The 72,089-nt window shown below is 36.8% G+C and overlaps 1 protein-coding gene across 1 annotated transcript; it reads left to right on the top strand.

Annotated features, from left to right (window-relative positions):
- Positions 1 to 54,803: 54,803 nt before the first annotated feature.
- On the top strand, positions 54,804 to 59,873 carry LOC116757431 (the record flags this gene model as incomplete). Its single annotated transcript, XM_032638961.1, is given in 1 exon segment — positions 54,804 to 59,873. A coding segment is annotated over 1 exon segment (5,070 nt), but the record flags the coding sequence as incomplete, so codon positions are not given.
- Positions 59,874 to 72,089: the final 12,216 nt, after the last annotated feature.

The raw sequence follows: 72,089 nt of genomic DNA, 5'->3' as shown, positions 1-72,089 counted from the left end.
TAGCAAGAATCCTGCTCAGTCAGTTTAGTAAAAATCCCCTACCCTTGGTATCTGATCATCCTCGGTATCTGATCAAATTCCTCATCTTGCACCCACAATGTCTTATCACCCTGGCCTTCCTTCAGAAAAAATCCTGTTGAGTTGGTCTAGGAAGAATCCTTCTAACCCCTGATGTTTCTGCTTAATAATTTCCCATCCACTCACCCCCTCACTCTGCTCCTTGGCTATAAATCCCCACTTACCCTTGCTGTATGCAGAGGTGAGCTTGCTCTCTCTACATTACTATAAAACTCCCATCCAAACTCTAAAACTCCCAGTAGCCCCACCCCTATCCCCAAATAAAGTCCTGCTTACTATCTTTTTTCTTTTTTTTTTTTTTTCCATATCCCCTCCCTCTTAAGCTTCCCTCCCACCCTCCCTATTCCACCCCTCTAGGTCATCACAAAGCACTGAGCTGATCTCCCTGTGCTATGCTGCTGCTTTCCACTAGCTAAATATTTTACATTTGGTAGTGTACATATGTCGATGCTACTCTCACTTCACCCCAGCTAGAGCCATTGTCAGGCATGCTTCCCCCAATGTTGGACCTCTCATCAACTGTCAACACAAGTGAAATGAAATGGTCTGTTTAATATTAGTTCCAAAAGATTCTGAGAATTAAAAATCATTGATCCTGCTTGAATCCCATTCCACTACTTGAATAATTTCTGTAGGCAGCTCATAGATGGCTCTTGTTTCTTTGGGTTTTTTTGTTTTGTTTTGTTTTAATAATTCAGCTTCTTTATGTCTTTTTTTTTTTTTTTTTTTTTTTTTTTTTTTTTTATGCGTTACGCGGGCCTCTCACTGTTGTGGCCTCTCCCGCTGCAGAGGACAGGCTCCGGACGCGCAGGCTCAGCGGCCATGGCTCACGGGCCCAGCCGCTCCGCGGCATGTGGGATCCTCCCAGACCGGGGCACGAACCCGCGTCCCCTGCATCGGCAGGCGGACTCTCAACCACTGCGCCACCAGGGAAGCCCCTTTATGTCTTTTGATTTGAGAATTTAGTTCACTTACATTTAAAGTAATTATTCACAGAAATGTTCCATTGCTATTGTGTTCATTGTTTTCTGACTGATTTGTAGCTCTTCTGTGTACCTTTCTTCTTCTCTTGGTCTCTCCCTTTGTGTTTTGATGACTTTCTTTAGTGGTGTGCTTAGATTTCTTTATCTTTAGTGTATCTACTATAGGTTTTTGCTTTGTGGTTATCATGAAGCTTATATACAATACCATTTATAACATTATATTTTATGTTGATCACAGCATAAGTTTGAGATGTAAAGAAACACACAGATTGAAAGTGAAGGGATGGAAAAAAGTAGTTCACACAAATGGAAACCAAAATGCAGCTGAGGTAGTTATACATATGTCAGACCAAATACACTTTAAAACAAAGATTGCAATAGAAGACACAAGACAGCATTGAATAATGATAAAGGGATTAATATAACAAGAGAATATGACATTTGTAAATATATATGCATCCAATAGAGGAGCACCTATATATATATAAAGCAAATATTAACAGACCTAATGAGAAAAATAGACAGTACAAGTAAAAGTAAATGAGTAAAAGTAGGGATTTTAATACCTCACTTACATCAATTGATTGATCATCCAGAGAGAAAATCAATAAGAAAATATCAGCCTTAAATGACATATTAGATCAGATGGAGTTAACACACACCATTTGTATTTAGTTTACTTTTTTCCTAAAAGAGCTCTATAGTTCAATATTTCCTTCAGATTAAAAGGAACACATTGGAAAGATATACAGTAGTGATTTTAGAAATCATAATTTAGGAATGTAATGTAAAATTTTTAAATTGTTGATCTATTTTAATGAAAGAACAATGGATCATATACTAATACTAATAATACAATATAATATAATACAATACAATATAATATAATATAATATATAATATGCCACAACACTAAAGAATATCAATGTTGTACATGTGATCTCAGAAACAGTTTACTCTTGAAATGTAAATAGATCCTTTTAAATGTTTATTTTGAGTTAATAGATTTTGTGCAAAATCAGGATCCCTGTTTTTAGTGCAATGAAAACCTCTGATGAAAAGCACTGAAATATTTACAAATGTGAAAGAGAGGTGGGAATAAAAGAATGAGATCTGGGCTTCCCTGGGGGCGCAGTGGTTGAGAGTCCACCTGCCGACGCAGGGGACACGGGTTCATGCTCCCGTCCGGGAAGATCCCCCATGCTACAGAGCGGCTAGGCCCGTGAGCCATGGCTGCTGAGCCTGCGCGTCAGAGCCTGTGCTCCACAACGGGAGAGGCCACAACAGTGAGAGACCCGCATCCCGCAAAAAAAAAAAAAAAAAAGAAAAAGAATGAGATCTGGGTACATTACAGAGAAGTAAGTGTGAAACTGAATATCATGTTTCAAATTTTGGGGAGACTATAGTAAGAATTCATTCATTCTTTAAACAAATATTTACTGAGTACCTACCATAAGCCAGAAAATCTCTAGAGACTTAGCTGACAGCTCTTCAAACACACGCACACACAAATGCACACACACATGCACACAGTTCCAAATTTCATGAAACTCATATTCTAGTGAAAATAAAATTATGATGTAAATAACCATGTCGACCCAATATATAGATTTATTTTTGAACCGATGAATTACAAATCCATCATCTAATTCAACCATGGCATTATATAGGTGAACTAAATAAAATGGATTTTTTTTAAGGGAGAGATATACTAGAACTTCCATCACCTAAACCTGAGATCAGGAGAGAATGAACAAACCAATCCAAAAGAATATGAATTTTTTCTATACTTTTGATTTTTTCTTCAATTTTTTTGAGATATAATTGACATACAGCCCTGTACAGGTTTAAAGTGTACAATATAATTATTTGATTTACATATACCATGAAATGATTATCACAAGATTAGTGAACATACATCATCTCTTATAGATACAAAATTAAAGAAATAGAAAAAAAATTTTGTGTTAAAAACTCTTAGGATTTACTCTTAACACTTTTTGTATATAACATACAGCAGTGTTAATTATATTTATCATGTTGTACATTAACTCACTAGTACTTATTTACCTTGTAACTGGAAGTTAGCACCTTTTGACTGCCTTCATCCAATTCCTACTGCCCCATTCCCCACCTCTGATCTCCTTTTCTATGAGCTGGTTTATTTGTTTTGTTTTTGAAGTATAATTGACTTACAACACTATGTTACTTCCTGATACACAACATAGTAATTGAATACATCTATACATTTCAAAATGGTCACCACCGTAAATCTAAATACAATCTGTCACTGTCCAAAGATATTGCATGGTTATTAACTATATTCTCCACACTGTACATTCCATACCTGTGACATTTATTTTGTAACTGAAGTTTGTACTTCTTAATCTCCCTCACCTATCTCTCTCCTCCCTGCACCTCCTACCCTCTGGCAACCACTTGTTTGTTCTCTGTATCTACGACTTTGTTTCTATTAAGTTATGTTTGTTCAATTATTGTGTTTTTTTTTTAGTTTCCACATATAAGTGAAATCATACAGCATTTGCCTTTTTCTGTCAGACTTATTTCACTTAGTATAATACCCTCTATGTCCATTCATGATGTCACCAAAGGCAAGATTTCATTTTTTATGGCTGAGTAATATTTCATTGTGTATTGCTTCTATATCTTGGTTATTGCTGCAATAAATATGGGGTGAATTTATCTTTTCTAATTAGTATTTGTGTTTTTGTTGTTTTTTTGGATAAACACAAAGATGTGGAAATACTGGATTGTATGGTGTTTCTATTTTAATTTTTTGAGGAATACCCATACTGCTTTCCATAGTGGCTGCACCAACGTATATCCCCACCAACAATGCATGAGAATTCCCTTTTCTTCACATCCTCACTAACACTTACTTGCTGTCTTTTTTGATAAATAGCCATTCTGATAGGTGTGACATGGTCACAAATATTGATTTCCATGTCCCTGATGATTAATGATGTTCAGCATCTTTTCCTGGGCCTGTTGGCAATCTGTTTGTCTTCCTTGGAAAAACGTCTGTTCAGAGCCTCTGCCCAATTTGATGTTGAGTTATATAAGTTTTTTGTATATTTTGGATATTATTGCCTTAATGCATATATCATTTGTAAATATCTTCTCCCTTTCAGTAGACGTTTTTGGTTTTACTGATAATTTCCTTCACTGTGCAAAAGTTTTTACTTTGATTTAAGTTCCATTTGTTAATTTTTGCTATTGTTCCCTTGCCTGAGGAAATATCTAAAAATTATTTTGAAGATCTTTGTCAAAGAGGTTACTGCTTACTGTTTTCTTCTAGAAATTTTATGACAGCAGGTGTTACATTTCAGTCTTTAATCCATTTTGGATTTATTTTTGTGCATGGTGGAGAGAGTAGTCTAGTTTGATTCTTTGGCATATAGCTGTCCTGTTTTCACAACACCATTTATTGACGAAGTTGTCTTTTCCCCATTGTATATTCTTGCCTCCTTTGTCATGTTTAATTGTCCCTATAAGTGAAGATTCACTTCTCTATTCTGTTCCATTTATCTATGCATCTTGTTTGTGTCAGTACCATATTGCTTTGATTACTATACCTTTTTTTTCTTTCTTTTTTTTTGCAGTATGCGGGCCTCTCACTGTTGTGGCCTCTCCCGTTGTGGAGCACAGGCTCTGGACATGCAGGCTCAGTAGTCATGGCTCACGGGCCCAGCCACTCCGCGGCATGTGGGAACCTCCTGGACCAGGGCATGAACCCATGTCTCCTGAATAGGCAAGCAGACTCTCAACCACTGCACCACCAGGGAAGCCCAATTACTATACCTTTAAAGTATTTTTTGAAATCAGGGAGCATGACAACTCCACTTTTGTTCATCTTTCTCAAGATTGTTTTAACTCTTTGGGGTTTTATGTGGTTCCATACAAACTTTAGAATTATTTGTTCTAGCTCTGTGAAAAAAATGCTGTTGGTATTTAAATAGGGATTGTATTGAATCTGTAGATTGCTTTTGGTAGTATGCTTATTTTTAACAACATTAATTCTTCCAATCCATTAACACAGTGCATATTTCCAATTGTTTGTGTCTTGTTCGATTTTTTTCATCAGTGTCTTACAGTTTTCTAAGTGCAGGTCTTTTACCTCCTTAGTTAGATTTATTGCTAGATGTTTTATTAATTTTGATGTAATTAGAATTGGAATTGTTTTCTTAATTTTTCTCTCTGGAAATTTGTTTTTAGCTTATAGAAATGCAATAGATTTCTCTATATTAATTTTATACCCTGAAAATTTACCAGATTCATTGATGAGCTCTAGTAATTTTTTGGTAAATTAGAATTTTCTATGTATAGCATCATCTTATCTTCAAACAGTAACACTTTTACTTCTTCCTTTCCAAGTTGGACTCCTTTTATTTCTGTTTTCCTGATTGATTGTTGTGGCTAGGATTACCAATACTTTGTTGAATAAAAATGGCAAGAGTGGATATCTTTGTTTTATTCCTGATCTTAGAGGAAATGTTTTCAACATTTCATCATTGAGTATGATGTTATTTGTGGGCTTAACATACATGCTTTTTATTATGTTGAGGTATGTTCCCCTGTATCCAGTTTTTGAGAGTTTTTTTTTTTTTTTTTTTGCAGTAGGCAGGCCTCTCACTGTTGTGGCCTCTCCTATTGCAGAGCACAGGCTCCAGATGCACAGGCTCAGTGGCCATGGCTCACGGGCCCAGCCGCTCCGAGGCATGTAGGATCCTCCCAGTCCAGGGCATGAACCCGTGTTCCTTGCATCAGCAGGTGGACTCTCAACCACTGTGCCACCAGGGAAGCCTGAGAATTTTATCATTAAAACAATGTTAAATTTTGTCAAAAGCTTTTTCTGAATCTCTTGAGATGACCGTATAATTTTTGTTCTTTAATTTGTTAATGTGGTGTTTCAGATTGATTAGTTTATGAATATTGAACCATCCTTGCATTCCTGGGTTAGATCCCACTTGTTCATGGTGTATGATCCTTTTAATGTATTGTTGAATATAATTTGCTAACATTTTCCTGTGAATTTTTGTATCTATAGTCATCAGGGTTATTGGCCTGCAATTTTCTTTTTTTATGATATCTTTGTTTTAGTTTTGTTATCAAGGGGATATGGGACATGCAGAATGAGTTTGGAAGTGTTCCTTTCTCTACATCTTTTTTCAAATAGTTTGAAAAGGATAGGTGTTAACTCTTCTCTAAATGTTTTGTAGAATTCACCTGTAAAGCTGGACTTTTATTTGTTGGGATATTTTTTAAATTACTATTACTGATTTAATTTCATACTTATAATTAGTCTGTTTATATTTTCTATTTATAATGGTTCCATTTTGTGAGATTGTACATTTCTAGGAATTTGTCCATTTCTTCTATGTTGTCCATTTTATTGGCATAAAATTCTTCATAGTAATCTCTTATGATTCTTTATGTTTTTGTGATAATGTATGTAACTTCTCCGTTGTGACTTCTGATTTGATTGCTTTGGACCCTTGCTCTTTTGTTCATAATGAGTATCAATTTTGTTTATATTTTTAAATAACCAGCTCTTAGTTTTATTGATATTTTCTATTGACTTTTTAGTATTTTATTTATTTCTACTCTGATCTTTATGATTTCTTTTCTTCTAACTTTGGGTTTTGTTTGTTCTTTTTCTAGCTCCTTTTGGTGTAAGGTTAACCTATTCATTGAGGTTTTCCTTGTTTCCTAAAGTAGGCTTTAGGGACAAACTAGTTCCTCACTAGTTTGAAGTCTCTCTAAACTAGTTTGAAGTCTCTCTAAACTAGTTTGAAGTCTTGCTAACAAACTTTTTTCTTAGAACTAATTTTGCTGCCTCCCATAGCTTTAGGCTCATTGTGTTTTCATTTTCTTTTGTCTCTAGTTATTTATTCCTTCTTTGATTTCTTCAGTGAAACATTTGTTGTTTAGTAGCATATTGTTTAGCTTCCATATGTTTGTGCTTTTTTGCTTTTTTTTTTTTTTTGCAGCTTTTCTCTTGTAATTGATTTCAAGTTTCATAGTGTTGTGTTCAGAAAAGTTATTTAATATGGTTTCAATTTTCTGAATTTTACTGTGGATTGTTTTTTGATCTAGCATGTGACCTATCCTGGACAATATTTTCTGTACACTTGAAAAGAATGTGTTTTCTTCTGCTTTTGGCTGGACCGCTCTATATATATCTATGAAGTTCATCTGGTATAATGTGTCTTTTAAGGCCAGCATTTACTTTTTAAATTCAGGTATGGATGATTGGTCCATTGATGTAAGTGGGGTGTTAAAGCCCTGTACTATTTTTGTGTTAATGTGAATTATCCCTTTGTATCTGTTAATATATATTTTATGTAGTTAGGTGCTCTTGGTTGGGTGCATGTATATTTACAATTTTTATAACTTCATATTGGATTGATCCCTTGATGTTATGTAATGTCCTTCTCTCTTGTTACAGTCTTTGTTTTAAAGTCTATGTTGTATAAGTATTGCTACTGACTTTCTTTTGATTTTCATCTGCATGGGATACCATTTTCCATCCTCTCACTTTTAGTCTGTGTGGTTTTAGATCTGAAGTGAGTCTTTTATAGGCAGCATATATATGAGTCTTGTTTTGTATCCATTCAGCCACTATATGTCTTTTTATTGCAGCATATAGTCCATTTACATTTAAAGTAATCATTGATATGTATGTACTTATTGCCATATTGTTAATTGTTTTGGGGTTGTTTTATAGCTCTTTTTTGTTCCTTTCTTCTTCTTTTGCTCTCTTCCCTTGTGATTTGATGACTATCTATAATGTTATGTTTGAATTCTTTTCCCTTTTTTGTCTGTGTATCTATTATAGATTTTTGTTTGTAGTTACCATGATGTTTATATATAGCAATATACCTCTCTCTTTCTCTCTGTCTCTCTCATTATTCTCTCTGTCTCTCTGTCCCTCTCTGTCTCTTTGTCTGTCTGTCTCTCCATATATATATATATGTGTGTGTGTATATATATATATATATATATATATATATATATATAATTATATTAAGTGGCTGATCTCTTAATTTCAAACTCAGTTTAACAAACCCAACAATATTTACTGTTTTTGACATCATATTTTATATATTTTTGTGTATCTCTTAACTACTTATTGTGGATATAGATGACAATAGATGATATTGTCTTTAAACTTCCTACTACCTTTATACATGATTGATTCACTCTTTTTACTATATATTTGCTTTAACAATTTGATTTTTCCTTTCATAATTTTCATCTTTCTCATTGTGGCTTTTCCTTTTTCCCATAGGGAATTCTATTTAATTTTTCTTATAAAGCTGGTTTAGCAGTGCTAAACTCTTCTCATTTTTCCTTGTCTGGAAAACTTTTGAGCTCCCCATCAAATCTGAATAGAACACTAACTGTGTAGAATATTCTTCGTTGTAAGATTTTTCCTTTTATCACTTTAAATATATCATACCACTCCCTGTGGCCTTCAGAGTTTTTGCTAAAAAGTCAGCTGAGAGCCTAATGGGAGTCCTCTTGTAACTAACTTCTTCCTTTTTCCTTGTTGTTTTCAATATTCTCTCCTAATATTTAATATTCACCATTTTAATTACAATGTGTCTTGATGTGGTCCTCTTTTGTTTGATCCTCTTCTGGACTCTGTGAATTCTGAACATGGATACCTGTTTCCTCCCCCAGGTTATGGAGGTTTTCAGTTATTATGTCTTCAAATATGTTCTCTATCACTTTCTCTCTCTTTTCTCCATCTGGGACCCCATAATGTGATTGTTAGTATGCATGATGTTGACCCAAAGGTCTCAGACTTTTTTTTTTTTTTAATTCTTCATTCTTCTTTACTATTTAGCTTGAGTGATTTCTACCACTCTGTCTTCTAACTTGTTGATCTGTTTTTTGGTATCATCTAATTTACTGTCGATTCCTTCTAGTGTATTTTTCTTTTCAATAATTTTATTCTGCATCTCTGTATGGTTCTTCTTTATATTTTCTAATTTGTTAATAACTTCTAACTTCTCACTCTGTTCATCTAATCTTCTCCTGAGTTCTTTGACTATTATTTTGATCATTACCTTGAACTCTTTATTAGGTAGGTTGCCTATTTCCACTTAGTTCTTCTTCCGGTGTTAAACATTTGGAATATGCTCCTCTGTCACTTAATTTTGACTAATATGCTGTTTTTATTTCTGTGTCTGGTAGGTTGGTTATGTTTCCTGACCTTGGAGAAATGACATTTTTTAGGTGACATCATATACGTCCCAGCAGCACACTCCCGTTTTGTCACCAGCATTAAATACTCTAGCCCTATGTGGGCTGCACGGGTCCTTCTGTTGTTGCAGGCTGACTAATAAGGGCAGACTGCAGGCATGGCTGACCCTCAGTCTGGTTGTTTGCCAGGTCCTGCCTTGTGTGGAAACTGCCAGCTACTGATTGGCAGGGCCAGTTTACCAGGCAGCTGGCTGTAGAATCCTGAGTGTCCTACGGCTACTGCTGGCCCACTGTTAGGCAGAGCCATGTTCTGGGGTGGGTGATTGCTGAGCCAATTTTCCCAGATCTATTGTCATCCTGCTGGTGGGTATGGCTGGTTCCAGACATAGCTGGCTGTTTAGTACAGGGTTTTCTATAGCTGGTGATATTCTTCTGATGAGTGAATCTGGATCCCAGTGTTGCTTGTTGGTGGAGAGTCTCAGAGCTGGTGTTGGTCTTCTAGTGGGCAGAGTAATGGCCCAGGGGCTTCTGAGGCTGGTGCCTGCCCACTGGTGTTTCAGGCTGGTCCTTGTGCTAGTGTCAGTCCACTGGTGGGTGGAACAGGGTTTCTGGCTGCAGGTCCCAGAGTGTGTGAGAATTTGTGTGTATCCTTTAAGAGCGGAGTCTCTATTCCCCACAACCTTCTGCCTTTCAAAAATAAGGCCCTCTGACCTTAATGCCAAACATTCTGGGGGCTTGTCTTTCTGGTGCAGGAACCCCAGTCTGGGGAGACTGACAGTGGTCTAGGACTCCTTGCTCCTTGGGGAAGACCTCTGCAACTTTAATTATCCTCCTGTTTGTGAGTAGACCACCTGGTTAAGGGTATAGATTTTGACTATACTGTGTCTGTCCCCCTTCTACTTGTCTTCCTGCAGTTCATTCTTTTTGTCTTTAGTTCTAGATATTTTCTCCTAGTTTTCCAGTCTTTTTCATCAATGATTGTTATGTAAATAGCTGTAGTTTTGGTGTGCAATGGGAGGAGGTGAGCTCAGGGTCTTCCAACTCTTACATTTTGGCCATTGAATAATGTCTATAATTTTTCAGCCTTAACTTCACCAACATTATCTTCCAAAGGTTACTGATGAGGTTACACAATGTTGGTTTTTAACACAACCCTGCTCTTTATTTCAAATTGTTCTACAAATTGTCATACGTTTTCCCTTTTATGTTTTTAAGGAAGAAAGAACATTTTTATGGGTAATTCTCCATTTTAGGAGCCTTGAGCCTACCTTCAAATGTGTTCCTTGAACTTTCACATAATTTTTCCAATAGTTATTTTATACTCCATCTCTGTCTCTCTAGTTTCCCCCATCCTCTTTAGATTCAGCTCATCTATGACACACTGTTACACGTTTTTCTAAAACTCCCACTAATATTCCAACAAATTAACTAGATATGATTTATTACAGTCTCTATGGGTTCTCAAATGCAAGGTAAATGTTTGGGATCCTGTCATTGTGTGTGTGTGTGTGTGTGTGTGTGTGTGTGTGTCAGAACAACAGCAATACCATATGAGCTTAATTTACAAATTTTCCCTCATTAATTTGCTTTTAATCTTTTGCTTATCTTTACTGAGAATCATTAACAAAAATAGCCAGATGTAAATTTTTTTCTGTATTTTCCCTATGATAAGATCCATTATCTATTTTGTAGTTCAAATAGTCTATATTAGGTCCCATGTGAAAGATGTGTTAGAAAGTATGACTTCAGTTCATTTCCACTGAAAACGTCATGTGTTTTCATGTTTTATGTCTGTGGGACTTCTGGCTGAATGTAAAAAAGGGCCTGGGCCTCTAAAATAAATCCTTAACATAAGATCATCCATCTATTTATCTATCTATTGATAGACAGATACATAGCTAGTTAAGTAGCTAGTTAGATAGAGAGATCATAGATAATATGAGAGACATTTTTATATAGGGTTTGGTTTAATAAAAGCAAATGATATGAATGAAAGAATAATATATCTGTCCATCAATGCTTTGGAACTTCAAGACCTAAATTGTCTCTGCCTCTGCTACTACATAACCTGTGGGAGAAATAATGCCATCTAAGGGCAAATAGCCAAGCATGACCTAGGACTACGGCATTGTCTGGTGCTAACTTAGACCCAGGGCTCCTATGTGGAGAGTATTTCAGATTATTCTTCAAAGCCTTTGCATTTAGGGGGACAGTATCAAATAATATTCTAGAAAAATTAGAAGCCATTTTAGTGTAGTATGTGGGAACAGACTACCAAAGAGAACCACGTTCTCTTGGTAAATGAACCTGTTCATTGAGAGAAACAAAACTGACAACTCTACTAGCTGCTAAGAGGAATTTGTAAAGAGCTGTTCTCACAGAGGTTGTTTTCACTGACGGTGGGTAAACTGCATTCCAGAAATAAGCAGTATAGGAACACATTTTCCAGACTTACTAGTTTTTTTCTTTTTCCAGATTTAATGAAATATATTTGATCTATAACATTGTGTAAGTTCAAGATGTAAAATATGGTAATTTTATCACAAATATGTTACAAAAGGATTATAACAGTAAGGTTAGTTAACGTGCCCTTCACATCACATATTTACTATCCTTTTGTTATGATGAAAAAAATAAGACCTTTTCTCTTAGTAATTTTCAAGTGAACAATACAGAATTGTTAATTATATTTACCATGATGTACATTAGATCCCCAGAACGTATTCCTCTTATGACTGGAAGTGTGTAACCTTTAACCAATATCTCCTTTCTCCCCTTCAACGTCTCCTGGAAACCACTAATCAACACTGTTTCTATGATCTGAGCTTTATAAGATTCCACATGTAAGTGAGATCATAGTGTTTTATTTCTCTGACTTTCTGAGAGCTTAATGCCCTGAAGATTTGTCCATGCTGTTAAAAATGGCAGGAGTTTTTTTTTTTTTTTTTCTTTTTTAAGACTGAATAATATTTTATTGCATATGTATACCACATCTTCTTTATCCATTTATCCTACAATAGACATTTAGTCTTTGAGAAAACTTCACATACTATCTGTTTGAGTTTCTTGTGCCTATATGAAAGAAGATGCCCATGACTTCTGTCCCTGCATGGAAGTCCCTTCTTACTGACTCATTGTAATAGTCTCTTTAGAGACACCCTCTTTTGTCTGTCTCTGGATGGGATTCTCATTTCAAGTCAGCTCAGCCTCTGGACTTTGATGTTGGTTCCCTCTGGCAGTTACCCTGACTGGAACTTTCTCAGTTAACTGCCTCAGGTCCTTCAGTTTGTTCAACAAGTACTTTCAACTTCTCTTTTTGATTAGGTTGTCAATACCCAGGCTCATACGATTCCAGAATATTTCTTTATCTTTTGGAAAGACTACCTCTACCTTATTTGCCACTTCAACACTAAGCAGTGTCAACTTTAGTTACTGGGTTTCAATAAGATGTGAGTCTTATTGCCAGTTCAAATTCTAGGATTTCTATCAGATATTTCCACACAATAGCTTCTCATATGAAGCTGTACAAAGCCCTTTTACCAGAGCTGGTCTCTGGTTCTTTGTTTACCATTTGCTACCCAGATCCATGCCCTATATACACTTCTCTTGTTCCAGAGTCACAGCCCCAACTCTCTGTAACCTCTTCCTTTCTTTCTTATTTGAGCAGGATTAATCTCCCCTTACTTTCCTTCAAGAATTAGGGCCCCATGGAGTCTAGTGAGCACTTACTTGCAGTCTTAGAATTTTTAATGTTTTTCTTTAATTATTGTTTATGCACTACAGATCTATATTGTTGAACAGTGTGCATTTTCAATTCATAATACACATATAATTGATCCTTGCAAAGCATTTTCTCTGTTATAAACATTCATACCAAATACAAACTTCAACAATTTCCTCTTACTACTAACCTTAGTTACCCACCTTAGTTATATATATATAATTTACATAAGATTGATGTATTGTTGACCCATAAACAATATGGGTTTGAACTGTGCCAGACCATATATACATGGATATTTTTCAATAGTAAATACTACAGCACTGCACAGTCGATTTGTTGGATGTGGAGGAACCACAGATAGGGAGGACCAACTATAAATTATATGCATATAAACCCCTGCTTTGTTCAAAGGTCAACGGTACTATAAGTCTCAGTCTTACTCCATTTTCTTTTTTTTAATTTATTAGAATATTTTTAAGATCTATCCATAATTGTTTGTTTTTAATTTATTGTTATATATTTATTCAGAATATTTATTGTATATTAAAGTTTGCTTTATACACAATTTTCTTAATATCTTTTATTTGCATTTTTCACTTGTTCAAAATCTTATGAGAGTTTTGTGTAATTTTTTAGTTTTTCCCAAGAATGAACTTTTAACTTGTTGATCCCTTGTTGTATCTTTCGTTTTATATTTAATTTCTCTTATTATCTTTAATTTCTTTCTTCTAATTTCTTTTGGACTTATTTTTAATAGTATAACTACTTAAATAGGATATTTATTTCATTAACTTTTAGACTTTATTCTTCTTTGAACATAAATATTTAATGTTACCAGTTTCTGTTTGAGTATATCAATATAGCTGTATCCCACAGCTATGATTTTCTACATATTTTCTAAGCAATTACTATTTATCAATGTAAAAATTATGTTACCTTTACATTTTTATGCTACTATAGTAAGACCAGTTTTAGGCAAACCAAAATTGCCTTTGCAGTTTTAAATCTTCTATTGTTAAATTCCACATACAATGGTCCAGTTATTTTTTAAGTTACAATAGTGTACTACTTACAATTTAAATAAATATTTATATTATCTAAAGACTATAAAAACTATTCCTAATATTTATATAAAAATAATATTTACAAAATACTCTTTTAAGAGTTGTAATTCCATCTTGCCTCAATTTAAGCCAATATATAGTCTCTTAAGTACTACCATAAATATTTTAAACTGACAAAAGAGAAATAACTTTCCTATTGAAAAGAGCCCACAGAAATTCAAGTTTCTTGAAGAGATTCTAAAAGTCTAGATCATTGACTTGAAAGTTAAATTACCTAAGAATGGAAGTCCTATTTTCAGGATAAAATAGTAGTGGAAAATTTATCGCATTGAGGTCCATGTATGCCTCTTAAAGGATGAGAAAGAAAAAAGAGGTCTTTTTCTCATGAACTGTGTCCTTAGATCCACTAGCAACAACGAACATCAGATTGAAGGAGGTGTGTGAACATAGACTGGTAGTATGGAGTGGAGGGAATAGGAAAGCCCTGCTTTCAGATAAATGTTTCCCCCACATCTCTGGTTAAAAGGCCATAAAGAGGATCATTCTTGACCAGATACCCTGTTTAGTAAAACTGCTGGTAATGGGTGACTCTTTAGTAACCATGCAGTGACTGAATCATTGTTATAATTTCAGCAATCAACTCTCTTGTTCTGTATATCTGAACCTCTCTACATTCAGTTCTTGTTCTTGGAAAGTTATTGCTTCCTTGAAGATTGAGTTGATCCCCTTCAGGTTTTTAAATTTTTCCTTCACACTCTTTTCTTCTCATGACTTTTTCTCCAGGTTAGTATTTTCTAAAGATAACCCCAGTTCTGCCTATTATTTTTGAACAGAACTAGAATAGCAAGGATATTACATATTTTGTGAATTAATTTTGAAATACTTCAGACAAGTTTTTCTTTTTATTTTGTCTTTTGTTATATAAAAATCTAAACAAAAATAAGAAACCCATAAAAAAGCTGAAGACAGGAATTGACACCCATAGGAAGTCATAGATTTTTAAGTCTAGCTTTATGTAATTCTATCACATGGCTCTCTCCTTATGCAGTTTCCCATGGATATGCCTGAAGTCAAGATCCATGTGGTTTGCAGCTCCTCCATGTTGGCTCTGACTACAGAAGAGCTCATTCCAACAACCTATGGTTCATAGGTTGGCTCTAGACTATACAAATGTCCCAGCATTTTATCTGAAACCCAACCTCCACCTAGCAAACAAGATAGAATACAAATGGAGCTGGTCTAAGAAAGAAGGGCTACTATACAGATGGGAATATCTTAAGAGTCCAGTGTTCCCTCCTCTTTCTCTCTCCATCTGTAAAAATATTATCAAACTTTTTAAGTACAAAAAAATTTAAAGAGAACAAAACACTGATCACCCATATATCCATTATCGAGTCAATTTTTTTAACATTTTGCTATATTTCCACAAATAATTAGTTATCTCTTTGTTTTCAGTATCACATATTGATATGTGCTTTGTATTCTGTGTAGATGGAACACACATTGTGTGTTTTTTGTATCTTTCTTCTTTAATTCACTGCTAGTTCCATCAGATTTGTCTGTGTTGTGTGTCAGCAATTCATCATTGTTTTGTTGCTAAGTAGTGGTCCCTTGTGTGAGTATGACACATTTCTTTATTTTTTAAAAAATGGTAATGTTCAGAGGATTCTAGGAAACTAAATCATTTTTTGGAAACAAAGAAAGTTAAATAACTAAATACTTATTATGCTTTTCCTATATGAAGTGTACCACTGGGTAACCAAAGAGAATAAGAGAGGAAATTTCTCTTTCTGGAAGTATTCAAGCTAATTATTGAAGAAGGAATGATAAAAATATAATATGTCATTTAAAAAAATAATCTAAATAATTATCATCAACTGGCAACTAACATTACAAAAATGAGAGAACTGGACATCTGTATTTCCTGTTGGAAGTACAATGTTTCATCTATGAAATACTTTATTAAACTATAAGGCTTGAAAGTGATCAAAGATAATCTAATTACTAATTTACAAGAAAGCAAGGAAATGTGGTGGGTGACATAATAAGGATAAAATGAACAAATACAAAAGATGGAAACTGTATAGGACAACCTGCATTCATCAACAAATAAATTTCAAGGTATAAAAGAACCTGTAGGTTCTCAAAGCCTAAAAGATATTTCTTAAGATACATAACTAAATACAAATATACACTTATCTTAGCCACTGAGAAATGGAGAAATATTTCTCTGTTGGTATGGAAAAAATAATTGCCCCATATAATTCTCCAACAGACTTCTCATTTTCCATATGATTTGCTTTGCTGAATTTCTTTCAGTTCTTGGGGATATGTGCTATTCTCACTATCTCAACCAGTTGGTATCTGTGGTACAAACTCTTATTCTTTTTTTCAGATTTTACCTTGTCACTTATTTAACCTCTCAGACAAGATAAGCTTCCTGTCATATAATTTATTTTATAATTCTCCTTCATATCACATGTTAAATTATAGATATTCATTTATATTATTTGCTTAATATTTCTTTGTTAGTTCCAGAAAGGTTGTCACTCCATCCTTCTAATATTTTGCTGCATTCTCACTGCCAGTGATGGTGGTTAGCATGTAATACATCTCTAGTAACTGTTTAGTCAGTAACTGAATAAATGAGCCATAGATAATACATACATAAATGGCAGTAGTTATTTTGTATGTTGTATACATTTATTTCTGTTGACCACTTAAGACCCACTTCATAATTTATATGTATTTCTTCTCAGTGGCTCTCATGACCCCACTTAGGTACCTTTATTGTCTGTCTTGTTTTGTCTTTGACTTCTCTAACTTAACAGAGAGCCATCTTCCTTGTTAGGCACTGATGTCTACTATGGTTTTAGTTGATTGTTTGGAAGTTTGAGTCTAGAAAATACCAAATTACCATCAGGAAGGAAACAGAAAATGTCTTCTACATTTTTTTCTTTGCAATTATTCAAAGTTGCAGTTACATTAGGACTTCTGCAATAGTGTTTCTTAGAAAAAATATTTTTAGATTTTAAGGAATAACCTGAAAAATATGTTTTAACCCTATGTCAAATGAAGTTTTAATTTAGCTATGGGCTGCCTCACTAGAATGCTGTGAACTCATTTCTGGAGAGCCCTGATAAGCAATCTGAGATCTAGGCAACAGGCAAATGAGCAAATCCAGACACTCACAACATGGCATCAATAAGGTACAATGGTTGCAAAGAAAAGTTGTGGAAGATGGTAGGCCACATTATCAGGGCTTGGGGCAATACAATTGAATCAACTTAAGGAAACATGAGCCAACATTAAGTGGTAGGATTTATTAAGAGAGGAACATGTCAAGGCCTCAGGTACAGAAAAGTAAGAATAAAGGTACAGTGAGAAAATCTTGGTTAGAAGCTGGAGGATAGTCACAAGAAACAAATTAAATTACCTGAACAAGGATATAAAAGCCCAGTGAAGGGGCTTCCCTGGTGGCGCAGTGGTTGAGAGTCTGCCTGCCGATGCAGGAGACACGGGTTCGTACCCCGGTCCGGGAAGATCCCACATGCTGCGGAGCAGCTAGGTCTGTGAGCCATGGCCGCTGAGCCTATGCATCTGGAGCCTGTGCTCCACAACGGGAGAGGCCACAACAGTGAGAGGCCCGCGTACCACAAAAAAAAAAAAAAAAAACAGTGAAGAATAAATATGGAAATAGTGAGAAAACTCTTATGTGGCTGTACATAGAACTTTTCTCAAAACTGGCCTGCATCCATGTTCAAAAACTGGAAAGAAACTCATAAAACTAATAAGTATTAAGAGTAGCACATGTAAGAAAATATGCTAAAATATGGATCACAAAATTCATTGTATTATAAATCATATGTGTATACGTATATGAATAATTATACAGTTTACACCTTTCCTGAAGATTCAATCATTTGTTACACATATATTTCCATTGTATTGATGTTACAACTAATGGAAAGTTTAGATAAGAGGTAAATACAGTGCAATACATACAAGTCACTGTGAAAACACAGAAAGGGAACTCAGTACCAATGGTCAAGAAGGGCTTCCTTAGAAAGAGCAATATTTAAGTTGAATCATAAAGATATTTTTAAACAAATGGTAGATAAGCATTTAACCAAGTAAAGAGGAAGATGCAATGACAAAACTATAGTACAAAGTGTTCGTGACAAGAGAAAGCCTAAAATATTGGTGTCACAGAAAGTAGTTTAATTTGGAAAGGGGAGATACCAAAGATGGCAAGAGATTACATGGAAAAATTAGCAAGGATGGGATTTTCATCTGCATTGAAAATACATAGATATGGAAGATGAAAAGCCATTGGAAAGGTTAGCTGTTGTTTCAGAAAAACACTGAAGAAAACTACAAAAGGAGTTCTAGTCCTCTTTTCAGTAGATTGAAAAATAAAGCCTTCACGCCATAATTAATATAATTTACATGGAGCCCTAAAACTCTCAATTTCTCTTTTCTTCCATAAATAATTTTTGAAAAATATTTTCAGAAGAATTAGAGGAAATATGAGTAATAAATACTAGTAAACAGTCACCTGATCAAGCTACATGATGTTAATTTTCCTGAAATGTAAAAATTCAATGGAGAATAATTCAAAAATATTATTAAATTGTTACCAAAGAAAGTTAGTGTAAAACTAGGTAAATGTACTATTAAGTTCATTTTAATTAGTAGGAATATAGAGTAAAAAAGCTGTAATTGAGTAATATTCTAGAATGGATTTTCGAAAGAATTGCTTAAATATTTAGAATGAGACATAGTACATACTGGGACTCAGGCTGAGCTCACAAAAATTAATCCAGAAAATCTTTGAATTTTTTAGAATATTAGTATTACTAGTAAATATACACATACTTATCATGGAATAAAATATATTCAATGTGCCAAGACTTAAAAAAAAATCATACGTGTGCTTCTGATCCCCATTTTATCACTACACAAAGTAAAAAATAGGTACTTTAAAAGCTGATGATGAGGACGGATGACTACTATTACTGCTAGCTCTATAAATTTCCTCTATTCAGAGATAACTTTGGGTCCTGAAGTTGTATGAGGTTGTTGCTATTACATATTCTGGGGTTAGAATCAAGTCCACAGATACAGTTTAAGTAGATTTTAGATCAATATGTGGGAGAAACTCCCTAAAATTCATGTTCTCTAAAAGGCTCTCAATCAGTGTAGCTCTTTGCCAATAGAGGGAGCCAAGCAATATTTTTGCACATCCCTTTTTATCATTCTCTAATTTATATCTTCTTTTCAAATCTAACTAATTAAAATAAAAACTAGTCAACAGAAACAAGATTCTGTTAAAGTATCTAAAATTCTGAGAGACTTTCCATCACACTGAATATCTGACAAAAACAATGTGAATGTTGCTTTTGCCTAGGAGAGGGATTAACAAGATGACAACTTTAGAGGAAAAGAATGTTGAAAAGACTATAGAAATATATGCATGAATGAATAAGGCCAGTGGCTAAGAATAATAGATTTTATTCACATTGAACTTAATTTGTAGCTTAGAATAATAGTCTCTGGAGTTGGAGGTTAATGTAAAAGTACACCAGACAAAAGTCAATTTTATAGACAAGGAGACGAATTTACCGAAGGTAAGTGACTTTCTCATTCATGTAAATAGTCAGTGTAAGAAATTTTTGTCCAGTCCTTACCTGGGCTCTTTGGTGGGGCTAACGGCAGACACTGGGAGGGCTCACATCAAGGAGTACCCCCAGAACCTCTGCTGCCAGTGCCCATCCCCACGGTGAGCCACAGCCACCCTCTGCCTCTGCAGGAGACCCTCCAACACTAGCAGCAAGTTCTCATTGTATTGAGGCATTGGTATCCATCAAATAAATGACATGGACCAGTCTCTCCCATCAGGAAACTTGCCCAAGCCTCTTAGATAGCCTTAACCACTAGAGGGCAGACAGCAGAAGCAAGAAGAACTACAATCCTGCAGCCTGTGGGGAAAAAACCACATACATAGAAAGATAGACAAGATGAAAAGGAAGAGGGCTTTCTACCAGATGAAGGAACTAGATAAAACCTCACAAAAACAAATAAATGAAGTGGAGATAGGCAACCTTCCAAAAAGGTTTCAGAATAATGATAGTGAAGATGATCCAGGACCTCAGAAAGAGAATGGAGGCAAAGATAGAGAAGATGCAAGATATGTTTAACAAAGACCTAGAAGAATTACAGAACAAATAAACAGAGATGAACAATACAATAATTGAAAATAAAACTACATAAGAAGGAATCAATAGCAGAATAACTGAGGCAGAAGAACAGATAAGTGACCTGCAAGACAGAAAGGTGGAATTCACTGCTGTGGAAGAGAATAAAGAAAAAAGAATGAAAAGAAATGAAAACACCCTAAGAAATCTCTGGGACAACATTAAACACAACAACATTCACATTATATGGGTCCCAGAAGAAAAGAGAGAGAAAGGACTGAGAAAATATTTGAAGAGATTACAGTCAAAATCTTCCTTAATGTGGGAAAGGAAATAGCCACCCAAGTCCAGGAAGTGCAGAGAGTCCCATACAGGATAAACCCAAGGAGAAACACACTGAGAAATATGGTAATCAAATTGGCAAAAATTAAAAACAAAGAAAAATTATTGAAAGCAGCAAGGGAAAAATGACTAATAACAAACAAGGGAACTCCCATAAGGTTAACAGCTGATTTCTCAGCAGACACTCTGCAAGCCAGAAGGGATTGGCATGATATACTTAAAGTGATGAAAGGGAAGAACCTACAACCAAGATTACTCTACCTGGCAAGGATCACATTCAGATTCAATGGAGAAATCAAAAGATTTACAGACAAGCAAAAGCTAAGAGAATTCAGCACTACCAAACCATCTCTACAACAAATGCTACAGGAAATTCTCTAAGTGGGAAACACAGGAGAAGAAAAGGACCTACAAAAACAAACCCAAAACAATTAAGAAAATGGTCATAGGAACATACATATTGATAATTACCTTAAATGTGAATGGATTAAATGTTCCAACCAAAAGTACAGGCTTGCTGAATGGATACAAAAAGAAGACCTATCTATATGCTGTCTACAAGAGACCCACTTCAGACCTAGGGACACATACAGACTGAAAGTGAGGGGATGGAAAAAGATATTCCATGCAAATGGAAATCAAAAGAAAGCTGGAGTAGCAATACTCATATCATATAAAATGGACTTTAAAATAAAGAATATTACAAGAGACAAGGAAGGACACTACATATTGATGAAGGGATCAATCCAAGAAGAAGATATAACAATTATAAATATATATGCACCCAACATAAGAGCACCACAGCCCTAAAAGAGGAAATCGACAGTAACACAATAATAGTGGGGGACTTTAACACCTCACTTACACCAATGGACAGATCATCCAAAATGAAAATAAATAAGGAAACAGACCAGATAAATTTAACTGATATTTGTAGAACATTCCATCCAAAAACAGCAGATTACACTTTCTTCTCAAGTGCACACAGAACATTCTCCAGGAGAAATTGCATCTTAGGTCACAAGTCAAGCCACAGTAAATTTAAGAAAATTGAAATCATATCAAGCATCTTTTCTGACCACAACACTATGTAATTAGAAATGAATTACAGGGGAAAAAATGTAAAATACACAAACACGTGGAGGCTAAACAATACATTACTAATTAACCAAGAGGTCACTGAAGAAATCAAAGAGGAAATCAAAAAATACCTAGAGACAAATGACAATGAAAACACAACAATCCAAAACCTATGGGATTCAGCCAAAGCAAGTCTAAGAGGGAAGTTTATAGTTATAAAAGCCTACCTCAAGAAACAAGAAAAATCTCAAATAAACAAACTAACCTTACACCTAAAGGAACTAGAGAAAGAAAAACAAACAAATCCCAAAGTTAGCAGAAGGAAAGAAATCATAAAGAGCAGAGCAGAAATAAATGAAATAGAAAGAAAGAAAACAATAACAAAGATCAATGAAGCTAAAAGCTGGTTCTTTGAGAAGATAAACTAAATTGATAAACCTATAACCAAACTCATCAAGAAAAAGAGGGAGAGGTCTCAAATCAATGAAATTAGAAATGAAAATGGAGAAGTTAGAACAGAAACCACAGAAATACAAAGCATCCTGAGAGACTACACAAGAAACTCTATGCCAATAAAATGGACAACCTGGAAGAAATAGACAAATTCTTAGAAAGGTATAACCTTCTAAGACTGAACCAGGAAGAAAACGAAAATATGAACAGACCAATCACAAGTAATGAAATTGAAACTGTGATTAAAAATATTCCAACAAACAAAAGTCCAGGACCAGATGGTTTCACAGGTGAATTCTATCAAACATTTAGAGAAGAGCTAATGCACATCCTTCTCAAACTCTTCCAAAAAATTGCAGAAGTAGGAAAACTCCAAAACTCATTCTACGAGGCCACCATCACCACGATACCAAAACCAGACAAAGATACTACAAAAAAAGAAAATTGCAGACTAATATCACTGACGAATATAGATGCAAAAATCCTCACAAAATACTAGCAAACAGAATCCAACAACACGTTAAAGGGATCATATACTATGATCAAGTGGGATTTATCCCAGGGATGCAAGGATTCTTCAATATATGTAACTCAATCAATGTGATACACCATATTAACAAATTGAAAAATAAAAACCATATGATCATCCCAATAGATGCAGAAAAAGCTCTTGACAAAATTCAACACTGATTTATGATAAAAACTCTCCAGAATGTGGGCATAGAGGGAACCTACCTCAACATAATAAAGACCATATATGACAAACCCACAGCAAACATCATTCTCAATGGTGAAAAACTGAAAGCATTTCCTCTAAGGTCAGGAACAAGACAAGGATGTCCACTCTCACCACTATTATTCAACACACTTTTGGAAGTTCTGACCATGGCAATCAGAGAAGGAAAAGAAATAAATGGAATCCAAATTGGTAAAGAAGTAAAACTGTCACCGTTTGCAGATGACATGATACTATACATAGAGAATGCTAAAGGTACCACCAGAAAACTACTAGAGTTAATCAATGAATTTGGTAAAATTGCAGGATACAAAATTAATACACAGAAATCTCTTGCATTCCTATACACAAATGATGAAAAATCTGAAAGAGAATTTAAGGAAACCCTCCTGTTTCCCATTGCAACAAAAATAATAAAATACCTAGGAATAAACCTACCAAGGGAGACAAAAGACCTGTATGCAGAAAACTATAAGACATTGATGAAAGAAATTAAAGATGATACAAACAGATGGAGAGATAAACCATGTTCTTGGATTGGAAGAATCAACATTGTGAAAATGACTCTACTACTCAAAGTATCTACATATTCAATGCAATCCCTATCAAATTACCAATGGCATTTTCTACAGAACTAGAACAAAAAATATTAAAATTTGTATCAAGACACAAAAGTTCCTGAATAGGAAAGTAGTCTTGAGGGAAAAAACGGAGCTGGAGGAATCAGACTCTCTGACTTCAGACTATAGTACAAAGCTACAGTAATCAAGACAATATGGTACTGGCACAAAAATATAGACATAGATCAATTGAACAAGGTAGAAAACCTAGAGATAAACCCATGCACCTATGGTCAACTAATCTGTGACAAAGGAGGCAAGGATATTCAATGGAGTAAAGATAGTCTCTTCAATAAGTGGTGCTGGGAAAACTGGACAGCTACATGTAAAATAATGAAATTGGAACACTCCCTAACACCATACACAAAAATAAACTCAAAATGGTTTCAAGACCTAAACGTAAGACTGGACACTATAAAACTCTTAGAGGAAAACATAGGAAGAACACACTTTGACATAAATCACAGCAAGATCTTTTTAGATCCACCTCCAAGAGTAATGGAAATAAAAACAAAAATAAACAAATGGAACCTAACGAAACTTCAAAGCCTTTACACAGCAAAGGAAACCATAAACAAGATGAAAAGATAACCCTCAGAATGGGAGAAAATATTTGCAAATGAATCAACGGAGAAAGGATTAATCTCCAAAATATATAAAAAGCTAATGCAACTCTATATTAAAAAAACAAACAACCCAATCCAAAAATGGGCAGAAGACCTAAATATGTTTCCCTAAAGAAGACATACAGATGGCCAAGAAGCACTTGAAAAGCTGCTCAACATCAGTATTTATTAGAGAAAGGCAAATCAAAACTACAATGAGGTATCCCCTCACACCAGTTAGAATGGGCATCATCAGAAAATCTACAAATGACAAATGTTGGAGAGGATGTGGAGAAAAGGGAACCCTCTTGAACTGTTGGCGGGAATGAAAATTGGCACAGCCACTATGGAGAACAGTATGGAAGTTCCTTAAAAAACTAAAAATAACAAAGAAAATATAGGAAATATATTTACTTTTCTGTCCAGAATGAGAGAAGAGAATGAGTCAGAAACAATAGCTGAAAAGATAATGACTGAGAATTTTTGAAAACTAATGGCAGTTATTCATCTAAATGTTCAGGAGCAGAATAAATAAGAGCAATAAAATAACTACACTTGTGGTAGCCTGAAAAAGGTCCCTCTCTCAAAGATAGTCATTTCATATTCAGAGAATCTGTGAATATTACTTTATTTGGAGAAAGGTGTTTGCAGATGTAATTGAGATAAAGATCTTGAGAAGAGATACTCCTGAATTATCTGTATGAGCCATAAATCTCATAGTCTTTATAAGGGAAAGGCAGATGGTGATATGAGATAATGAGCATAGGAGAACACAGACACAGAGGAGAATGTGATGTGAAGATGGAAGAGACTGGAATGATGCAGCTACAAAGCAAGGAAGCCCAGAAATGCTGGGGCACCCACTGGAAACTGGAAGAGGTAAAGAAAGGAATTTCCCCTAGAGCCTCTCATACCTTGACTTCAGACTTCAGGCCTCAAGAACTATGAAAGAATAATTTTGTTGTTGTTGTTGTTGTTTTAAGCCACCAAGTTTTGGGTAATTTGTTACAGAAGCCATGGAAAGCTAATACATATATTTTATGTTGAAAAATGTAGCCAAATAGTAAAGATAATGAGAAGAAACATGATTCCCTAAGACCTGATTGAGAACTGACTTCTCAGCTGTAAGTGAAGACAGTGGGGTAATATATTTAGTGGTTTGAGAAAGAAGTAACTGATAGCCTAGAATTCTACAACCATATCTTTCAAGAATAAAGATAAAATAAGTAAAGGTGAGAAAATTCTTAATAAACAGGCATATGTTCCAGGCTGAAAGACAATAATTCTAGGTAGAATTTTCATGATTCAGGAAGGGATAAAGAACAATGAAAATAATTGTGTTTAATCTAAATGATTGAAAACAAAATTATAATGTGATGTTTACAACATATTAGGTATTAAAATATATGGCAAAAATAAGATAGAAATAAAAGAGGGGGTAAGTGTAATGAAAGTGTTCTAAAGTTAATAATTATCAGGGATTAGGGTAATATAGCAACTTGTGAAATGAAATAAATGAAATAGGAGAAAAGAACAGACATCAAGCAGAAAAAATAGAAAATCATTATGCAAATACCAACAAAAAGAAAGTTAGATCACCTGTGTTAAAGCCAATAAAAAATTAGTTTAAGACCAAATGCTTTAATATTAATGAATCAGTTCATCATATAAAAATAAAATGATTCTCCAGAAATATTTAACAATTTACAACTTTATTAAATATTTCTAATAACATTGTCCAAAAGCTGTAAAGTAAAAAAAAAAAAAAAAAATTGATCAAACTACACCAAAAAATAGACCAAAACCATAATCACAGTTGAAGATATTAAAATGTGCTCTTCACTAATTGATACTATAAGAAAATCCAATGTCAGAAACAATGTAGAATATCCAATGCCAGAAACAATGTAGAATATCCAAACAGCATAATTAATAAATTTGAGCTAATGGATGGATAGAGTAAACCTATCCAACAACTGCAGAATAAACATTTGTTTCAATCCATTTAAATGTCAGGAAATCTCAAAGGATTTAAAGAATAAGAATATATTATGTTATTGAAATCTAATTAAGCAAGAAGTGCATAACTAAATTGTTTGATGGATTTCAACTTTAATCCATGATCAAAACAATTCTTATCAAGCTAGGATGAAAAAGTAACATCAGTATTTAGATAAAGTATAATTACAGAGAATCAACAGCAAACATTTTAGTTAATGTGAAGCTGTCAAAGCTTTCCTTCTGAGATTAAGAACAAATTAGGAATACCTGCTTTTACTGATTTGATTCAACATTATACTACAGATCCTAGTCAGTAGGGAAGAAAATAAAAAAAGAAACAGTCACAGTAGTTGGAAAGGAAAAACAAAAAAAACTGTTAACTTTTTTTTTTCTCGGATGATATGATTGGTAATATAGGAATTATAAAAAAAATCTACTGATAAATTACTTGAATTAATATTAAGAGTTTTATCAATGTGCTGGATATAAAATCAATGGATAAAAAACACAACTGCATTTCCAAATCAAAATCACAATCAGATATCATGTCACACTTGTTAGGATGGTTATTATCATAAAAGCAAAAAAGCAACAAGTGTTGATGAGCCTGTGGAAAAATTGGAACCCCTGTACACTATTGACAAAAATGTAAAATGATGTATCCATTATGGAAAATAGTATGAGGTTCATCAAAAAGTTTAAAACAAAATACTACAGATCTAGCACTTCCACTCATAGGTATATATCCAAAATAATTGAAATTATGATCTTGAAGAGATGTATACACTCCTGTGTTCATTGAAGCATTATGCACAATAGCCAAGATATGGAAACAATCCAAATGTCCATTAACAGATGAATGGATAGAGAAAATGTGGTATATACATACAATGGAATTTTAAAGAAAGAAAAGGGAAAAGAAATCCCACAATTTGCCACAACATGGATGTACCTGGAAGGCATGACAGTGAGTCACAGAAAGACAAATACTGCATAACTCCATTTATATGAGATATCTAAGATAATCAAATGTATAGAAGCAGAAAACAGAATGATGGCTTCAGGAGATGGGGAGAGAAGAAAATGGTATAAAAAAAGGGTATAAAAAACCGAAAGGACACAGGAAACTTTTGAAAGTGATGGATGTATTTACTACCTTGATCTTGGTAATACATAGTATCACTGATGTATGTGTATGTCCAAATTCATCAAATTGTATACATTAAATATGAACCATTTTGGTTAAAATTGTATTTTTTTATATATCAGAAACAAAGAGAAAAATAAATGTAAAATGTATCACTTACTATAGTATCAAAATATTAAAGTGGTGTGTAAGGATAATGTTATCTTGCAATGGTCTGGGATATCTTTATGTTTATCTTCAGTAGACCCAAAAGCTTGATCTCAACCCTTGGCCAAGATAAGGATGAAATGATCTGGCTAGTGATTTATAAAATACAATGAAAAGTTGGAACTCTTCAGAAAGTACCCTGTTCTACCTTACTTACATTATTTGAAGATGTATGGATTGGTGGGTTTCAGTTGGTTTAACAGGTTACACAGCTTATTTTTAACTATACAAGTAGCAGGTATAAAATACCTCAGTGAAGTTGTGCATAGGCATCCTTGGAACTAAGATAGCAAACACATAACTTAGTGGTTCATAATCCAAAGTTTAGGTACATTCTGTGCTACTGAGAGAGAACCCAGGAGATTGTTCCTGGAAGTCATGAACTTCTCAACAATTCCCAATATATTTTTGTCTTCTGCTATATTGTATCTGTTATCATTATTAAAATCTTATGTGAATATGCTATGCTGGGTTTCATGAGTCTTTACAATTAACTGATTCTGTTTAACTGTTAGACTTAGTAATAAATATAAAAGTTAATATGTGCAGGATTTCTACAAAGATAATTAGAAAATATTAAAAAATATAATTAAAATGGACATAGAGAAATACAATGTTCTTTGATTAAAAGTTACAATATTATCAAGATGCTAATTCTCCTTCAGCTTATCTATAGTTTTAATTCAACCCTCACAAAAATTGAAATAGGAAGTTCTGGTCAAGATATTTTATAATTGCAGGATTTATCCTCATATATTTAAAAAATTATAAAACCAAACAAAATGTATGACACAATGATTTTCAGATGAACAACAGTTAGCACAGGAAAGTGATCCCTGAATGGAGGGAAACAAACAAGGTGGATCTTGTAATTTACACAGCTTACTGCTTCTCTAACATGAGAAGGTGGATCCAAAGTGAGGATAGCATTCTTGTTTAGTTGAGGAGAAACAGATTGGAATTCAGGGAGGAGAAGGTAGCTAAAAATTTAAGGATAGATTACCAGAGGGCTGAGAGGTATGCATGTGCACATACGTGTGGAGGAATTTTAAAAATCAGCAGAGGGTTTCTATCAAACATTTGGCAATGAATGACTGCACATTTGTGAAAGGAAAATATGCCAAACTGGAGAAGGTACCATTGAAATAGCAGTAGATCAAACAATTCCCAGAACTCACACAGAGCTAAGATCTTTTGGAATTTCCATCAGAATGGAAAGATTTCATAATACACAGAGTATCAGGTATAATCCTCAGAGGCTTATTTTAGTAATAGAGCTAAATTAGCTATAGACAAACAGCTGCTCTTGGAACCACAGTAACAAATCTGAAAAGCAGACTTTGAATGTATCCAGTCGATTTCAAGTAAATTAACTCTGTGCCAAAACAAAATTTAACACAAAGTAATACCAAAAAAAAAAAAAAAAAAAAAAAAGGCAAGAAACAATGAAAAACTTAAAACTCTAATCATTCAAACAAAAATTCTAAAGCATGTAGAGAAGGACAAAAAGTATGACTCCTTACCAAAATGTAATAAATCCATCAATAGAAGCAGGTCTATAAATTACAAGGATTATAGAACTAGCTGAAAATTAAAAAGAAAAATACAATATCAAAGCATAGAGGGCTTCCCTGGTGACGCAGTGGTTGAGAGTCCGCCTGCCGATGCAGGGACACGAGTTCGTGCCCCAGTCCAGGAAGATCCCACATGCCTCAGAGTGGCTGGGCCTGTGAGCCATGGCTGCTGAGCCTGCACGTCCGGAGCCTGTGCTCTGCAATGGGCAAGGCCACAACAGTGAGAGGCCTGTGTACCGCAAAAAAAAAAAAAAAAAAAAAGCATAGAGAGATGAAAAATGAAGACAGATTAAGTCCAGAGAAGCAAATAGATGGTAGCAGATTTTTCAGAAACTGAATAATCAAAAATTAAATGAAGTGATATATTTAAAGAACGGAAGGAAAAATAAAACCTTAGAACTATTACCTTGTAGAAATATAATTTTAAATCTAAGACAAAATAAAGATGTTTTCAAACAGAAACAATTTGAGATAATTTATTGCCATAATATCTGCACTATAACAAATTCTGAAGGAAGTTCTTCTGGTAGAAGAAAAATAGAATCAGATGATCTACATAAAGGAATGAAGAGTGACAGAAAAGATAAATATGTGGTTAAAGGTTACTTCTCATTTTTAAAATATTTTCTTAAATGATAACTGGGAGAACACTCCAAATTATGGATATTTAATAGGTATAGGGTTGGCAATTCTTCTTTGCAAAAATAAGTATAAATAAATGTAAAATTGATGAATTATAAGTATAAAATAAGCGTAATAGTTGTTATATTATAAACTGCAATAGTATCATGGCCTGGAAACTGATCAAAAGCAAACAAAAAATTGAGAAGAATTAATTCCTTAAAACAATACTAGAGTTTTGGGTAATAACAGTGAAAGTATTTTGTCTTCCTCCCTGTTCCTACCACCAACTTTAAGCTTAATCAGTAAATTTACCAGTGTGAGGCAGACTTGGTGGGAAAACCAGCAGCTTTGCTGGAAGATGTGATGAACTTTACTTGAGTCTTGAACAAAAATTTGCATCACTATCAGGAAAAAGTTGTTAAATTTTGTTTTGAACAAATGAGGGAAATACCACTTTGATTTCATAAGATTTTGGTCTAAATCAGTGCAAGCAGTGGAACAGAAAGAAATTTAAGTGGACAAATGCTGGATATTAGTGAGCCATAGAGTGTCAGCGATGAGCTCTGTTCACATCCCTGGCTAATTGAAAAACTATGAGCACACATAGGGAGGACCTGAGAAAGCCCAGTGGAAAAAAAAAAAAAAAAAACCAAGGGAGACTTGATAACTTACTGCAACTTGGAATGCATTAATCAATCCACACAGATATTAGGCAGAAGAGGGTGGAAGCCATATATGCAATAAAGTGTTTGAACACAACCTCTTCATAAAACACTGGCTAACCAATATGCTATCTAGGCACAGAAAGAAACCCTACAAAGCTAAAATATTTTTAAAAAGTAAAAATAAGGATTTAAAAAGGCCCAGCATATATTATAGGGAATACAGATAAGTTTAAGTGCAGGCAAGTTACAAAACCACAAATAAACAAAAAACTTCAGAACAATAAAACAAAATCCAGTTTCTATTTAAAAAAAAAAACTACTATATGGGCTTCCCTGGTGGCGCAGTGGTTGAGAGTCCGCCTGCCAATGCAGGGGACACAGGTTCGTGTCCCAGTCCAGGAGGATCCCACATGCCGTGGAGCAGCTGGGCCCATGAGCCATGGTCACTGAACCTGCGTGTCCGGAGCCTGTGCTCCACAATGGGAGAGGACACAATGGTGAGAGGCCCACGTACCGAACAAAAAACAAAAACAAAAAAATCTACTATAAATATATTTTTAAAAAACTGTTCAAATAATAAAATAAAAATGTGATCATAATTTCTCAACAAATAAGGTATCTCAATAGAGAAACAAAAACTATAAATGAGACCAGATGAATATTCTCGATGAAAAGTACTACTGGATGAAAAAGAAATGAAAAGCACTAGAGGAACTCAATAGCAAACTTCAACACTATTAACAAAATTAACTGACATATAAAACATTCTACCCAACATTAGCAGAATACAAGTTATTTTCATGTACACCTGGAATATTCAGGATAGTAATATAATAGGTCATAAGACATGTCTTAAGAAATTTAGAAGAATTGAAGTCTTACAAAGTATTTTTCTAAATACTATGGAATTAAATCTGAGCTCAATCTGAAAAATATATAGAAAATTAGCAAATATTTATAAATAAACATGTCTAAATAATCCATGGGTCAAGCAAGAATCAAAATGGAAATTAAAAACTATACATCCTGGGCTTCCCTGGTGGCGCAGTTGTTGAGAGTCCACCTGCCGATGAAGGGGACGCGGGTTCATGCCCTGGTTTGGGAGAATCCCACATGCCGCGGAGCAACTGGGCCCGTGAGCCATGGCTGCTGGGCCTGCACGTCCAGAGCCTGCGCTCCGCAATGGTAGAGGTTGCAGCAGTGAGAGGCCGGTGTACCGCCAAAAAAACCCCCCCAAAAAACCCCAAAAAACAAGATATCCTAAACTATATTACTAGAGTGATAGCATAGTAAAAAGAAGCTTTCTGACTAAATCCTGATCAATGGTAAATACATGTTTAAATGAATAGAACTGTGATTCCTGGTACAACTCATTCCCTATTTTTTTTCTAACATTTTACCAACTTACACATAGTATATGTCAAGTTGTATGGTCTCAGAACTTGTGTCTGGGCATGTGTGTGTATGTGTCTGTGGTTTATGAATTGCTATATCACTTAAAACCACCTTCAAAGCACTTTAGATGGATATTGCTCACAAACCTTAGCAGGAAATGATGCAATTTTTAAATTAATTTTTATTTTTTTGAAAAGTAGGTATATTTAATTTTTTTAGAAAAAGTATTGGAATACAGTTGCTTTACAATATTGTGCTAGTTTCTGCTGTACAGCAAAGTGAATCAGTTATACATATAAATATATCCCCTCTTTTTTAGAGTTCCATCCCATTTAGGTCACCAAAGAGCACCGAGTAGAGTTCCCTGTGCTATATACTAGGTTCTCATTAGTTATCTATTTTATACATAGTAGTGTATATATGTCAATCCCAATCTCCCAATTCATCCCACTCCCCCTTTCCCCCGTTGGTATCCACAAGTTTGTTCTCTACATCTGTGTCTCTATTTCTGCTTTTCAAATAAGTTTATCTGTACCATTTTTCTAGATTCACATATAAATTAAGAAATACATGCAGTTAAGATGTGCTTATTTTATGCTAGTTCGCCATTTTTACTTCGTAATTTTGAAAAAAAATAAGTGCTTATATGTGTACAGTTAAATTAATAAAGAAGAAAAATCAATTTCACTGTTAACTTGCTATATTTATATGCAAAATCTAAAAAGAAATGATACAAATGAACTTATTTACAAAGCAGAAACAGACTCACAGACTTAGAGAGCAAACTTATAGTTACCAAGGGGGAAGGATGGGGGGAAAGGAGAGTTAGGGAGTTTGGGATTGACATGTACATACTGCTATATTTAAGGCTGATTTACTTTGTTGTACAACAGAAACTAACACAGTATTGTGAAGCAATTATACTCCAATAAAAATCTATTAAAAAATAATAAAATAAAATGGATAACCAACAAGGACTTACTATTAGCACAGAGAACTCTGCTAAAAGTTATGTGACAGCCCGGATGTGAAAGGAGTTTGGGGGAGAATGGATGCATATATGTGTATGGCCAAGGTGCTTTGCTGTGCACCTGAAACTATCACAATATCGTTAATTGGCTATACTCCAATATAAAAGTTTAGAAAAATAAATGGTTAAAAAAATTTCACTTGAAAATTTATTCTAAAGTTAAGATGTTGGATATTATAAACTGTCTAGAAAATGGAAATTTTATTTAGCATAGATGAAAGGAGCTACAAATATTTCCTACTTACATATAAATTTTGCTAACATCAACCTTTTTAATATTCCCTCAAAGACTAAATATAAAGAGCATGAGATATCAATGACAGTAATGAAAAATGACAAAGTGAAAAATCTTCTAAATATGAGTTAATACCATTCAAAATACATATATATAAGATTTTTATTAGCTCTTTCCTATATAAATTTACTTTCTAAATGTGGTAGTATAACATTTTTATGAAAGATCAATGTGCAATCTGATTTTATATGCCTTTTGCCTAAAATAAGTAAGAACACATGCTGAAAGCATGCAGTTTCATTGATCATAAAGAACTTTAAAATGTAAGTTTCGGATGAAATATATGCCATGCTCTGACAAGTGACTAATTCCTGACACTAAAGTTAGCCTTTTCAATTAAATATACATTAGTTATACAATAATGAGTTCTTCATAACTCTTATGTGATGTCTAGGCAATTAAGTTTACATCAGATGGCACATGTTTTCATCCCTGAACTGAATGATTATCTCTTGAGAAGAGAAATCCAACTATGGGTTATTGACTATTGCTCTGAATGGCATTTGGATAATCTATAAATTAGATGTAAGTCAATGTGTACATGGGATGTACAAATGTTTTTAAAGTCTATCACATGGAACCATATATCTTTTTTTTTTACATCTTTATTGGAGTATAATTGCTTTACAATGGTGTGTTAGTTTCTGTTTTATAACAAAGTCAATCAGTTATACATATACATATGTTCCCATATCTGTTCCCTCTTGCATCTCCCTCCCTCACAACCTCCCTATCCCACCCCTCCAGGTGGTCACAAAGGACCGAGCTGATCTCCCTGTGCTATGCGGCTGCTTCTCACTAGCTATCTACCTTACGTTTGGTAGTGTATATATGTCCATGCCTCTCTCTCACTTTGTCACAGCTTACCCTTCACCCTCCCCACATCCTCAAGTCCATTCTCTAGTAGGTCTGTGTCTTTATTCCTGTCTTACCCCTAGGTTCTTCATGACATACTTTTTTCTTAAATTCCGTATGTATGTGTTAGCATACGGTATTTGTCTTTCTCATTCTGACTTACTTCACTCTGTATGAAAGACTCTAGGTCTATCCACCTCATTACAAATAGCTCAATTTCATTTCTTTTTATGGCTGAGTAATATTCCATTATATATATGTGCCACATCTTCTTTATCCATTCATCTGATGATGGACACTTAGGTAGATTCCACCTCTGGGCTATTGTAAATAGAACTGCAATGAACATTTTGGTACATGACTCTTTTTGAATTATGGTTTTCTCAGAGTATACGCCCAGTAGTGGGATTGCCGGGTCATATGGTAGTTCCATTTGTAGCTTTTTAGGGAACCTCCATACAGTTCTCCATAGTGGCTGAACCAATTCACATTCCCACCAGCAGTGCAAGAGTGTTCCATTTTCTCCACACCCCCTCAGCGTTTATGGTTTCTAGATTTTTTGATGATGGTCATTCAGACTTGTGTGAGATGATATTACATTGTAGTTTTGATTTGCATTTCTCTAATGATTAATGATGTTGAACATGCTTTCATGTGTTTGTTGGCAGTCTGTATATCTTCTTTGGAGAAATGTCTATTTAGGTCTTCTGCCCATTTTTGGATTGGGTTGTTTGTTTTTTTGATATTGAGCTGTATGAGCTGCTTATAAATTTTGGAGATAAATCCTTTGTCAGTTGCTTCATTTGCAAAAATTTTCTCCTATTCTGAGGGTTGTCTTTTGTTCTTGTTTATGTTTCCTTTGCTGTGCAAAAGCTTTTAAGTTTCATTTGGTCCCATTTGTTTATTTTTGATTTCCATTTCTCTAGGAGGTGGGTCAAAAAGGATCTTGCTGTGATTTATGTCATAGAGTGTTCTGCCTATGTTTTCCTCTAAGAGTTTGATAGCTTCTGGCCTTACATTTAGGTCTTTAATCCATTTTGAGCTTATTTTTGTATATGGTGTTAAGAGTGATCTAATCTCATACTTTTACATGTATCTGTCCAGTTTTCCCAGCACCACTTATTGAAGAGGCTGTCCTTTCTCCACTGTACATTCCTGCCACCTTTATCAAAGATAAGGTGTCCATATGTGTGTGGGTTTATCTCTGGGCTTTCTATCCTGTTCCATTGATCTCTCTTTCTGTTTTTGTGCCAGTACCATACTGTCTTGATTACTGTAGCTTTGTAGTATAGTCTTAAGTCAGGGAGCCTGATTCCTCCAGCTCCGTTTTTCGTTCTCAAGATTGCTTTGGCTATTCGGGGTCTTTTGTGTTTCCATACAAATTGTGAAACTTTTTGTTCCAGTTCTGTGGAAAATGCCAGTGGTAGTTTGATAGGGATTGCATTGAATCTGTAGATTGCTTTGGGTAATAGAGTCATTTTCACAATGTTGATTCTTCCCATCCAAGAACATGGTATATCTCTCCATCTATTTGTATCATCTTTAATTTCTTTCATCAGTGTCTTATAATTTTCTGCATACAGGTCTTTTGTCCCCTTAGGTAGGTTTATCCCTAGATATTTTATTCTTTTTGTTGCAATGGTAAATGGGAGTGTTTTCTTGGTTTCACTTTCAGATTTTTCATCATTAGTGTATAGGAATGCCAGAGATTTCTGTGCATTAATTTTGTATCCTGCTACTTTACCAAATTCAATGATTAGTTCTAGTAGTTTTCTGGTAACATCTTTAGGATTCTCTATGTATATTATCATGTCATCTGCAAACAGTGACAGCTTTACTTCTTCTTTTCTGATTTGGATTCTTTTTATTTCCTTTTCTTCTCTGATTGCTGTGGCTAAAACTTCCAAAACTATGTTGAATAAGAGTGGTGAGAGTGGGCAGTCTTGTCTTGTTCCTGATCTTAGTGGAAATACTTTCAGTTTTTCAACATCAAGACGATGTTTGCTGTGGGTTTGTCATATATGGCCATTATTATGTTGAGGAAAGTTCCTCTATGTTTACTGTCTGCAGGGATTTTTTCATAAATGGGTGTTGAATTTTGTTGAAAGCTTTCTCTGCATCTATTGAGATGATTGTATGGTTTTTATCCTTCAATTTTTTAATATAGTTAATCACGCTGATTGATTTGCATATATGAAGAATCCTTGCATTCCTGGAATAAACCCCATTTGATCATGGTGTATGATCCTTTTAATGTGCTGTTGGATTCTGTTTGTTAGTGTTTTGTTGAGGATTTTTACATCTATATCCATTAGTGGTATTGGCCTGTAGTTTTCTTTCTTTGTTACATCCTTGTCTGGTTTTGATATCAAGGTGATGGTGGTCTCGTAGAATGAGTTTGGGAGTGTTTCTCCCTCTGCTATATTTTGGAAGATATTGAGAAGGATAGGTATTAGGTCTTCTCTATATGTTTGATAGAATTTGCCTGTGAAGCCATCTGGTCCTGGGCTTTTGTTTGTTGGAAGATTTTTAATCACATTTTCAATTTCAGTGCTTGTGATTGGTCTGTTCATGTTTTCTATTTCTTCTTGAGTCAGTCTTGGCAGGTTGTGCATTTCTAAGAATTTGTCCATTTCTTCCAGGTTGCACATTTTATTGGAATAGAGTTGCTTGTAGTAATCTCTCATGATCTTCTGTATTTCTGCAGTGTCAGTTGTTACTTCTCTTTAATTTCTAATTCTATTGATTTGAGTTTTCTCCTTTTTCTCATGAGTCTGGCTAATGGTTTATCAATTTTGTTTATCTTTTCAAAGAATCGGCTTTTAGTTTTATTGATCTTTGCTATCATTTCCTTCATTTCTTTTTCATTTATTTCTGATCTGATTTTTATGATTTCTTTCCTTCTGCTAACTTTGGGGTTTTTTTGTTCTTCTTTCTCTAATTGATTTAGGTGCAAGGTTAGGTTGTTTATTTGAGATGTTTCCTGTTTCTTAAGGTAGGATTGTATTGCTATAAACTTCCCTCTTAGAACTGCTTTTGCTGAATCCCATAGGTTTTGGGCCGTCGTGTCTCCATTGTCATTTGTTTCTAAGTATATTTTGATTTCATCTTTGATTTCTTCAGTGATCACCTCATTATTAAGTAGTGTATTGTTTAGCCTCCATGTGTTTGTATTTTTTACAGATCTTTTCCTGTTATTGTTATCTAGTCTCATAGTGCTATGGTTGGAAAAGATACTTGATACAATTTCAATTTTCTTAAATTTACCAAGGCTTGATTTGTGACCCAAGATATGATTGATCCTAGAGAATGTTCCATGAGCACTTGTGAAAAATGTGTATTCTGCTGTTTTTGGATGAAGTGTCCTATAAATATCAATTAAGTCCATCTTGTTTAATGTATCATTTAAAGCTTGTGTTTCCTTATTTGTTTTCATTTTGGATGATCTGTCCATTGGTGAAAGTAGGGTGTTAAATTCGCCTACTATGAATGTGTTACTGTCGATTACCCATTTTATGGCTGTTAGTGTTTGCCTTATGTATTGAGGTGCTCCTATGTTGGGTGCATAAATATTTACATTTGTTGTATCTTCTTGGATCAATCCCTTGATCATTATGTAGTGTCCTTCTTTATCTCTTCTAATAGTCTTTATTTTAAAGTCTATTTTGTCTGATATGAGAATTGCTACTCCAGCTTTCTTTTGGTTTCCATTTGCATGGAATATCTTTTTCCATCCTGTTACTTTAAGTCTGTATGTTTCTCTAGGTCTGAAGTGGGTCTCTTGTAGACAGCAAATATATGGGTCTTGTTTTTGTGTCCATTCAGCCAATCTGTGTCTTTTGGTGGGAGCATTTAGTCCATTTACACTTAAGGTAATTATCGATATGTATGTTCCTATTCCCATTTTCTTAATTGTTTTGGGTTTGTTATTGTATGTCTTTTCCTTCTCTTGTGTTTCTTGCCTAGAGAAGTTCCTTTAGCATTTGTTGTAAAGCTGGTTTGGTGGTGTTGAACTCTCTCAGCTTTTGCTTGTCTGTAAAGATTTTAATTTCTCCAACAAATCTGAATGAGGTCCTTGTTGGGTAGAATAATCTTGGTTGCAGGTTTTTCTCCCTCATCACTTTAAATATGTCTTGCCAATCCCTTCTGGCTTGCAGAGTTTCTGCTGAAAGATCAGCTGTTAACATTATGGGGATTCCCTTGTGTGTTATTTGTTGTTTTTCCCTTGCTGCTTTTAATATGTTTTCTTTGTATTTAATTTTTGACAGTTTGATTAATATGTGTCTTGTTGTATTTCTTCTTGGAATTATCCTGTATGGGACTCTCTGTGCTTCTTGGACGTGATTAACTATTTCCTTTCCCATATTAGGGAAATTTTCAAGTATAATCTCTTCAAATATTTTCTCAGTCCCTTTATTTTTCTCTTCTTCTGGAACCCCTATAATTCGAATGTTGGTGTATTTAATGTTGTCTCAGAAGTCTCTGAGACTGTCCTCAGTTCTTTACATTCTTTTTTCTTTATTCTGCTCTGCAGTAGTTATTTCCACTATTTTATCTTCCAAGTCACTTATCCGTTCTTCTGCCTCAGTTATTCTGCTATTGATCCAATCTAGAGTATTTTTAAATTCATTAATTGTGTTGTTCGTCATTGTTTGTTTCATCTTTAGTTCTTCTAGGTCCTTGTTAAATGTTTCTTGCATTTTGTCTATTCTATTTCCAAGATTTTGGATCATCTTTACTATCATTATTCTGAATTATTTTTCAGGTAGACTGCCTATTTCCTCTTCATTTGTTAGGTCTGGTGCATTTTTATCTTGCTGCTTTATCTGCTGTGTGTTTTTCTATCTTCTCAGTTTGCTTATCTTACTGTGTTTGGGGTCTCCTTTTTGCAGGCTGCAGGTTCATAGTTCCCATTGTTTTTTGTGTCTGTCCCCAGTGGCTAACGTTGGTTCATAGGGTTGTGTAGGTCTCCTGGTGGAGGTGACTAGTGCCTGTGTTCTGGTGGATGAGGCTGGATCTTCTCTTTCTGGTGGGCATGTCCACATCTAGTGGTGTGTTTTGGGGTGTCTGTGGGCTTATTATGATTTTAGGCAGCCTCTCTGCCAATGGGTGGGGTTGTGTTCCTGTCTTGCTAGTTGTTTGGCATAGAGTGTCCAGCACTGTAGCTTGCTGGTCATTGAGTGAAGCTGGGTGCTGGTGTTGAGATGGAGATCTCTGGGAGATTTTTGCCATTTGATATTATGTGGAGCTGGGAGGTCTCTTGTGGACCAGTGTCCTGAAGTTTGCTCTCCCACCTCAGAGGCACAGTACTGACTCCTGGCTGCAGCACAAAGAGCCTTTCATCCACACAGCTCAGAATAAAAGGGAGAAAAACTAGAAAGAAAAAATTAGTAGAAGCAGAAAGAAAGAAAGAAAGAAAGAAAGGAGGAAAGAAAGAAGGAAAGAGAGAAAGGAGGGAAGGAGGGAGGGAAGAAGGAAGGAAGGAAAGAAGGAGGGCAGGGAAAAAAGGAAGAAAGAGAAGATAAAGTAAAATAAAATAAAGTAAGATAAACTATAAGAAAGTTAATAAAATAGAAATAACTATTAAGAAAAAAATTAAAAACAAAAAATAACAAAACAAAAAAATAAAATGGACAGATAGAACCCTAGGATAAATGATGGAAGCAAAGCTATACAGACAAAATCTCACAGAGAAGCATACACATAAATACTCACAAAAAGAGGAAAAGGGGGAAAAAATCATACATCTTGCTCTCAAAGTTCACCTCCTCAATTTGGGATGATTCGTTGCCTATTCATGTATTCCACAGATGCAGGGTATATCAAGTAGATTGTGGAGCTTTAATCCGCTTCTTCTGAGGCTGCTGGGAGGCATTTCCCTTTCTCTTCTTTGTTCTCACAGCTCCCAGAGGCTCAGCTTTGGATTTGGCCCAGCTTCTGCGTGTAGGTCGCCGGAGGGCGTCTGTTCTTTGCTCAGAGAGGACGGGGTTAAAGGAGCAGCTGCCTCAGGGACTCTGGCTCACTCAGGCCGGGGGGAAGGGAGGGGCACAGAGTGCAGGGTGAGCCTGTGGCTGCAGATGCCGACGTGACGTTGCACCAGCCTGAGGCGTGCCATGCATTCTCCCGGGGAAGTTGTCCCTGGATCCCAGGACCCTGGCAGTGGCAGGCTGCACAGGCTACCCAGAAGGGGGTTGTGGATAGTGACCTGTGCTCGCACACAGGTTTCTTGGTGGTGGCAACACCAGCCTTAGCGTCTCATGCCCATGTCTGGGGTCCACGCTTTTAGCCACGGCTCGCACCCGTCTCTAGAGCCTCTTTAAGCAGCGCTCTTAATCCCCTCTCCTTGCGCTCCAGGAAACAAAGAGAGAAGAAAAAGTCTCTTGCCTCTTTGGCAGGTCCAGATTTTTACCCGGACTCCCTCCCAGCTAGTCATGGTGCACTAACCCCCTGCAGGCTGTGTTCACGCTGCCAATCCCAGTCCTCTCCCTGCACTCCGATGGAAGCCGGAGCCTCAGCTCCCAGCCCCGCCCGCCCCAGCGAGTGAGCAGACAAGCCTTTCGGGCTGGTGATTGCCAGTCGGCAGCGATCCTCTTTGAGGGAATCTCTCCACTTTTCCCTCTGCAACCCTGTTGCTGTGCTCTCCTCCACAGCTCTGAAGCTTCCCCCTCCGCCACCCACAGTCTCCGCCCGCAAAGGGTCTTCATAGTGTGTGGAAACCTTTCCTCCTTCACAGCTCCCTCCCACTGGTGCAGGGTCTGTTCCTATCCTTTTGTCTCTGTTTTTTCTTTTTTTCTTTTGCCCTACCCAGGTACGTGGGGGGTTTCTTGCCTTTTGGGAGGTCTGAGGTCTTCTGCCAGCGTTCAGTAGGTGTTCTGTAGGAGTTGTTCCACGTGTAGATGTATTTCTGGTGTATCTGTGGGGAGAAAGGTGATCTCCATGTCTTAATCTTCTGCCATCTTCCAGAACTATATATCTTAATGAGTAATTGGAAACTTGTACTGAGGAATATATTAGATAAAGCCTGAATTCTTTGTAGTTCAGTCAAAAGCAGGAAGACTAATATACTATGTATACGCACAAACAGAGAAGTTTGAAGGTAAACTCTGTTAGGTTTATCTTCTATGTTTTTTAGCTTTAAATTTTTATTCCCTGATGTAACCCCTATTCATAAGATAGTGCCTTCTTTCTTTCTTTACTTATTTCCCCTTCTTCCTTCCTTCTTTCCTCCCTTCCTCCTTCCCTTCCTTCTTTCCTTTCTTCTTTGCAAGTTATCATTTAGTAAGTACCAGGAACTGTTCTTAGTACTGAGGATATAAAAATGTATAATATACATCCTGCATTAAGGGATTAAGGAATGTAAACAAATAAGTGTAATAATATGTACCAGGAATTATACATATATGTACCAAGTTCATTGGTAATATAAAAGACAATAGTAAATTATAAGTGCATAGTGGAGAGGGATATCTCATAGACAGTATGAAGGAACTGACTCAGGAGATCTTACAGAATTTCCTTAGTGAAATATAAGTCCACAGTTATAATGTGAATTTCAATAAAATATTTCAGTGTTTCCTAACGTGTATTACATATTTAATAAACTAACAAAAGAGAGCTTCTACCATGACATATCTTTTCATTGATGTAAAATGAACATCAGTGAATTAGATGTCAGAAAATATGGTCCCAATTTTAGATGCACAATAAGTTGGGAGCAGGAAAAACAATCACACAGAAAGTAGAACTAGGACTGACACTTGAATTATTGGTTAAATTTGAATAAAATAAAATAGGAAACATTCTTAGTAACAGAAAATGATAAATGGTTATTTTATATTACTCATTTATGGTTAAAGTGCCTATTATAAGAGAGATAAATAAATTGTAGAATAGTTGATTGAATGAATACATGAGTTTCTATAGACTTCCTTTTAAAACACAGGTCTCTCACTTAGGGGAAATACAATAAATGCCTAAATGTATTATTATGGTTGAGTCAACCACCTTCTTTTCAACTGGGTTTAGAAGCATGACTAAGAGGGCTTTTTCAGCATGACAGAGTATGATGCCTAGTTAGCTGAGATGCTGAAGAGGACAAAAAAAGCCTGAAGATAACCATCAGCTTCTCATGAAATTTCCCTAATAACAGTTTATGTAGCACTCTTACCCATGGATATTCCATGTACCAACTGACAGCTTGCGCTAGGGTGCCAGTGAACTTCCACGTTACTTCAACTACTCCTTTTTTCTGATGGAAGAAACCTCCTTCACACTTCTTCAATTATGTAGTCTTAGATACAGGTATTTATTGCTTTTTAAGGTTTAGGCAATTTTTCATATTATAAAACTTTACTTAAAAAAAAACTCTTACATTTTAGAGCACTTAAGAATTTGAGTTATTTTCAATATTCTGTAGTAACCTAAATGGGAAAAGAATTTGAAAAAGAATAGATACATGCATATGTACAACTGAATCACTTTGCTGTACACCTGAAACACACCATTGTTAATCAACTATACTCCAATATAAAACAAAAATTAAAAAAAAGAATTTGAGTTATTTGTACATGTATTATTATTTGGAATTCATAAAAAATATATGAATTAAATAAGTCATATCCTACAAACTAACTTTATTTTTTTCCTTTACAGTTCTATTTGATGTGTAGTTAAATACAATATACTTCGCACATTTAAAGCCTATGATTTGATAAGTTTTGTCTTATATATGTACCAAGGAAACCATCACCACAATCACAATAATGAACATATCTATTGCCGCTAAAAGTTTCCTTGTGCCCTTTGTAATTCCTCCTTCCCTTATCTCCAGGCAACTGCATATCTGCTTTCCAATATTCTAGTTCATTTACAAATTCCCCTTAAAAGAAATTAAGAGACTTGTCAAAGATCAACATAGCCTATATACAGTGGAATTAATACTTGAATGATATTCTGATTTTTAAACTAATGCTATTTTCATTATTTATTTTCCTTATTTCATTACTTATTTGCATTGCATTACTTTTATTACTCACAAAAGAATAACCAGAACACTCCTGAGAATCTCTTCATGAGAACAAAGTGTCATCCCCCTAATGTCGGAAAGTTTCTTATTAGGAAACACAGTTCTGTGAGCAATCATGACCCATTGAAATGAGTTTAGGAAAAGTTGAAACTGCAGAAATCAATGAGATTCCTTATGTCCTTGCATTTGAACTTATTTCAAGCTTCTTTTTCTCCTCAAACCTCCTCTGACACTCTTCTTGACGGACTCACAGCTGATGAGCTTGCTTCAAAATTCGAAGAGAAAATAAATGTAGGCTGATGCAGAAACTCTATATCTTCTTTCTAATCCATATATTTACTTGATGAAACTATACTTATATTTTTGCTTTCCCTCCTATAATAATGAAGTATCCGTGCTTTGATCAAAAGTCAAAACTTTCATTGTTTTTTGGATCTGTGCTTAGTCAAACTTATTTAAGGAATCATTCCTAAAATTAACCCTTCCTCTCAGTTGAATCTGGTGGTATCCAATCTCACCCCTCATCAATTCCTCCCTCTCCTGAGCACTTCCATTTCATCTCCTAGCATTGTCCTGCTCTAGGTTTTTGTCACTTTAAAATCCCTTTCTTAACTGCCTTCAGGTGCTACCTACCTATTGAAACTATTTTGCATTTTGAAAGAAGGAGAGAACTATCTTGTATTTACATTAAAAAATTAATACATAAATAACAAACTCTTTTCAGCTTGTTGTCACTGTGATGTCATAATTTTTAATTTTTAGAGTTTGAGGAAGTAAAATAAGAACCTTATTTTATTTATTCAAGAAGAAACAACTAGACCCTGAAACAAAACAGAAATTATTGCTCTTGGTTTTTCACCTCTACACATCTTGAAAACTTGATCTATATAAGGCCTACAGGTTGCTCTGTGTCATTTAGTATAGAACTGTGAGGCTCGTTCTGTTTAACACCTGCAGGCATGATTGTTAACTGGACAGTTTAACTACAATATAGCAACATGGCAATGAAGTGAAAGATGTCTTTGTGGTTTATTCAGGAGTTTAATTGATAGAAAAGGGTCATGAATGAATACATCTCTCTTCATTCTGAGCAGCTTGGTCAGTGGGAACTGATCAGTGTCAAAGCAATCCCAGTGACTCACTGCTCTTGTTATCTCTATCCTTCTGGGAAGTTAGTACACTAATCAGTCCTTGTTCACAAGCTGATCTGTGAGAGATAGTTGTCAGGTTGGAATGTGTGGTGTCAGTATAACAATAAAAATATCTCCCTTTTATATGTTATCTCTCTCAGGGCAGGCACTGACATCATCCAACTTCCTACACAAGACACCCATGATGTAAACCCAAGGACAAATGCCATTATCTTTGATGATTTGATAAAGAAGCAGAGGTACTGAGATAGCAAGTGACAACCCCAAGGTCACCCTAATAATGAACATGTGGAATGTTCCCTGATTCTAATATCTTGCCTTGTGCCTCTCCAGATAGCAGCTGGAGATATCTTATCAAAACACAAATTAAATCATGTCAGTCCTTGTAAATGCCTTCCCATCTAAATTCTGAACTATTTTCCATGGACTGTGAGGCTTTATATAAACTGGCCTCTGCCCACTCTGCACACTCACCTGTACCTCATATTCATTCTGCTCTTAACTCTATGCTTGTCATTTTTTCCTCAAGTTTGACACACATAGACAAAGATACACTGTGGTAAATTTTAAAAACTGCTCAGGATCAGTGAATTTGGGCCCAGGAGCTCAGGACACATGCATCATGACCAGCTGTCTTGAGGACTAAGTGTACTGATATCTCCATACATCTCTAAGCCGTTTGCATCACGCCGTTGTGACTTGGTCTGGTTGGGAAGCTGCTTTAGTCTTACTGCCCTTCTTTCTCTTCCTCAAATGTGCTGAGCTTATTCCCCTGGTTAAAGTATTTGTACCTACTGTTTCCTTTGTCTTGGATGCTCATTTTTTGAAACCTCGCATAGTTCTCTATTAATCCAAGTCTCAGGTCAAATATTAGCTTGACAGAGAGATATGTCCAACACTCAACCTAAAGAAACCCTTTAGTCATCCTCTGTAACATCTCTAGCTTTGCCTTATTTTCTTCCTAGTGTTTAGGGCTACCTGAGTTTATATTTGTTTCCTCATTTGTTATCTTCCTTTCTCAAACAGAATGTAAGCTCATGAAAGATGGAACCTAATTTTTCTTGTTCAATGCCATTGTCCCATTGCCTATTATGTTTTCTGGCATATAAAAGAGGCACAGCATTTGTTGAATATACTGCATAAACTCTAGAATTCCCAGAATCCCTGCTTTGCAATAATATTTCTAGTCTTTACAACAGAGAATTCCAGAACACTGGTGTAGACAGACATTTGTCCTCCACTGAGTTTTAATAGGAATGGATGATTATATCTCTGTACTGAGATGGATTATTTACTGTGCCATAGTATCATAGATCATAAAGTTTTCACTGAGAATACAAGGACAAATCCATCTTTCTATGGAAAATGAATGCTCCAATTCTCCAGGACAAGTTCTGAAGATTTAAACAATTCCAAGAGGGCAGGACATTCACGCATTTCCTTCTTAGATCACTTGACAATTATAAGGGCTCCCATCTTCCCTAAGCATCTTTCAGATACTTTCATCTCTAGGTAGATACTAAGAGTTGATATCAGCACTGTGGTCTATAAGAGCAAGTACACTACAATCGGAGTCAAGATTCTTAGCTACTAATCTTGGCTTTTTTCTGTCAAATTAGGAAAACCTTTCCTTCACCCCCCACCCCCAGGATGCTCAAATGTAAGTTTAGTGATTAAGATTAAGGTATAGATAGGAACACGGTGACAAAAAACTGAGAAGTATACAGAAAGAATGTTTTATAGTTATAAACGAATGCAATGCTATCTAAGTACAAGTAATGCCTTTCTTAAATAAAATAACTTTTGGTTTCCTTTACCACTCTGACTTTAATTCTAGCTAAGTTTGTGGCATAGTTCAGTTTCATTTATTTTATTATGTTCCTCAGCTCCATATTTTGAGATATGATTTGCTTTCCAAAATGTTTAGACTAGCTAATGATTTCACAAAATCTTAAAAATTTGTCAAAGTATTTCATGGGAATAATTTTAAAAGTCAAATAGTAGTAATAATTAAGGCTTATAACACAAAGAAGCAGTCCCTTACCTTCAGTCATTCCATAGACTCAACTCTTCTCCTACCACACCATGCCATTCCCAATAGGAAAACACTCTCAACTCTTTTGTTCTTAAGTTCATCTTCTTAATTAATATTAATGTATGGTTATGTCTTCATTAGTTCCTTGCGAAAAACTGCTCTATCATATTTCAGCCCAGGTATTTACTATCAAAGTAATATAGGGCTTGCAATTTAGCCTTACTCTGCATCATTTTCCTTATCTGTAAATGAGGATAGTAATTTTAACCATCTCTTTTATGTGGGTTAATTAAGTAAATGTGTTTAAATCAGCTAGAACATTATGTAACTCATAATAAGCATTCAACTGATGGTGGTGGTTGTTGTTGTTGTTCTTCTTCTTTACTAATCTATATCCCCTTTGTCTTAAACCTCATCCTCCCAATAAATCATATCTCATTTTGGATAAATTAATTTTTTAATATGTTTGTGTATTCATTGTTCCCCCAAGTAGTATATTAAATACATTTCCTTTCTCACACAACTTTTAGGCATTTTTTTCTAGAGTTAATCATTCATATTCTTTCTCTCTCTCTCTCTCTCCCCCCCCCCCCCATCTCTGTCTGTCTTCTCTCTGTATCTCTTACATGCTGTGTTTTCAAAGAAAATCTGAAATGGCTATCTGATAAAGTTTTTCCTTAATGTCCTATAGCTCTATAAACTGTTTCTCAACTCAATCACCCATACAGTTATATCTCTCAAATAATTTTTCATATTACTTTGCTTTCTGAGGAATATCCATTCTGGGTTCCTCCAGCCTTCTGCTCCTGTCCAGCCTGGTAGCTTTTGAAAACTGCTACATAGCCATCATCCTAGGAATTTCTATCTTACTGTCATTTCATGAACATTCTTAACCCCATTCTCTTCTTCTGTGTATCATGTCTTTTATTTCTCAATTTTACCCTAGTTTTATTGGAGTACATTGTCCAGTAGCTTGCAAAAGTTGATTGGAATGTTTTATGTTCTTTCTTTTCTCTTTGTTTGAGAATGCCATTAAAATAGGGGCCCTCAAGTTACTATTATAAAGTGATATTTCCACAATAACTGCCTTATTTTATTCCAAAATTTTCTGTGACTTCAGGTAAGTCATATCTTTTTATTGCACAATTTTGTTGTCGTTGATGTTGCTTGTGGGTAAGTGGGGAACTGCAGTATCCCTATCCTATAAATAAACCTTCAGTTTATTCCCCTGTTCTCTATCCCATATCTCACTTCTCTTTTCTATTGCATTTTCCATTCACAAACCCAGTTTTGGGTTTCTAAGCTACTGTTTGTTAACAAGTTGTCATCTATTTTCCTATTCCAGACATTTGCCTACAAAAATGCATGTGAGAGCGTACTTGTGTATTTGTGTGTGTGAGAGAGCATGTGTGTGTAAACCTGGATGTGTTAATGACAAAATAAAACGTTTTCACATATGTATATACCTACATAAATTAGTAATATAGGAAAATGCACAGCTATCCTTGTCTGTTAATAGCTTTCTTTGCTAGCATTACCATGTTACTTATTCCTCAAATTAAAATTAAACAACATATTTTCTCTGTGTCCCCTCTTCAGCTACCACAATTTCTGCACAGTAATTATTGCAAAAATTAAATACATGATTTATACTCCTATTGAAATTGAGTGTGCATATGTAAGGACAGTGGTTGGCTGATACTAGAATCATTTTGATAACTTTGAAACTATCAATACAGTATACAGGATCAACCCATAAGTATTTTGAATCAATTATTTTATGGCAAGAACAAGACATCTGTACTTTAAAACAATTTCCTATACTTATGCTGAGCAAACAGTTTTTATTGGTATATTGTAGATAATGGTTATTTTGGGCCATCATACCTTCACGTGATTTCATAACGACAGTCTGAATTCTTCTAAATTGATTAACTATTCTAAAGGGTCACAAATATTTTTACAAGCTATAATTTGTTCTTATATAAGTTTTCAGATTATACCACCTTAATATATGCTCTTGTTTTAAGTTAAATAACCAAACTCAGTTTTATTTTCAAGAAGTATGAGTCACATTTTCATATCATCTACATTTTTTAAATACATGACCAGCAGGATAAATTTCTTAATTTTCCACTTCTAGAGACTTGTTTTGAAATATATTTGTTCTATCCATAAAGATAGGTGGTTGTTTTAATGTGCTCAGTGTTTATGCAATAACTTTTAGTTTCTGTTATGTTTAATTTTAATAATTGAAGTTCCTAAAGGGCAGATATATTCAACTTTTGCCATGTGCTACTTTTCATATTCCTCTGCATAAATCAAATTATTGGCTTGGTAACTATGAAACATCGATTAATCATAGAAAATAAAAGACTTCTTTTCAGCAGGCAGGATTTTAACCTCCTTAAGAGTTAAAAAAAATTCAGTATGATTGGATTCTCCTAAATTACAAGCTATTTAAGAACTAATCCTATACCTTTTAGTTACTTTTATCTTCCTTCCATGAGTATCCAGTGCTGTTAAATGAGAGGGAATAAGAAGGATCTTATTTTTCATTCAGACATCACTAGACTTCAAGGAGCAAGGTTTACAATCTCATTGAGCTTCCTATATCCTTGCTGGAAATCAGAAAAAAATGAAACAGCCACTGTATTCTGAAAAGCCAGTCTAAGATTCAAAGGTTGATTCATGACTCTAAAAAAAAAGTAGGCTTAAAGAGGGAAGATAACATGGGCTTAGAGGATAAAAAATCACACTGTTTGGGAGCTAAAGGGAAAAAAAATGATGGAGGCAAACAATGTTTTGAGAAACAAGGACTAAAGGAGAGAAGGTGGAGAAGCTTAATTTAATTTTGTTTTGTTTTGTTTTTTTTGCAGAAGCAAGATGATTCTATATACTAGGATATACATGTGCCTTTTAAGTGCATGTTGTCTAGAAGTGACTTACAGAGTACTTGATGCAAAGTAGACCCTCTATAAAATAGTTTAGAATAAATAAATGAATAAATGATTAAAAATATATATTGATTAACTCTTCTGTAGGTGAGTTGTGAAATTCTTGCTTGTTGTCATTTACAAATTTGGTGGGAAACACAAGCCATCAATACTCTTCTTGATCAACATTCTTCTCCCTCTTACTGTTCCTCTCAAGGAATACTAGACTACAGACCTACCAAAGAATAAAATATAATTTACCAATTTTATAAATCATGTAAAAGCTATTTAAGATACTACATTTTTTCCATGAAAATCAGTCGTTTGATGAATGAAGCCAATTTTTGTGTTTTAATGGTTTAGTGTTATTTAGATTGTAGATACTATGATTTGATGATGTATCCTTCTTGAACTCTTTAGCAGTATATACTTTCTGGCCATTAAGATATAATTTAATCAATTATATTCAATGCCATATTAGTTCTTGTGAAAAAAAAAGTACTTTGCCTAATTTAGCTTTATTTCAGATCATTCCATTAAGTTAAAAATATTATTACATTCTTCATGGAGAAGTGTGTGTGTGTGTGTGTGTGTGTGTGTGCGCGCGCGCACTTAACCCATTTCCAGGTAATAGGTATAAAATTAAGATTATCAGTTATTGTCATTTTACTAGGTACTATGCACTGTGGGTATCAGAGTCAGACATTAAATGAATGTGGCACTTTCATAGGAGATGTAATTTAGATTCAAGTCTAATACTTGAAATTGTGGAAATGAACCAGATTTTGTAGACAAAACTCTTCTCTATTCTTAGTTATTTGAGATCAGTAAATTTGTCTTGATTTCCAGATTACAGGGAGGATGGCTGCTGCTGTCAATTCTTCAGCGTTACAAAGAGAAAACTGTCAGTACCAATGAAGATACCATAAGGCCATTTGGAAAAGAAGTGCTTCAGGCAATTTCTCTTTGTAGGAAGAAAGGTTATCAGGCCTGTACTCCAATACTTTGTCAGGACAAATTCTCAGAACTGAATTAAATGGAATCCATCCCTGAAACAAAGCTCTGTCAAGGAAATATTTGAAGTAATGTTAATAGAATTCTAAGCATACTAAGTTGACAATTATGAAAAAGACCTATTTGTTTACACTAAGGAATACATACTAGATAAGAAAGTTCTAAGTAATTTATTATAAAATTATAGGAAATAAGGACAGTAAACATCCATAAGGTCAAATAAAAATAAACTGCTCTCTCCTGCGTGTTTATGTTGCCCTAATTTCCCTAATGTACCCGCTGACAGAAATAATTTCTGACATTGAGCTTGAAATTTCTTTTTTATGTTCTTATATCATCTCCTTACCATTTTTTAATTATAAAACTTTAAAATTATATTCTGTGTAGTTAGAATTTACGCACTTCAATTATCGGCATGTAAAATTGGCATCTCTTTCTACTATCACTTAGCTAAAATATGTAACTGCTGTTGTAAAACTGGGCTTATAAATAGATTTTGATGTTTTCAAATTTATTGTTGTTATTCACTGAGTGGAAAGAGCATTGTACTGGTTATCAAAATCCACAGATGATGATTTAGATCACTTGTGAGTTATATACTTTCAGCAAGAAGTCCATTTCAACTTCCTGGGGCCCAATTTTGAAATTTATTAATGTATTGAGCTGGAGAGACAGAGACAGAGGAGAGAGAGAGAGAGAGAGAGAGAGAAAGAAGAGAGAGATTTGAATCAGATTATACATTTGGTTCTCTTTAATACTTTTATTCAGTTTTTGGAGGAAGGTTTCATACTACTTATACCGTCTTTCTCCTTTCAAGTATGTGTATGTACATATGACCCAATGACCAATTTTGCCCAACCTACATCTGCGTTCTTGTATAATTATTAATAGCATCTACTTTTATTCTCAAAAATGTCTCAGTTTGGATGACAAATTATATGCTAATCTTACTACTGTGAGCTAATTCCTTCCACATGCAACTCAGGCCAAACAGCAAATAAAGTAAAACTAAATAAAACAAATAAAACTAAAAGTAAAATGTAAGAAGTTTTTATTGTGCTCTGCAAACATCATTAGAATATAGTGTTTGAAAATGTGTTGATTTTGAAAACGAAGACACTTTCAAATTTGCATCTGTATATTCGTGAGTAAAGCCTATATACTAATAAAAGAGTATAATGGGGGCTTCTCTGGTGGCACAGTGGTTGAGAATCCGCCTGCCGATTCAGGGGACGCGAGTTCGTGCCCCGGTCCGGGAGAATCCCACATGCCACGGAGTGGCTAGACCCGTGAGCCATGGCCGCTGAGCTTGCACGTCCAGAGCCTGTGCTCCGCAATGTGAGAGGCCACAGCAGTGAGAGGCCCGCGTACTGCAAAAAAAAAGAGAGAGAGAGAGAGTAATGGAACCAAGTAAGTAGCCATCTTGAACGCTTCCCACCATTAAAACAAAACAAAACAAACAAAACCCTCCATGATAGGAAGGAGTCTGCCACCTGTTGTCATGGACTCTAGATTTAAAAGATCTATCTTCTGTCCCCATTTTCCAGGCATTCCTCTATACACTTAGAAAAAAAAAAAATTAATCTCAGCATATACAGAAGTAGAGAAAATTTTATAATAAAATTACACATATTCACCATCTCTCTTCCACAATTGTCCAACATTTGCCAAGCTGTTTCATTTGTTTATTCCTCTTTCACCATCATGCTTTTGGTGTTGTTGAAGTATTTTAAGGAAAATCCTAGGCATAATGTAACTGTACCCATGATTTAATATGCATCTCTATCTAATAAAGATAACTTCTTTATCTCCAATTCAATTAATGAGAGTGTAAATGAAATATTACAATGCATTTTATGCAATTTTAATGTGCTAAATAGACTTTCCTCTATGAAAATCTCTTACCAAAACCTAGAAAATAGCTCTTTGCATGGCAGCATTTATTCAAATGTTCCCATTTTAATCTCCACAATATGTCCAGAAAGCAAGTACTGGAACATTTTTATTTTACTTTTGTTAGAAATAGGAAGAGGGTATGTGATCTTAGGCTTAAATTCCTGTTCCTACCTGGTGTTTTCTCCATTATTCTTTCTAAAGTCTGACTCAAACATTCACATTTTTCAAAAAACCCCTAATATTTGCCTTTTATAAATGTTTTCCAGATGCCATCTCACTAAAACCAATATATTAATGCATGTGCTTAATTTTCTGTTTATAAAATCTTATCATATATTATTATATTTAATCACAAACATCAGTCTGTGACATAGGTATTGTTTCTTCATTTCATAAATGTTGAAAGCTGAGACTAGGAGTTCCACTTCTGGGATGTCAGCATAAGGAGTTCCACAGACCCACTGCCCTGCAAAACAAGTAAAGTTAGTACAAAACATTAAAAAAAAAATAAAGTCAACCATTATAAGGATATGCAGCAAATGAAAAAAACACATTCAAAAAAATCTGCTGAAGCTCAGTAAGGAAACAAGATTCTTTGGCATTTTAACCATGACCCTGTCTTCCTGCCACAGACAACTCAGACTGGCAGAAACTTCACCCGTGCTCTGGGTGGCCATGGCCAAGGGGCCACTCACTGTCATCCCCCCTCAGCTAAGGCTGACTCTATATCACCAGAAGAAGCAAAATGCCAGTATTTATCATCTCCTCCAACTCCAATATGAAGAGGTTGAATCCCTGGTGAGTACAGTTGAGAGCTGGAAGCTTCTTTCTGCCACTCAGCCCGGACATACAAGATTGAGGCACTACCCCAGGTGAAGCCAACTGAGAAAAATGAGGCCTCGATAACGTTCATCTCACAGAGTGGAGGTCTCACCCAAAACTGAGAAGACCAGAGGATTTTGCCCTTCCCAGCGCTCAAAGTATTATTCAAGGTATGACTTCAAAAATTATTCCAGAGGTCACGTGTTAGGCGGGCACTGGGGGCAGCGAGAGGACCTGAGCTCACACACTCTCCCGAGATACACTGGGGCCTCTTTTCTGCTGCGGGCTCTGCGTTGGGGCAAGCCGCATTCATGATGTCAGGGTCAGTCCCAGATCTTAAAAAAAAAAAAAAATTCCAGGAAGAGAGGAAGTCCGTAAGAAATAGAGCTCCAATACTCTCCCCAAAGGAATTAATTTTGTTAGAAACAGTGTGAGGAAGGTGGAGACTAACAGCATTCTCAAAAACAATAGTTCATCTTAATTAAGAGCAATAAACTAAACCATAGTTTGGCTAGTGAACCAGAGAGACAGCAATGAAGAAACAGGCTAGAGTCAGAAAAAAATTCTCATAGACTGCCCTCAATAACTGCCTTTGCCCAAATTTGGTTGGATCAGAGTGCTGAGAAATTTGTGCTCCAGGGCATTGTGAAAAACAATAGAGTATTAGGCTGGTAATTAGTGGAGCCTCAAATGTGGGGTGCAATACAATGGAGAGGTCCAGGAGAAAGATAATCAGACCTCTACTGAAACCACTATTATCCCAAGGTGACTGTGTACATTCTCAAGGCTGAGACTTCTGATGAGCGAGACCAAAGTCTTCACTATGTGGGTAAAATACACTTCACTAAAATGTGACTTTTACCACAATAAAGTAAATAAAAACATTAACAATAATAGTTAAGTTACCAAACAGGTAAACGAACAAACAATACTAAAAACAAAAGGATAGGGGAGTTAGTATCCAGAGCCTCTATAAGATATTAGTTAAATGTTCAGTTTTCAATTAAATAGTGAGACATGTGTGGGGCCGTTAGGGACTTTCCACCCCCTCACTTGTTCCCGTAAACCAATTCTTCTCCCTATCGTGCGCCACTCCTTCTCCCTATCGAAACCAATTCTTCTCCCTATCGTGCGCCACTCCTTCTCCCTATCGAAACCAATTCTTGGAGTTTTTCAGTTGACGGGGACTTGCCAGACAGCGGGTAATTTTCCAGTTGCCCGTAACAGGTATACGCCCTAACCGCCACAATGAACAGACAACTATAACGGCCAGAAGGTGGGACAAAAGTTCCTAAGCCAATGAATTCAAAAGTCACCACATTTACCCAATCATTGTGAGAATATACCCGCCCTATGAATAAATAAACCTATAAAAAGTATGTGATTCCGCTTTTAGGGGTTCCCCATCGGCCTCCTGCGTGAGGTTCAGGGAACCCCGGTGCATCGGCTCCTAATAAACCTCTTGCGTGTTGCAACGGCTCTCGACTCTTGGCGGTTCTTGGGCGAGTTGGAATCCCTCGTAGACCGCTTGGGTCTAACATTTGGGGGCTCGTCCGGGATCCCCACTCGCCCCCGGGTCACAAGAACATCGGGAGTCGGAGGTATCAGGTAGGCTCGAGCCCAATTGTCTGTTTGTTTGTCGTTTGTTTGTTGCTAGCCGCCATTAGGAAAAAGCCGTGTGAACCGGCTTGCTGTGGAATCTGTATTGGACTCCTGGCTAGGCAGACGTGCCGAAAGCTGGTGTCCACGGGCCCCGGGGGACGCCCTGGTGGTCCATCTGGAAGGAGAAACAAATTTTGTCTCCCCTTCATCTGGTTCTGGCAGGTTATATAAGCTGCCATCTGAATTTGAGTTGGTTTCGGGTTTAAGTTCGCGGCGGCTGGTTCTGGCAGGTTATATAAGCTGCCATCTGAATTTGAGTTGGTTTCGGGTTTAAGTTCGCGGCGGCAATATCAATGTGTGTCTTTTGAAATTTTATTGTTTTTCTGTACTATTATCTTTCTTTTGACGGACGACAATGGGACAAACTATGACGACTCCTCTTTCTCTTACCCTAAGCCACTGGACCGAAGTTAGGGCTAGGGCCCACAACCTTTCGGTAGAAGTAAGGAAAGGAAAATGGCAAACGCTGTGTACCTCTGAGTGGCCTACATTTCAGACAGGGTGGCCACCCGAAGGATCTTTTTTGTTAGATAAGGTTGGGCTAGTCAAGTCTAGGGTCTTTAACACAGGACCCCACGGACACCCAGACCAGATACCATATATCTTGGTCTGGGAAGATCTAGTTCTCTCCCCGCCTCCGTGGGTCCGGCCCTTTGTTTCCTCAACAGGCACGTCTGCATGCGCTCCAGCACAATCGGAGATATTGGCCCTGAAGAAAACCCCAGACACGGAAAAGTCATCTGCTGCCCCGGACCCGCCAAAGGCGATATATCCTGACCTGCAGTCTGATTTGCTTCTTCTAGATTCCCCACCTCCTTATCCTCCGGCCCTAAATCCCATGTCGCCCCTAGGACCCCCAGCTTCACAACCCTCCACACCAGTAGGGCCACCTGTTATGGCGGAAAGGGGGGGTCCCTCGGCGGGCACCAGAAGCCGGAGGGCTGTTTCCCCGGATTCTACTGCTTTACCCCTTAGAGAATATGGCCCCCCCGATAACCACGGGAATAGGCCCCTTCAATACTGGCCCTTTTCCTCCGCAGATCTTTATAATTGGAAGATGCATAACCCTACTTTCTCTGAAAACCCACAGGCTCTTACTGCTCTAATAGAGTCTCTTGTCTTCTCCCACCAACCCACCTGGGATGATTGTCAACAGCTCCTCCAGACTCTCCTCACAACTGAGGAGAGGCAACGGGTTCTCCTGGAGGCTAGAAAGAATGTGTTAGGCGCCAATGGACAACCTACCCAGTTGCCTAATGAGATTGATGCCGGTTTTCCACTCGTCAGGCCGAATTGGGACTTTAATACCCTGGAAGGTAAGGAGCACCTGAAAATGTATCGCCAGGCTCTGGTGGCGGGTCTCCATGGAGCGGCCAGGCGCCCCACGAATTTGGCTAAGGTAAGAGAGGTAACTCAGGGGCCCCAGGAATCGCCAACCGTGTTCCTAGAACGCTTAATGGAGGCTTTTAGACGATTCACTCCTTATGATCCAACCTCTGAGGAACATAAGGCCACCATAGCAATGGCCTTTATTGACCAGGCGGCCCCTGATATTAGAAAGAAGTTACAAAGGCTGGATGGCCTACAAGGTTTCTCCCTTCAGGACTTAGTAAAAGAGGCAGATAAGGTATATAATAAGAGGGAGACAGAGGAAGAAAGGGAAGAAAGAAAGCAGAAGGAACAAGAGGCTCGTGAGGTAAGACGAGATAAGAGGCAAGAAAGACATTTGAGTAAGATACTGGCCACTGTAGTCAGAGGAGGAAACAGTAGAGACAGAAATAGACAGGAAGGGCGAACAACGGATAGAAGGCGGCCATTAGACAAGGACCAATGTGCCTACTGTAAAGAAAAAGGTCATTGGGCAAGAGAATGCCCTAAAAAAAGGAACGGGGGAAGGCCAACCAGAGATAAAATCTTAACATTGGAAGAGGAAGATTAGGGAAGTCAGGGCTCGGACCCTCTCCCCGAGCCCAGGGTAACTCTTAAAGTGGAGGGGGAACCCGTCCAGTTCTTGGTGGACACCGGAGCCCAGCACTCAGTCCTCCTTCATTCAAAGGGCCCCCTTTCAACTAAAAGGTCATGGGTCCAGGGGGCCACTGGAAATAAGCAGTACTCATGGACCACCCGAAGGACAGTAGATCTTGGGGTGGGACGAGTAACCCACTCATTCTTGGTCATACCTGAGTGCCCATACCCTCTGCTAGGTAGAGACTTACTCTCTAAGGTGGGGGCCCAAATCCACTTTCAACCAGAAGGGCCCACCATAACTGACAACCAAGGGAGATTACTCCAAATCTTGACCATGAAACTGGAAGATGAACACAGGATATATGAAACACCCTCGCCTCCACAAGCTGACATGCAGGATTGGATGACTAGGTTTCCACAGGCTTGGGCAGAAACTGCCGGTATGGGAATGGCAAAATATCGGCCCCCTGTGGTGGTAGAACTTAAAACAACCGCCACCCCAGTAACGGTCCGCCAATACCCCATGAGTAAAGAAGCCCGAGATGGCATCCGTCCTCAAATACAAAGGTTACTGGAATTAGGGATCCTGGTAAGGTGCCAATCTGCATGGAATACCCCTCTTTTGCCAGTTAAAAAGCCAGGAACTAATAATTACCGACCGGTACAAGACCTACGAGAGGTAAATAAGCGGGTGATGGACCTCCACCCCACGGTACCCAACCCCTACAATCTCTTAAGTACTCTTCCACCTCAGCACACTTGGTACACTGTTTTGGATCTTAAAGATGCTTTCTTCTGCCTGAGACTTTCTTCTCTCAGTCAGCCTTACTTTGCCTTCGAGTGGAAGGATCCAGCCTCTGGGATGTCAGGCCAGCTGACATGGACTCGCCTGCCACAAGGATTCAAGAACTCCCCCACCATTTTTGATGAGGCTCTCCACCAGGATTTGGCATCTTATAGAGAATCCAATCCCCAGGTAACTCTACTTCAATATGTCGATGATATTCTTTTAGCTGCTGAAACCCAAGAAGACTGCATCAAGGGAACCGAGAGGCTGTTAACAGAACTGGGAACATTGGGATATCGGGCTTCAGCAAAGAAAGCACAAATATGTCAACGACAGGTTAGTTACCTGGGGTACTTGTTAAAAGGAGGACAGAGATGGCTTTCGGAAAGCAGGAAAGACACTGTTGCCCGGATACCGGCCCCCAAGAGTCCCAAACAAGTTAGGGAATTTTTGGGGACGGCCGGATTTTGTAGGCTATGGATTCCGGGGTTTGCTGAATTAGCAGCCCCTTTATATCCCCTGACCAAAAATGGCATCCCTTTTGCTTGGGGTGATAAAGAACAACGGGCTTTTGACCGAATTAAACGAGCCCTACTATCAGCCCCGGCTCTGGGGCTACCAGATGTTACTAAGCCTTTTCATCTGTACGTGGCCGAGAATAAAGGCATCGCAAAGGGAGTACTAACTCAGAAACTGGGCCCCTGGAATCGCCCGGTTGCGTACCTATCAAAGAAATTGGATCCTGTGGCAGCAGGATGGCCCGCCTGTTTAAAAATAATCGCCGCGGTGGCCGCTTTGGTCAAAGATGCTGACAAACTGACTTTGGGGCAGAACCTAACGATAACAGCCCCCCATGCATTAGAAAATGTAATTCGCCAGCCACCCGACAGATGGCTAACAAATGCCAGGATGACTCATTACCAAGCCCTGCTGTTAAACTCAGATCGTATTAAGTTTACCTCAGCCACAGGACTCAACCCGGCCACCTTGCTACCCGACCCTGACCTGGAAAGCACTACCGTCATCCATGATTGTCAGGAAGTACTGGCTGCAGCACACCGTAGCAGACCAGACTTGATGGATCAGCCCCTCCCCAACGCCAACGTTACCTGGTTTACTGACGGAAGCAGTTTCCTAGAGGAAGGTAAGCGTCGGGCGGGAGCTGCCGTGGTAGACGGGAAAGAGGTCATCTGGGCAGCCGCATTACCACAAGGGACATCGGCCCAACGGGCTGAACTAATCGCCATGACTAGAGCATTGGAACTAGCAGAAAACAAAAAGGTAAACATCTATACGGACAGTAGGTACGCATTTGCTACCGCCCATGTCCATGGGGCCATTTACCAACAAAGAGGGTTGCTCACCTCGGCGGGCAAAGAAATTAAAAACAAAGAAGAAATAGTGGCACTGCTAGCTGCCCTCATGCTCCCCACTAAAGTCAGCATCATTCATTGCCCCGGACACCAGAAGGACAATACCCCGGTGACAAGAGGCAACAACATGGCAGATAGGGTGGCACGAGAAGTGGCTCTACGGGAAATCATACTAGAACTATCAGATGAGAGTCCTGGGAAACCAAATGATAGGGGAACAATTACCCCAGCCATAACTAAAGGAACATTATCTCCTCAACAAGCAAAATCCATGCTACAACAGATTCACAGATGGACACACTTGGGAACCAAGAAGATGGTATCCCTATTACATAAGACAGGTTATGATACCTCTGGATTAACCAAAATAGCTGAGCAGATTGCACGAGGGTGCATTCCATGCCAACAGGTAAACTCCCATAAAGGAAAACTTGAGGTCGGAAAAAGGCTCAGAGGAGACCGCCCAGGAGCCTATTGGGAGGTCGACTTCACTGAAATATGCCCTGGAAGGTACGGTAACAGGTATCTTCTAGTTTTTATAGATACCTTCTCAGGATGGGTAGAAGCTTTCCCGACGAAGAAGGAGACAGCTACTGTGGTGGCCAAAAAGATCTTAGAAGAAATTTTCCCCCGGTTCGGGGCACCAAAGGTAATAGGATCAGATAATGGTCCCGCCTTCGTCGCCCAGGTAAGTCAGGGTGTGGCCAAATACCTGGGGACTGATTGGAAATTACATTGTGCCTATAGACCCCAGAGTTCAGGACAGGTAGAGAGAATGAATAGAACTCTAAAAGAGACCCTAACTAAATTGTCCATAGAGACTGGCGGTACAGATTGGACGGTGCTCCTTCCCTTAGCCCTGTTCCGGGCTAGAAATACCCCCTCCCGCTATTATCTTACTCCATTTGAAATACTATACGGGGCCCCACCTCCTCTTTTTACGCTAAGGGAGAAATTAAGTCCTGACTGCCAGAATAACACTGACTTATGTGCTAGGCTGTTGGGACTCCAGTTGGTCCAAAAGGAGGTGTGGTCCCAGCTGGCAGAGGCTTACCGACCAGGAACACCAGCAGAGGCTCATCCCTTCCAAGTCGGAGATTCCGTGTACGTCCGTCGGCACCGAACCCAGACTCTAGAGCCTCGGTGGAAAGGACCATACATCGTCCTGCTCACCACCCCCACGGCTATAAAGGTAGACGGCATCGCTGCGTGGATCCACGCTTCACACGTGAAGGCCGCACCAGCATCTGCAACATCGGAATGGCGAGCCCAAAAGACCAGCAACCCGCTCAAGCTCAAGCTTCTGCGATCATCAGATTTATAACTTTAACTCTGTTACCCCTACTGACTGTGAGTAATTTTAGTCCTCACCTGCCCCAGCATTTAACCTGGCAGGTAATTTCCCAAACTGGAGATGTAATATGGTCTGTTAGCCATACTGCTGCTCCTTGGACCTGGTGGCCAGACCTTTTCCCCGATGTTTGTAAATTAGCCATAGGAGCTCCCAATTGGGACACAGCACACTCCCATGATCGTCAAAATGCCCCATCCATACCCGGTCGGGCCGGCCAATACGGCTGCCAAAACTCGGGTACGCGACAGAAACTTAGCAACCCTACCTTTTATGTATGCCCGGGATTTCATCGCCATAGGTCCCTAAATTATCAATGTGGGGGAAAGGAACATTTTTATTGTAAAAGCTGGGGGTGTGAAACCACAGGAGACACCTATTGGAAGCCCACCTCTGGCTGGGACTTTATTAAGGTGACAGCCAATTATACACACCCAACCAACCCCTTAACTTATAGGCCTGAATGTACTAAATGGTGCCATCCCCTTAAGATCTCTTTTAGTAAACCAGGAAAAAAGGATAAAAACTGGATAAATGGCCATTCATGGGGAATCAGGTTTTATAAAGAAGGATATAATGATGGATTACTAATGACCATCAAACTAAAAATTGAAACCCCTACTCCAGTTCCTATAAGCCCCAACCCTGAGATAGGGCACTCTTTGCTACCTTTGGTCCCTCCCACAGCGTTACCAGAGATAAGAAACCAAACTTCTGAGCCAAAAGGAATAACAATCAAGCCCAAGACCCCCCGGGACCGAATGCTCTCATTGGTCCAGGCGGCTTTTGAGGTTTTAAATGCCACAAACCCGGAGGCTACCAAATCATGTTGGCTTTGCTATGCTGCTCCTCCCCCTTATTATGATGCTATAGGATATAATTCTAATTATAATAATGTTAACACTCCAGATCAATGTCGATGGAAACAAGAAGGAAATAGTAAATTGACCCTGGCCTCAGTATTAGGAAACGGTACATGTGTAGGAACGCCCCCCTCGTCCCACCGACATCTTTGTGCCAATTTAAGCCTCCCACAGGGCTCAGGGTATCTCCTCCCTCCTCCGGATGGATGGTGGGCATGTAACACAGGATTGACCCCCTGCATTTCTTTAGAGGTCCTTAAAGCTTCAACCGATTTTTGTGTGTTAGTTCAGCTGGTCCCCAGACTCATTTATCATTCAGATTCATCCTTTCTAGATGAATATGAGGGCAGAGGAAGGTTTAAGAGGGAACCCATAACACTCACCCTGGCTGTACTCCTAGGACTAGGAATGGCAGCCGGGGTAGGAACGGGTACAACAGCCCTCATCCAACAACCCCACTATTATGATGCCTTAAGGCAAGCTGTAGATGTTGACCTCCGGGCATTAGAAAGTTCCATAACTCAGTTAAAAGAATCCCTCACCTCGCTTTCAGAGGTGGTAATGCAAAACAGGAGGGGATTAGATCTGCTGTTCCTTAAGGAGGGCGGACTATGTGCTGCACTAAAAGAAGAATGCTGTTTTTATATTGATCATTCTGGGGCTATTACCAAAACAATGGACAAACTTAGGGAGCGCCTGGACAAAAGACAACAGGAAAGGGAAAATCAAAAAGGATGGTTTCAATCATGGTTTGATAAATCTCCCTGGCTTACTACTTTAGTTTCCACCTTGTTAGGGCCCCTCATTATTTTATTGTTGCTTTTAACTTTTGGACCATGCATTCTGAATCGCCTGATAGCCTTTATTAGAGAACGCATTAGTACGGTACAAGTTTTAATGCTAAGGCAACAATACCAAAACTCGCAAAAAGAAACTGAAACTCCATGATTGGAATTAGTTACAAAAAAAAAAAAAAGGGGGGAATGTGGGGCCGTTAGGGACTTTCCACCCCCTCACTTGTTCCCGTAAACCAATTCTTCTCCCTATCGTGCGCCACTCCTTCTCCCTATCGAAACCAATTCTTCTCCCTATCGTGCGCCACTCCTTCTCCCTATCGAAACCAATTCTTGGAGTTTTTCAGTTGACGGGGACTTGCCAGACAGCGGGTAATTTTCCAGTTGCCCGTAACAGGTATACGCCCTAACCGCCACAATGAACAGACAACTATAACGGCCAGAAGGTGGGACAAAAGTTCCTAAGCCAATGAATTCAAAAGTCACCACATTTACCCAATCATTGTGAGAATATACCCGCCCTATGAATAAATAAACCTATAAAAAGTATGTGATTCCGCTTTTAGGGATTCCCCATCGGCCTCCTGCGTGAGGTTCAGGGAACCCCGGTGCATCGGCTCCTAATAAACCTCTTGCGTGTTGCAACGGCTCTCGACTCTTGGCGGTTCTTGGGCGAGTTGGAATCCCTCGTAGACCGCTTGGGTCTAACAATGCAAAGAAACAGGAACATGTGACCCATACACAGGATAAACATATAGACAATAAAAACTGACTGTGAGAGGAACTAGCTGTCAGGTTTAAAAAGTAACCATTATAAATTTGGTCAAATACAGCTAAAGAAGTAAAAATGTATAATCAAATAGAGACTATCAGTGAAGACACAGCATTTATGAAAAAGAACCAAATGTAAATTCTAGAGTTGACAGGTGCAATAAGTGAAATTAAAACTCCACTTGAAGTGTTCAAGAGTAGTTTCTAACTGTTAGAATAAAGAATCTGAACTTTAATAGAAAATTAATATACCATATTGTTTTGTGCTCCTTCTCTTTATTTGATTACATGTCTTTGAAGACTAGACCATGTCTTCTTTATTTGGATTTGTAATCTTCCCTAATATACAGTACACTAATATACAAATAGGTATACTAATACATGTATACTAACTTTTATTTTCCCAGTGCTTTAATATACATTATCTTTGCAATACATATATCCTATAGCAAAGGAAGAAAGATAATATACTTACTTCACAGGTAAGGGAACAGAGGTTCACTGACTTAGGAGTAGCCTTACTAAAGTCACCTAGGAAGAAAACCAAGGTAATAACAAAAGAAATGAGTCAAGCCAGGTCATAAACCTGGTCTCTAATCAAAGATTGGTTGGAATGACTCATTAGACTCAGTTCATGTTTGCTCCATTTTACTACTGAATAGGCAAACATGCAGACCAGATAAGGAAACAGATGAGTGAACAAAATGCTCTGATGTCTCCATAGGTCTTCGTGAAGGTGTACCCAGGTCTGTTGGCAAATCTAGTTTAATATAAATTAAACAACTCACATGAAAGAAAAGCTCAGAACTGAGGCCTTCGGCTTTTAAATCATTATTCTAGGGTAGTTGCTAAATCATACTTAAGTTTCTACTTTAATATGATATAAAGGATTCCTTGTTATATCTTGTTACATAATATTGGGTTCTGTTTTTCTGGATCATCAAATCAAAAGGCCTAGCTATAGCCTATTCATCAAGTTACAGTCCTAGTGTGATGTTATTTCAATTATACTGTTTACATCTATAGAAGCAATTTTTTTAAACCAAGTGAATCAAAAATTTAAATTAGTGTCTATCAATTCTATATTTTATTTTTTCAACTGTAACTTCCATTGAACACTACTTATTTTTCCTAAGTAGTTTTTCTGCATGTAATTAATTGTTCACTCTAGACTTGCAAGTTTTAAATTACTAAGAAAAGTAGCTTAAAACAGCAGCGTGACTTAGAAATTTCAACTGCACATAAATTTAGAGTTTTACTCCATTTCCAGATCTGGAAGATACTTCAGTAGGAGGGACTAATTTTTTTTCTTTTTTGGAGACTTAGTATCCCATTAAGCTAAGTGAGCATATTTGGTAATTTTATAAATAAGTCACTGTGCTTCATTAATAAGGGCCACTTGCGATCTTTGTGGTTCCTATGTGGCACTCTAAGGCATCCCCGTAGGAGAGTCATGGTGTTCCTAAGAAAAGCTGTAAGTAAGTGTGTTGTGTCAGCATGGTACCATTTTAAATGATGTTGTACTTCTTATGTGTACAATATGTGCACTTGTTATGGTTTAGGTAAAGAAGTCTGGCACACATCAGGTGAAAGTAAATTTCCTTTACTTGGATGTTGCTGAAGTTACAGGGCAGTGAAGGAGAGAAAATAGGAGTAAATAACTGAAATAATAAAAGAAAGTCATAAAGACCTCCCTAACTTTTTTAGGTTTCATTGTTATTGTCTATGACTTATATCTAAAACAAAACGGCTTCAACTAGCTGCATCTGATTAACCCAATCTTCCTTTAGCAAGGTGCTTTAAATAACCTCTGCTAAATTTTTTGTGAAATTCCCTAAAACATATATAAATAAGAAGACATTTTGTGGTTCAAATTCAGTTTTAAATGTGGTAACAAGTTCTTCCAGTTTATTGAGTCAATCATTCAGTAGTACTTTTGAACACCTATTATGACCAGATTTGATATTAGGAACACAATAATGAAAAAAGAAGGAAAGAGTACATGATGTCATATGTCAGACCTTGAACCCTGTGCCTCCTGTGTGAGATGTAAATCTTCCTGTTCCACTATGCATGCTGACTGTACTTAATAAGATATAGTCCCTTCTTGTGATAAGATTAACATCTCCTGTGACAGTGAAGTATAATAGTAACTCAACTGCAAAGCTTAAACACACACAGATATCTGTAGAAATATTTTTCATGTCTTGATACATTTCTTTGCCTAATTTTTTGAATCACATCTCCCTCCTCCAACTTTCTTTTTCTTATTTTGTATCTTCTCAATTTCTAGATATAATAACATTAAGGGTCATCACGAATTGAAAACCAGGAACAAAAATCTCAAATTCTATATATTTAATTTTATGTGAAAGGGAGGATTTTCTGGTACAATATAGCCAAGAACATACAAATAGTTTAATGAAACTATTTTGAAACTTACTGCTCAACTGGCATGGAATAAAGGCCTGAGGGGCTCAGCCAGTAAATAGTCTGGTGTCTCAGAGCAAGATTGGGATCTATAAATGATAATTGCCCCATGACTGGTACTACTTCATTTTTGAAAATGAAAGTTTCTTGTTTGCAAATGAAGGGTACATTCTGAGAGAAAGCTGTGGAAAAGCTTGGGATACTTTAGGAGATGTTGCAAGCACCTAAAAAGATAAAGAGAGGGGAAAGAGAACAGTAAGAAAAAGGCATGTGTATGAGATGAATCATGAGAATCTGTTCAGAGAAAGAAATGTTGAAGGAACAATAACAGGAAGAGCGGAACCTAAGCCTCATCACTTCCTCCTGCTTCCCACACATTCACTCTGGCCTAGCTCAAGCCAGAGACATGATGAGCACTTTTTTTTTTTTTCTTTGCGGTACGGAGGCCCCCCACTGTTGTGGCCTCTCCCATTTCAGAGCACAGGCTCCGGACGCGCAGGCTCAGCGGCCATGGCTCACGGCCCAGCCGCTCTGCGGCATGTGGGATTCTCCCGGACTGGGGCACGAACCTGTGTCCCCTGCATCAGCAGGAGGACTCTCAACCACTGTGCCACAAGGGAAGCCCATGATAAGCACTTTTGATATGAAATTTTGGGGAAAAAAATGAAAGGGAGAAGACTATCAATAACTTAATAATGTGTAGAACTGGAGGGAAAAGTTTAAAAAATGACAATACTTATTTTGGCTTTACCTACCACAAAGGCTATTATAAATGAGAAATTCTGAAGAAAGAGAACCTTAAAATGGAAAAGAATGAGAGAAAGGACCCTAATGTTGAGTACCATCTGTGGAGTACAGAGTTCATGTGCATTATATTATTAATTTTCACATTAATTATACATTTATTTTTCTTCCTATTTTTATATAGGAAAAGTGAGGCTCAAGAGATTTAATTTTGTTTATCCTAGGTCATACAATTCACTGAATTTCAACTGTGTTTATTTGTCTAATGTTGAATTTAGTAGTGTCACTCAGTAAAATCCTGTAGTATTCTGCTCAGACTAGTTGAGAGAAACATATTTACTGTTCAATTTGATTCATTTTATCTAGCGTCTCTACATCCACCCCCACATAAATGTTTAAAAAATAGCACAGGGTCATGAATATCGAGCTCTATAAGTTGTCTGTTGAGCATTCCATATGTTGTTGCAGGCTAAGGTTGGGAGAGACTGGAATACATATTATATGGATGAGTAACATGGATAACTAAAAACCTGGAAGGGACCTGAGTGAGTCCTAGTATAACTTAAAAGGAAACTGATGAGTCATGTAAGTCTTAAATTACATGACCAGGCCACATGAATGGCAGCTAGACTACAATGCCACATTTATTTTAAAAACCAAGAAATTAAGATTTACCAGAGCTAATAAAGTGGTACAGCTTGTCCTACAACATAATTGAGACATTAGTTCAATCATTCATAAATTAAACTTTTATTTAGTACCTTCTGCATGACAAATCAATGTTAGCCAACTGGAGTATAATCATGATTAAGGACGGAGAATGACTATTCTAGCCATCAAGGAGCGTGCTATCTAGTGATATAAACTTAACTATTATGATGTGTTAAACATAATATTAAGAATATGAGACCATCAAGGAGAAGCATTAACTCATTTGTAGGAAGTTAGGGACAGTTTATTGGAAAGGATATATATGGATACAGATATAAGTATGTAGATATTTATTTATATATTTCAAGAGAGATTAAGTTTTAGTCAAATTAAAATGATGGGGAAGAACATTCTAGATAAAGAGGACTTTAAGGAGGAAATTGGGGAATTCTTGGGTGAAAAATGCAAATATGATTTGAATTTTTACTCTGCCACTTGGTTGAGACCTTGGTTAGTTTCTTGACTTCTCCAAACTTCAATTTTCTCATCTATTAGAAGATTATACACAGGGAACATTGCTCAATATTATGTAACAACATAAAGAGGAAAAGAATTTGAAAAAGAATTTGAAAAACTCATCCGCAGTGTTAACATTGTCACACATTAATCTTTTATATGAATAGGTCTGTTTTTTGGATCTCCACTATGTTTTAATGATGAATGTGTCTATCCCTTAAATGGTACCATAGTGTCTCAATTTGTATAATGTTATAAAAAGTATTGAAAGCAAAAACAAGATTACAATAAAACTCTCTACAGAAAATGGTTTGTGAGACATAACCAGTGTAACTCACTAGGATGTTCAGACTACTATAGCTGAAACTTGATGATGATGTTTCTCCATACATGTTGCCTCCATACGTCTGATGTCCTGAGAGTCTACCTTCAATATTGCTTGAGGAAGGGCAAACCTAAAGGTATTTAAAAATTCTGTTAGTTACTCACTGCTATGCTAGATGGACCATAGTTCTGATTTAGCATGATAACTCCTTTTCATTTAGGCCTGTCCTTCTAAATCCCTTAGATTCGAGCAGTAGCCTGGGTGAATGTTTTGCATGTCATGTAGTACAAATAGCCACATCACACACCTTGTTTAACTTTAGAATCCCTATATTAAGAGTTGCCACAACACACCTACTTTGCTTCAGGAAGTGGTGTTGTGACAGCTGAGATACATAAATTCTGAAGCAAAGTAAGGAGCTTAGGGGACTCATTGCATGTCAAAACACAAATTTTGCTTCTTCCTCATTTTCATTGACAATGAATGTGTCTAGCTAATGGGAGCAACCTGACAGAGTTAGGCATTTCAATGAGTTCTCTAAATGCTTTGCTATAGTAGAGTCTTCAAATTAAAATAAAACTTTAATCATGTAGCACCTCCAAGTTTTAGAGTAATAATGACGATTAAGGACCTTAGTCTGCTTCTCTGTGCTACAAAAGAATTGACATCCATGGGGGGAAGAAACTGAAAAACTTCTTTCATTTCTTTTTTGGCAGTTTTTATTGAAATCTTAGAATCCTGGGGAAACCTGGGAATCTGCCCACTTTCTTTATAGTCAAAGAGTACACTTTAAATTTCATCATCCTCATGTGCATGTTTTTCTTGAGAAAAACATCTTTATAAACTACCTATGAACAGTGCTTCATTTATCATGCATGTTAATTTTTGCAATGTGCATCTTAATTCTAAAGTAAGGGGCTATACCATATTTATAGTATGTCAAAACAAAAACGTTAAAAAAAAATGAGTTTTGAGACACTTAGCTCAACATCCAACTTCAGGATACAAGGTAGGATTAAAGGGACCTTCTCCACTCCCCAATGATGAGCCCTGAAGTGAAGCACTGAAATGTGTTCTTATTCCCCTTGATTTGGATTGCCAAATGGTATCTACATGAGTTTTGAAAATAGAAATCAACTACTCGCACGCAACATATTTGTATTATAAGACTAACTTTCAGCTATAGACACTAACATAATTTTATTATTCCACCATCTCTAACAACCTGACTCAACTATTTCAGGAAACTCTTATAAGAAAGATAAACAATTGTCAATTACTTCACTGTCCATTACACATACCCACTCCAACTCCCCTAGCCACCCTTGCAAAGACTCTCTCTGACCAAAGTTGAGTCCAGCTCCTCTTAGCCCTCTTGGGCCTCTACTAGGCCTTGGGTTCTGTCCTTTGCCCAGTTAGTCCAGTTTTAGCAAGAATCCTGCTGAGTAGAGATGACTTAACAAAAATCCCCCACCCTTGCTGTCTCATCACCCTCCTCATCTGATCAAATTCCTTATCCCTGGATATCTTAGCATGCTGACCTTCCTTCAACAAGGATCCCATAAAGTTGGTTTAGCCAGAATCCTCCGTACTCCTGATGTTTCCTGTTAGTAATTTTCCATCCACAGACCCCCACCCTGTTCCTTGTCTATAAATTCTCACTTGTCCTTGTTGTATGCAGAGTTAAGCTTAATCTCTCTCTCCTACAAACCCCCCATTGCAATAGTCACTCTTTAATAAAGTCATTCTTACTGCTGTTAACAAGTGTCATGAAAAAGTTTTCTTTAACAATTTCCTACCAAAAATTTTAAGTCAACAGCAAACTTCAGTCGCTATGCTATAGACAGCATTAAACAACTGTTTGTTCCCAAGTCTCTTAAAAACCCTTGCCTTAAAATCCTTCTCTTTCTGTGTTCACCAGCCCCAACCAATTCTCTCATGATCCTTTCTCAATCCTAATCAAGCCTTCATGTTGGAATACCCACTTTACAACAGAATTGAAAACAATGTAAATATTCCAAATTTGCCCAACGTTGCCTCAGACACTAAGAATCTATTAAGACAGTTCTCTCCCTTACTGTACTAAAAATAAGCTCATAATTACATTGTTGACAAATTATTTTGGTGGTATTTTGTGGGAGCCAATATTTGACAGTCACAGTTCCCATAAAAATCTAATTGAAACCTTCCCAAAGCTATGGCCCAAGACCCTGTCTGGGAAATAGTACACTCCTCTGAGGTCCCTTGAGCCTCCCACCTGGGAGGCTCTACGGCTGTGCCAGTGACATAAGTCTCCTATTGGATACAAGCTCTGAATTCTTTCTTCCTTCCTTTTTCCCTTTCTAATTATCATGAATATTTTTAGCTCTTATATGGGAGATCTGGACAAGCCACTGCAGTTCTGGCTCAATGCGTGATAATCATTAGAAAGCAGAAGCTCACTATAGTCTCACGCTTGACTCATCTTGCATAAGGCAGTACCCTCAAACACCAAACTATTAGATGCATCTGCTAACTTGGTTTTAGGTTTTTGGGGTGGTTTTTTTTGTTGTTTGTTTGTTTTTTAAGATTGATGTTTTCTCTGCTGCTTACTGAAAGTAACACCATGTTTCTCTATAAATAAGCTTACCTCCAATGAAATTCTGTTGCAATTTCTCATATATTTCCATACATTATTGTAATATTTAAAGCCTGGAATCTCTTCTTCCATTATATGATAAAGAGAAAACTCATAACTGTCTAGCCTCTGCTTGCAAGCTATTCCTGCCATAAATAATTTTATTAGAAACTCCTTTCAGTTACCTAGATTTAATGTGTTTGTTCATGGGTCATATGTGAGGACTGAAACAGGAAAATATTAAGCAGGACATATTGTAATAGATCTCACTTTATCAGAATAATATCCTTTACCGTAGGCAAATAGTCCCAGATAATTCATTGCACTCACCACAAACTTTGGCTAGTGTATCAGTCTGAGTCCAATCATGAAAAAGAAACCACATAGTGAGTTAAATGTGAATTTTAATGAAAAGAATTCTTAAGCTTTGATTGGAGAGGAGCTATAACGTAAAGAGAACTTTTAGGATTTCATAGTGCTGAGAGAGAGTACTCATGAAGAGTTAAACTTGGAAGTGGGACCATACAACAACAGGCCACTGTCAGATTTGGCGAGTGGGCTGCAGTTTGCTGACTTCTGACCTAAGTAAGATATTTACACTGGCTTTAATGATAATAAGATCAATTCCTCTGTGCATAACTTTTCCTTTATGAGTTAGCATATGGTTGACACATCAAGAGATATTTCCTATTCTCAGCTCGACACTATTGCAAACAGACGTGGGCAAATACTGAAATAATATCATGCAACATATATAGTCTAATTAATAAGAGGTATGCTCAGCTTTTCCTAAATTACCAAACACTGTGTTTTCAGTAAGAAACATCAGTGAAAAGCAGCTCTTGAATTTTGAAGGAGAGGATCCTATCAAACATTAACAATTAGTACAATAGTGATATTCTAATGAATTAATCCTTGGATTTATATATCTCAATTAAAAGAAATATATTATTCTCACAGAATCACAGGAAGTTGATCCCTACCAGAGACCTCAAACTGAACATTATTAGGATTTCTCCAGCTATAGATACTTTTTGGAAGGAGATAGCTTCTATCCAAGACTCTAGATTAATTAGACAACTACAGTAGATGTAGGCATCTCCCACCCAAGATCCATGGAACACTGACACAGATAGTAACAGTTTAATATGCATTAATTTATTCTTTCTGCTGTATTTTCTTATGCTTTTCTTGTCTAATGCTACCTTTAACTATCTTACTTCTAAGACCTATATACTAAATAATCTTTTCTGTTTCCTTAATCTCTCCTTGGTTTGAATACAATATCTGGTTCAAATTTGCTCATAAATGGGTCAAAGCATACAACCAAACTCACGATATTTTACACATTTCCTATAGGAGTTCTGTATCTTCCCTTAGTAACAGTTTTTCTTTATTTGCTTCTGTCATTTTTTTGTTAATGAATTAGTTGTTTCCTGGGTAGTAAGATTCAATTGTTAGATGATATTTTATTTTATTATTATTGTTTTTTTTGCTGGTTCTGTATGATTTTCTTTTCCTTTTTTTTTTTTTTTTTTTTTTTTTTTTGTGGTACGCGGGCCTCTCACTGTTGCGGCCTCTCCCGTTGCGGAGCACAGGCTCTGGACACGCAGGCCCAGCGGCCATGGGTCACGGGCCCAGCCGCTCCGCGGCATGTGGGATCCTCCCGGACCGGGGCACGAACCCGCGTCCCCTGCATCGGCAGGCGGACTCTCAACCACTGCGCCACCAGGGAAGCCCTCCTTTTTTTTATTAAAGTATAGTTGATTTACAATGTTGTGCCAATCTCTGCTGTACAGAAAAGTGACTCAGTTATACACATATATACATTTTTTATATTAATTTCCATATGGTTTCTCACAGGATATTGAATATAGTTCCCTGTGATATACATTAGGACCTTGCTGTTTACCCATCATAAATGTAATAGTTTGCATCTACCTACCCAAAATTCCCAGTCCCTCCCTCTGCCTCCCCTCCTCCCCTTTGGCAACCACAAGTCTGTTCTCTATGTTTATGAGTCTGTTTCTGTTTTGTAGATAGGTTCATTGGTGCCATATTGTAGATTCTACATATAAGTGATACAGTATGATATTTGTCTTTCTCTTTCTGACCTACTCCAGTTAGTATGATACTCTCTGGTTGAATCCATGTTGCTGCAAATGACATTATTTTGTTCTTTTTTATGGCTGAGTAGTATTCCATTTTATATATGTACCACATCTTCCTTATCCATTCATCTGTCAGTGGACATTTAGGTTGTTTCCATGTCTTGGCTATCATGAATAGTGCTGCTATGAAAATAGGGGTGCATGTATCTTTTTGAATTATAGTTTTGTCTAGGTATATTCCTAGGAGTGAGATTGCTGGATCATAAGGTCATTCTATTTTTACTTTTCTGAGGAACCTCCATACTGTTTTCCATTGGCTGTACCAACTTACATTCCCACC

The sequence above is a fragment of the Phocoena sinus genome, chromosome 8, assembly GCF_008692025.1.
Source record: "Phocoena sinus isolate mPhoSin1 chromosome 8, mPhoSin1.pri, whole genome shotgun sequence".
NCBI lineage: Eukaryota > Metazoa > Chordata > Mammalia > Artiodactyla > Phocoenidae > Phocoena > Phocoena sinus.
Note: the sequence above shows the minus strand (reverse complement) of the source record. Positions and strands in the feature narration are given on the sequence as shown.